Here is a 72,089-nt window from a genome sequence, read left to right as displayed (position 1 = left end):
TTATTATATTTCCTTGTTCATAATAATCGTTTATTATCCATGCTAGAATTGTATTGATAGGAAACTCAGATACATGTGTGGATACATAGACAACACCATGTCCCTAGTAAGCCTCTAGTTGACTAGCTCGTTGATCAATAGATGGTTACGGTTTCTTGACCATGGACATTGGATGTCATTGATGACAGGATCACATCATTAGGAGAATGATGTGATGGACAAGACCCAATCCTAAGCCTAGCACAAGATCGTGTAGTTCGTATGCTAAAGCTTTTCTAATGTCAAGTATCATTTCCTTAGACCATGAGATTGTGCAACTCCCGGATACCGTAGGAATGCTTTGGGTGTACCAAACGTCACAAAGTAACTGGGTGTCTATAAAGGTGCACTGCGTGTATCTCCGAAAGTGTCTGTTGGGTTGGCACGAATCAAGACTGGGATTTGTCACTCTGTATAACGGAGAGGTATATCTGGGCCCACTCGGTAGGACATCATCATAATGTGCACAATGTGACCAAGGAGTTGATCACGGGATGATGTGTTACGGAACGAGTAAAGAGACTTGCCGGTAACGAGATTGAATGAGGTATCGGGATACCAACGATCGAATCTCGGGCAAGTATCTTACCGATAGACAAAGGAATTGAATACGGGATTGATTGAATCCTCAACATCGTGGTTCATCCGATGAGATCATCATGGAACATGTGGGAGCCAACATGGGCATCCAGATCCCGCTGTTGGTTATTGGCCGGAGAGTTGTCTCAGTCATGTTTGCATGGTTCCCGAACCCGTAGGGTCTACACACTTAAGGTTCGGTGACGCTAGGGTTGTAGAGATATTAGTATGCGGTAAACCGAAAGTTTTTCGGAGTCCTGGATGAGATCCTGGACGTCACGAGGAGTTCCGGAATGGTCCGGAGGTGAAGATTTATATATAGGAAGTCCAGTTTCGGCCATCGGGAATGTTTCAGGGGTAATCGGTATTGTACCGGGACCACCGGAAGGGTCCCGGGGGTCCACCGGGTGGGGCCACCTATCCTGGAGGGCCCCATGGGCTGAAGTGGGAGGAGAGCCAGCCCCTGGTGAGCTGGTGCGCCCCCCATGGGCCTCCCCCTGCGCCTAGGGTTGGAAACCCTAGCGGTGGGGGGCGCCCCACTTGGCTTGGGGGGCAAGTCCCCCTTGGCCGCCGCCCCCTGGAGATCCCATCTCCTTGGGCCGGCCCCCACCTAGGGGCCCTATATATACTGGGGGGGAGGGAGGGCAGCCGCACCCAAGTCCCTGGCGCCTCCCTCTCCCTCCGTGACACATCTCCCTCTCGTTGGTGCTTGGCAAAGCCCTGCCGAGATCCCGCTGCTTCCACCACCACGTCGTTGTGCTGCTGGATCTCCATCAACCTCTCCTCTCCCCTTTCTAGATCAAGAAGGAGGAGACGTCTCTCCGTTCCGTATGTGTGTTGAACGCGGAGGTGCCATCTGTTTGGCGCTAGGATCATCGGTGATTTGGATCACGACGAGTACGACTCCATCAACCCTGTACTCTTGAACGCTTCCGCTTAGCGATCTTCAAGGGTATGAAGATGCACTCACTTCTCCTCGTTGCTAGATTACTCCATAGATTGATCTTGGTGATGCGTAGAAAATTTTAAAATTCTGCTACGATCCCCAACAGTGGCATCATGAGCTAGGTCTATGTGTAGATTTTATGCACGAGTAGAACACAAAGCAGTTGTGGGCGATGATTTGTTCAATTTGCTTACCATTACTAGTCTTATCTTGATCCCGCGGCATTGTGGGATGAAGCGGCCCGGACCGACCTTACACGTACGCTTACGTGAGACTGGTTCCACCGACTGACATGCACTTGATGCATAAGGTGGCTGGCGGGTGTCTGTCTCTCCCACTTTAGTCGGATCGGATTCGATGAAAAGGGTCCTTATGAAGGGTAAATAGAAATTGGCATATCACCGTTGTGGTTTTGCGTAGGTAAGAAACGTTCTTGCTAGAAACCCATAGCATCCACGTAAAACATGCAACAACAATTAGAGGACGTCTAACTTGTTTTTGCAGGGTATGCTATGTGATGTGATATGGCCAAAAGGATGTGATGAATGATATATGTGATGTATGAGATTGATCATGTTCTTGTAATAGGAATCATGACTTGCATGTCGATGAGTATGACAACCGGCAGGAGCCATAGGAGTTGTCTTAATTTATTTATGACCTGCGTGTCAATGAAAACGCCATGTAATTACTTTACTTTATTGCTAACCATTAGCCATAGTAGTATAAGTAATAGTTAGCGAGGCAACTTCATGAAGACACGATGATGGAGATCATGGTGTCATGCCGGTGACGAAGGTGATCATGCCACGCCTCGAAGATGGAGATCAAAAGGCGCAAGTTGATATTGGCCATATCATGTCACTTTATGATTTGCATGTGATGTTTGTCATGTTTACATCTTATTTGCTTAGAACGACGGTAGCATAAATAAGATGATCCCTCGCTAAAATTTCAAGAAAAGTGTTCCCCCTAACTGTGCACCGTTGCGAAGGTTCGTTGTTTCGAAGCACCACATGATGATCAGGTGTGATAGATTCTAACATTCGCATACAACGGGTGTAAGCCAGATTTAGACACGCAATACACTTAGGTTAACTTGACGAGCCTAGCATGTACAGACATGGCCTCGGAACACGGAAGACCAAAATGTCGAACATGAGTCATATAGTGGATACGATCAACATGAAGATGTTCGCTGATGATGACTAGTCCGTCTCACATGATGATCGGACACGGCCTAGTTGACTCGGATCATGTATCACTTAGATGACTGGAGGGATGTCTATCTAAGTGGAGTTCATTGAATAATTATTTAGATGAACTTAATTATCATGAACATAGTCAAAAGGTCTTTGCAAATTATGTCGTAGCTCACGCTTTGGTTCTACTATTTTAGATATGTTCCTGGAGAAAATTTAGTTGAGAGTTGACAGTAGCAATTATGCGGACTGAGTCCGTGAACTGAGGATTGTCCTCATTGCTGCACAGAAGGGCTATGTCCTTAATGCACCGCTCAATGTGTTGAACCTCGAGCGTCGTCTGTAGATGTTGGGAAACATATGACATACACGTTTTGATGACTACGTGATAGTTCAGTACGTAATACTAACAGTTTAGAATTGTGGCACCAAAGACGTTTTGAAACGTCGCAGAACATATGAGATGTTCCAAAGACTGAAATTGGAATTTCAGACTAGTGCCCACGTCAAGAGGTATGAGACCTCTGACAAGTTTCTTAAGCCTGCAAACTAAGTGAGAAAAACTCAATCGTTGAGCATGTGCTCAGATTGTCTGAGTACTGCAATCGCTTGAATCGAGTGGGAGTTAATCTTCCAAATGAGATAGTGATGGTTCTCCATAGTCACTGCCACCAAGCTATTGGAGCTTCGTGATGAACTATAACATATCAGGGATAGACATGATGATCCTTGAGCAACTCGCGATGTTTGACACCGCGAAAGTAGAAATCAAGTAGGAGCATCAATTGTTGATGGTTAAACCACTAGTTTCAAGAAGGGCAAGGGAAAGAAGGGATACTTCATGAGACGGCAAATCAGTTGCTGCTCTAGTGAAAAAACCCAAGGTTGAACCAAACCCGAGACTAAGTGCTTCTATAATGAGGGGAACGGTCACTGAAGCAGAACTACCCTAGATACTTGGTAGATGAGAGGGCTGGCAAGGTCGACAGAAGTATTTTGGATATACGTCATATTATTGTGTACTTTACTAGTACTCCTAGCAGCACCCAGGTAATAAATACCGGTTCAGTTGCTAAGCGTTAGTAACTCGAAATAAAAGGCTGCGGAGACTAGCTAAAGGTGAGATGACGATATGTGTTGGAAGTGTTTCCAAGGTTGATGTGATCAAACATCGCACGCTCCCTCTACCATCGAGATTGGTGTTAAACCGAAATAATTGTTATTTGGTGTTTGCGTTGAGCATAGACATGATTGGATTATGTTTATAGCCACACGGTTATTCATTTAAGGAGAATAATGGTTACTCTGTTTATTTGAATAATACCTTCAATGGTCTTGCACCTAAAATGAGTGGTTTATTGAATCTCTATCATAGTGATACACATGTTCATGCCAAAAGATATAAGATAGTAATGATAGTACCACGTACTTGTGGCACTGCCATTTGAGTCATGTTGGTATAAAACGCATGAAGAAGCTCCATGTTGATGGATCTTTGGACTCACTCATTTTGAAAAGATTGAGACATGCGAACCATGTCTATTGGTAGATATGCATGAAGAAACTCCATGCAGATGGATCGTTTGGACTCACTTAATTTTGAATCACTTGAGACATGCAAATCATACCACATGGGCAAGATGACTGAAAGGCCTCGTTTTCAGTAAGATGGAACAAGAAAGCAACTTGTTGGAAGTAATACATTTTGATGTGTGTAGTCCAACGAGTGCTGAGGCACGCAGTGGATATCATTATGTTCTTACTTCACAGATGATTTGAGTAGATGCTGAGTATATTTACTTGATGAAACACAAGTCTGAATTATTGAAAGGTTTAAGTAATTTCAGAGTGAAGTTGAAGATCGTCGTGACAAGATGATAAAATGTCTATGATATGATCATAGAGATGAATATCTGAGTTACGAGTTTGGCACACAATTAAGACATTGTGGAAATTGTTTGACAACTAATACCGCCTGGACCACCATAGTGTGATGGTGTGTCCGAGCATCACAACTGCACCCTATTGGATATGGTGCATACCATGATGTCTCTTATCGAATTACCACTATCGTTTATGGGTTAGGCATTAGAGACAACCGCACTCACTTTAAATAGGGCACCACACAATTCCGCTGAGATGACACCGTGTGAACTATGGTTTAGAGAAACCTAAGCTGTCGTTTCTTAAAAGTTTGGGGCTGCGATGCTTATGTGAAAAAGTTTCAGGCTGATAAGCTCGAACCCAAAGCGGATAAATGCATCTTCATAGAATACACAAAAATAGTTTGGTATACCTCCTATTTCAGATCCGGAAGCAAAAGTGATTGTTTCTAGAAACGTGTCCTTTCTCGAGGAAAAGTTTCTCTCGAAAGAATTGAGTGGGAGGATGGTGGAGACTTGATGAGGTTATTGAACCGTCACTTCAACTAGTGTGTAGCAGGGCACATGAAGTTGTTCCTGTGGAACCTACACCAATTGAAGTGGAAGCTTATGATAGTGATCATGAAACTTTGGATCAAGTCACTACCAAACCTCATAGGTCGACAACGATGCATACTACTTCAGAGTGGCACGTGATCCTATCTTGGAAGTCATGTTGCTAGACAACAATGAACCTAAGAGCTATGGAGAAGCGATGGTGGGCCCGGATTCCGACGAATGGCTCGAGGCCATAAAATCCGAGAGAGGATCCATTTATAAAACAAAGTATAGACTTTGAAAAGAACTACTTGATGGTCGTAAGGCTGTTGGGTGCAGATGGATTTTAAAAGGAAGACGGAAAATGATGGTAAGTGTCACCATTAAGAAAGCTCGACTTGTCGTTAAGATGTTTCCCGACAAGTTCAAGGAGTTGACTACGATGAGACTTTCTCACTCGTAGCGATGCTAAGAGTCTGTTGGAATTATGTTAGCAGTTACTGCATTATTTATGAAATCTTGGAGATAGGATGTCAAAACATTGTTTCCTCGATATTTTTCTTGAGGAAAGGTTGTATGTGATACAACCAGAAGGTTTTGTCAATCCTGAAAGATGCCAACAAGTATGCAAAGCTCCAGCAATCCTTCTAAGGACTGGAGTAAGCATCTCGGAATTGGAATGTATGCTTTGATGAGATGATCAAAGATTTTGGGTTTATACAAAGTTTATGAGAAACTTGTATTTCCAAAGAAGTGAGTGGGAGCACTATAGAATTTTTGATGAGTATATGTTGTTAACATATTGTTGATCAGAAATGATGTAGAATTTCTGGAAAGCATACATGGTTATTTGAAAAGTGGTTTTGATGGAAAACCTGGATTAAGCTACTTGAACATTGAGCATCAAGATCTATAAGGATAGATCAAAATCGCTTAATAGTACTTTGAAACGAACACATACCATGACAAAATTTTGAAGGAGTTCAAAATAGATCGGCAAAGAAGGAGTTCTTGGCTGTGTTATAAGGTATGAGTATTGAGTAAAACTCAAGACCTGACCACGACAGAATAGAGAGAAAGGACGAAGGTCGTCCCCTATGCTTTAGACGTAGGCTCTAAAGTATGCAATGTTGTGTACCGCACCTGAAGCGTGCTAAGCCTTGAGTCAGTCAAGGGGTACAAGTGTGATCTAGGAATGGATCACAGGACAACGGTCAAGTTTATCCTTAGTAACTAGTGGACTAAGGAATTTTCTCGATTATGGAGGTGGTAAAAGAGTTCGTCGTAAAGGGTTACGCCGATGCAATCTTTGACACTAATCTGGATGATTCTGAGTAGTAAACCGAATTCGTATAGTAGAACAGTTATTTGGAATAGATCCAAAAAGAGCGTGGTAGCTGCATCTACAAGATGGCATAGAGATTTGTAAAGCACACACGGATCTGAAAGGTTCAGACCCATTGACTATAACATCTCTCACAAGCTTAACATGATCAAACCCAGAACTCATTGAGTGTTAATCACATGGTAATGTGAACTAGATTATTGACTCTAGTAAACACTTTGGGTGTTAGTCACATGGGGATGTGACCTTGAGTGTTAATCACATAGCGATGTGAACTGGATTATTGACTCTAGTGCAAGTGGGAGACTGTTGGAAATATGCCCTAGAGACAATAATAAATTAGTTATTATTATATTTCCTTGTTCATAATAATCGTTTATTATCCATGCTAGAATTGTATTGATAGGAAACTCAGATACATGTGTGGATACATAGACAACACCATGTCCCTAGTAAGCCTCTAGTTGACTAGCTCGTTGATCAATAGATGGTTACGGTTTCCTGACCATGGACATTGGATGTCGTTGAGGACGAAATCACATCATTAGGAGAATGATGTGATGGACAAGACCCAATCCTAAGCCTAGCACAAGATCGTGTAGTTCCTATGCTAAAGCTTTTCTAATGTCAAGTATCATTTCCTTAGACCATGAGATTGTGCAACTCCCGGATACCGTAGTAATTCTTTGGGTGTACCAAACGTCACAACGTAACTGGGTGGCTATAAAGGTGCACTGCGGGTATCTCCGAAAGTGTCTATTGGGTTGGCACGAACCGAGACTGGGATTTGTCACTCCGTATAACGGAGAGGTATATCTGGGCCCACTCGATAGGACATCATCATAATGTGCACAATGTGACCAAGGAGTTGATCACGGGATGATGTGTTATGGAACGAGTTAAGAGACTTGCCGGTAACGAGATTGAATGAGGTATCGGGATACCAACGATCGAATCTCGGGCAAGTATCGTACCGATGGACAAAGGGAATTGAATACGGGATTGATTGAATCCTCAACATCGTGTCCAATGAGATCATCATGGAACATGTGGGAGCCAACATGGGTATCCAGATCCCGCTGTTGGTTATTGGCCGGAGAGTTGTCTCGGTCATGTCTGCATGGTTCCCGAACGCGTAGGGTCTACACACTTAAGGTTCGGTGACGCTAGGGTTGTAGAGATATTAGTATGCGGTAAACCGAAAGTTGTTCAGAGTCCCGGATGATATCCCGGACGTCACGAGGAGTTCTGGAATGGTCCGGAGGTGAAGATTTATATATAGGAAGTCCAGTTTTGGCCATCGGGAAAGTTTCGGGGGTAATCGGTATTGTACCGGGACCACCGGAAGGGTCCCGGGGGTCCACCGGGTGGGGCCACCTATCTCGGAGGGCCCCATGGGCTGAAGTGGGAGGGGAGCCAGCCCCTGGTGGGCTGGTGCACCCCCCATGGGCCTCCCCCTGCGCCTAGGGTTGGAAACCCTAGGGGTGGGGCGCGCCCCACTTGGCTTGGGGGGCAAGTCCCCCTTGGTCGCCGCCCCCCTTGGAGATCCCATCTCCTAGGGCCGGCGCCCCCTAGGGGCCCTATATATAGTGGGGGGATGGAGGGTAGCCGCACCCAAGTCCCTGGCGCCTCCCTCTCCCTCTGTGACACGTCTCCCTCTCGTTGGTGCTTGGCGAAGCCCTGCCGAGATCCCGCTGCTTCCACCACCACGCCGTCGTGCTGCTGGATCTCCATCAACCTCTCCTCTCCCCTTGCTGGATCAAGAAGGAGGAGACGTCTCTCCATTCCGTACGTGTGTTGAACGCGGAGGTGACGTTCGTTCGGCGCTAGGATCATCGGTGATTTGTATCACGACGAGTACGACTCCATCAACCTCGTTCTCTTGAACGCTTCCGCTTAGCGATCTTCAAGGGTATGAAGATGCACTCCCTTCTCCTCGTTGCTAGATTACTCCATAGATTGATCTTGGTGATGCGTAGAAAATTTTAAATTTCTACTACGATCCCCAACAACTAGGAGTAGTAGCTAGGGATCGAGTGTGCGAGATGAACCGGAGAAAGTAAATGCAGAGAGATGAAATGCAAAAAATACGGAGTGATGTGATGGTTGCTTGTCCGTTTATTTTACCAGGGCACTTATTACTGGCAGTAGTTGGGTTTTTTGATATGACGGCTTTACTGCCGCGCCACGAGCGGGGTTAGAGTGAGACTCCCGTGCAGCGCCGCCCTCTACACTTGTACTACATCGGTCGTGGTTTATTAGTCGCCCATTGAATTTGACTGAAGATTTAACTGACAAAATGTTAGTGCATGTCAACAAAAACTATATCATTGGATTCGTATTTGAACATAGTTTTCAATGATATAATTTTAGGTGACATGCATCAGCATTTATCGTACAATATACAATGTTAGTTCAATTTTTGGTCGTACTAATCTATAGTAGTAAGGTTCCCGTGTGTTGCACGAAAGACTGAAATGCATTGACCGGGGAGTTGTTTATTTTGACAAAGGATGTGGGGGTCATCTCTAGAGCTCACAAACATCCGAGTGAAATAGATAAAAAGGTATATTTTGCAAACAAAAGTGTTCAACTGTTCAACCTACATCCAAAACTTGTGAGGAAATAACACTTATTGTGCTTTACAAGAAATGATCTTTAAGAATTAGTTTTTGAGTATCAATTGTTATACATGTTGGCTACAGATGACATGGCACTTTCTTATAGTCAACAATTGGCTATACTATTAAGTATTAACCATGCCTTTATACACCTAGACGGAGGGATCAAATCAGGATGACTTGGAAGGGGCAGAGGAGATGTAAGAAATGGTTCATAGTAAGTCTTTCACCAGTACTGTAGTAAAAATTCATACAAGGAAGATTCTAGACTAAACTATAAATGGATACACTTTTATTCATGCGCGATACTCCAATAGAGCAAGATCATGCATGGAAGTCTCCACATGCTTAGACAACGGATTACACTGAGCGAAGACTAATGATCAACATTTAACTTGATAATGCATATGTCCAGGTGAACCTCCTTGGAGTCCCCGTGCACCGCGTGGGGCGGGGGGTAAATCATACCATGCGTCTTCTATGTCCACATCGGCGGGAAGGTCCTAGCTCTGCACAGTCCTAGTCAGCAAGATGGAGCCCGTGTCGCCGCCCATGTACCTCGAAGGGGTAGTAAGAGTGAGCACACACCCGTACATCGGCCTCGTGTTAGTGTCAGCGGCTTCCCCCTGACGCACACTACAGAGACGGGGCGGTGGCCTGCGCGGAGCTCGCCGGTGCCCATGATCAAGAGAGGACGATGCTGCCGTCCTCCTCCGAGACTAGCAGGCGGCGGTGATCCTCCAGCGACTCTGGCATGGTGAACGGGTAGCACGTCTCGTACTTGATGTTCTCCGCCAAGGGCCAGTAGTGACCGCTGCACGCATCCGTGAGGTGATGCACGATGTCCGCCGGCGAGCCCCAAAACGGCATCGGGCACTCATAGCAGTAGACGAAGGTCTCCTTGGAGGCATCGACCAGGCCGTCCATGAAAGTGGCTGTAGGGGACGTTGCGCCAGTTGAATATATGAGCAAGTTACTACGAGATTTAATCCGAATAAGCACACAATAAATCATGACGGCTATAACAGAGATTAAACTAATCATGTGGACTAGCATAGTAGATGAACAGATAGAATCTAGTAGGATACAGAGTAGAAACATGAATTCTACCATGATTTCGAACAGGAAGGACAGAAACACATACGATGCAACGGGAGCAGCACTGTTGGCGTTGAGGTTGTCGCCCATGTCGTTGAGGAAGAGGTTGCCGAGGTCAGGGAAGAAGTCGTCATCGGTGAAGTTGTGGCTGACAGCAGCCGCGAGAGTGCGATCCCCAAATATCAATAGCGCCCGCCGAATGGAGCACATGAGGGAGTGGCTGTAGGGGACGTTGCGGACGCCGAATGGAGCGCAGGAGTAGCACATGAAGCAGTAGATGGTGCTCCGGTGCCCATAAATTTTCGTTTGGCATCGCTTGGGCAATGTAGGGCATTGGTGCCAAATACCCAAAAAGCAAATTTAGCACCGCTTTTGGCCTACATAGTGGAAGGCCTAAGTCTCTATCTCTACTCTTATCTCTATCTCTACTACTCTTCTTTGTTTTTTATAACAAACCAAATAGTACTGTGCCGTCCGCTGCACACCCGGCTGAACACGCCTCCTTGCCTCCATCATCACCAACTGAGTCTTTTATAGGAGTAGGAGTAGAGAAAAAACTGAGTTGGTGATGATGGTGTGCCATGCAATGCACGGGCATCTTGCTAATTTTTTTGCATATAATTCCAAACACCACGTAGACACGGTCTTTGACCATTTTACAAGTATGTTAGTATCATTATTAGTGGTCGGCCGGTGCAAGTTATAGCCCCAGGTGTTTTAACCTTTTTTTAGTAATGATATCTGGCGATTGTTCGGCATGAGCTCAATCCTGGTGAATCCCCTGTAACCGTCAGATTTCCATCCGACGGTGGCCTGTTTTTAAGCCATAGTATTTGACAAAACCGCCACCCTTACACACGTACTATAACTGCGTCGCGGGCGTTTGCAACTGCCATGTCTCCCAGCGAACGTTTGCTGGGGATTGGAGTTAGCACCGATGGCGGTTCGTAGTCGTTCCACGCTCCAGCATTGAAGTTTGTAACTATTTTAGATTAGAATATACTACTCCTCCGGTGCTAGTAGTAGAGCAGAGTCCTAGTCCACTACTACTCTACTCAAGCAAGTTAGGGCATAGTAGTAGGTACTGTAGGGAGTATCAGTACTGTGATCACTCAAGCAAGTTGTCTGACTTCGATATGACCCTACGCTGCTGGTATGTGTCTCGTAAGTCAAGCGGCGTGTTGTAGTCATCATCACCTATCCACTTCCCATAGCACATATTCGCTTCTCCATCTTTGGCCGCTCTTCCATCCCCACTAAGGTGCCTCCCCCCTTGTCCGAAACCCAAGCACAAACAATGGCAGAACCAAGCAGCATCCGCCGAAAGAGTGGCTGGAATTAGCTCCCCATAGAGGTAATCAAGCTCATTGTTTCGCGTGTGGACAATCTCAGTACCATGCCGCTCACCGCGTGCTCATCCGGGCTGTACCGTTTACTCAAAGCCCTCAGGCTGGAGCTTTTTAAGCCAGCTCCTTGCTTGCTGATGCCGTCTGATCTTCAGAAACGGCATGTCACGCAGCATAACGATCATAGGGTGGCGAGCATCAACCCCCTTGACTGCGATCCGATCCCCATCACCCTCAACTACATTAACGGTATGTACTGGGTCGACATGAACACGTCTTGGATGGTGCTCATCAACGATCGCGACAACTGGATGCTCGTGGAGGTGTACACCCAGCGATTGATCCCCCTTCCTTCGATTAACACTGCACTGCTTTGGCACCGCGGCCCAGAATACTCGGAATCTTACAGTAGCCAACATGATACCAAGTTTGATTTGCTCAAGGTTGTAATCTGCCAAGTGCCCACAAGACCTGCGAATTATAAAGACTTCAGGCTAATTGCGTTCTTCAACCATGGTCTCGCCTAGCTGACAGTTCATTGCGGTAAGTGGATAAATCTGCACGTCCATCGCAGGATCATACATCCTCCTTGGTTCTCTGATGCCATTGAACACAAGGGCTTCATTTACGTTGTCGACTCCTTCTATGGCTGGACGTATTGCTGGCCTACTCCAGTCATCGCTACAAACGGCTATTACAACAGTATGTTACTTTCCTATGATATCATGATGGCTTACTTATATTACTGTCAACATTTACTGAAAAAATATTCATGCTCATAACATGCTGTTCTTAAGATTAACTACATCAAGAGCCCTTTTTTATTTGACTCCAACTTTTATTGAGGGTTATTTGACTCCAACTTGATATGATGTTGTAGGCCGCCTGGTGTCCCTACCCTTCCTAATCGCAGAACCTTTCAAAGAAAAGCGGCATGGCAGTTGCAGGTGGTTCCTGGCTCCATCAGACGATGGCGAACGATTGATGATCGTTCGCATGTACCAGACGTGTTGTTTCGTGAAATACAATCACAATCACTACGGGGTCTTTGAGTAGGATCCCAGCTTCTCTGGGCCTTCAGGAATTTCTGACTGGAGGTTGGTAAGTAGCCTTGGTACACTCTCTCTGTTTGTCAGACTGAATTATCTGATTAACTAGGAGATAACCGATGGCAAGGATCATGATGGCATCGCAGTTTCGTTCACCAGGCAAAACTATGTGTACACAGCGTACCATGCGTCTCTGCATGCACCATACTGTGATATGTGCCGCCACGCTCTACAGCCCAAAGTAGGAGAGAGGGTCGCAAGTATCATACTTCGACCTGCTGGCTGGAGTTTCCCCCGTCAGGCACCCATCTAGTTCAAGCCGTCCGCCAAGCTCCACAGCTTAATAAATAGTAATGTTTATCTGAGCCAATTAGTTAGATGCCTACACTTGGTGTAGTAGGATCTTTATTTAGTTTGATGCATACACTTGTTCTTTTTTGGTAGCCCTTTTGTAAGGATGGCTGATGTTTGGTTTGGAAGAGAGAGCTGCGTCTTCACTCTTCTGGCCTGTTACTGCTTCTGTTTCACCCCCAGCCCTGGTTGCTGCTGCTACTATTTTCAATGTACAATCAATAGTATATTTCGTCTGTTGGTTGAATAATTGTGTTGTTAGAACGACAAACACAATGTTTTGGAAGTCGTTGCACGGTTCGATTCTTTAGTGCCCCGTACCGTACATAGCGCATACTATTTTTCGTATGGAACACATTTTCCACTTGTTGATAACATGCATCCCACTGATGAAGGCCCAATAGAGAAGCCCATAATTAACTCGAAGGGAGGCTCTCACATGAATCCGGCCCAGGCACATGCTCATGGACCCCTAAACATAAATAAGTAAGTAAATAAATAAAGCTAAATGCTCATGCACCAGTTCTTTAAATTCATGATTTAATAGGAGGATATTATTTCCTATGATAGTGTCATTACATTGAGTTGATATTATTCTTAGGCAAAGATAGCGATCAATCTTCTTTCTCCCAGCATTTTCTTCCTGCAACCAGCGGACCCATGCAAATCGTAGTCAACATCGTAAATAGTTCCGGTCCATTTTTATTTTTCAATAAGAATGTCCAACCCAGCCCAGCACATTGGCGACAACACTTTATCCTCCGCCTTGGTGCGCTCACCGCGGTGCCGCCATCCGGCCATGCCAACATAGTTTTTTTTGAAATGGTCCCTGTCAACATAGTTAATCAGGAGAGAACTGTAGTTGTGAGTATGACAGTACGGACCCACCAGGTCCACTCCCGAACACAAGCAAGCGCCTCTTTTACTACTCAGATGAACCCCTCATTGTTTTACTCTAATCCACCCTGCTGATATCTAGGACCCACATCATTTTCAACGTATAGTCAATTAACGACAGAATTGCACAACTTTTTTTGAGTAGAAATTCAGAGGAGCAGGCTATAAACTGGGTTGTGCGGTCTCTGTGACCCGTCTAACAACATGACCAGCCCAGCAGTTTTTTCTTTGGGAAAATAGGTAGCCCAGTATTTCTTTTTAAAGAATACCCAAGCTAGGCCTATTTGTTTTCTCCAAATTACTGGGTTGCAAATCTTTCAAGACGAGGAGGGATGCATTCCGGCCTGGCCAAAGAGTATGGTCAGTGTCTGTTAAAAGTAGTATCAAAAGGGGTTGAAAATTCTAGAAAAATTATAGCAAATGGGATATTAGTTTCTTTTTTTGTTTTTGTTCTTCACTGATATGTTATACTCCCTCCGTCCCAAAATTCTTGTCTTAGATTAGTCTAGATACAGATGTATCTAATACCAAAATGTGACTTGATACATCCGTATTTAGACAAATCTAAGACAAGAATTTTGGGACGGTGGGAGTATTTCATTGGATTTAACATGACATAGTACTAATTTATTTTTAAATTTGTTTTAGTATGGCTACTAAGTTTTGGATTAAGAATATTTTGTTCCCCAGCAAAAATTTGCGAATTTTCAAAATTTCCCACATATTTAGTTAATTGTTTAACCCTGATACTGACCAGAAAATGGGCAGCAATTCCGAAAATGGAAAACAGGCTGCAATAAATTCCATATGAATTAGAAAATGAGTAAAAATTATAAAAATAATAGCAAATGGGCTATACACGCCACAGATTTCGAGGCTGACTTATTTACGCAAGGCTTTGTCACTCCACACGATTCTAGCAGCAGTGACTATTTACGCAAGGCTTTGTCAGTCAACACACGATTCTAGCAGCAGTGACTGCCTGCTCCCTCCTCTTGTGGCCCGCTGTGATGCCGCATAGGCTTCCCCGGCCCACCCTACTCCCTCCGCTGGCCTGGCCGCACGCAATCAACTGCCTTCTTATTACGCGAAAAAAATGATCCCTCCCACTGACATCTAGGGTGCACCGGTTGGGAGGCTGGCTTGTGGGCCTACTAAGTTGACGCGTACACAGGGCTTGTCAACTTAGTCAACAAACGATTCTAGCAGCAGTAACCATTGGATTTGAATCGAACGGTCCTGCTGCTTCTTCAATCGCTGCTCTTCTTGCACCAGCCGCCCAAACCAGCACCGGCGAGACCGCCTGCTCCTGCCTCCAGTGGCCAGCTATGCTGCCGTTGAGGCCTCACCGCCTCCTACTACTCCCACCGCTAGCCAGGCCCTGCGACGACGATAGCCTCACACCGCAGCCAAACCAGTGAACCCTCGTACTCCTCTCCGTGTGGGCATCCACTGCCGCGTCTTCCCCGGCTCCACGTCTTCCCCTTCCTAGGCCTCGCCGTCGTCCATCGCCTTGGTGCTCTCGGCGCAGTGTGATCAATGTGGTCAATGACCGACTTCCATCGGAAGAGTACTGTACATGGAGAGGCTGACAGCTGGGCCTACGGCCGCAGCTGGGTCCACGACCACAACCAAGTTTTTTTGTGATTTGCCAAGTAAGTCGCTTTGTCAGGCCTGTTGGGCTACAAATATTTCAAGATGAGGAGAGATTCATTCGGCTGGCCGAGAAAATGGGTGTATATTTTTAAAACACATCAAACCGACAATTAGTTTCAATTTTTTTTCATTTCGAGATTTTACATTGCATTGATTTTTATGCGTAGACAATTTGTTGGATTTTATATTAATATACATTTATTTTTCAAATCTGTTTGAATGTCACTCAAAATTTCGGGATTAAAAACAGTTCGGACCGCACCGAAATATGCAAAATTTCCTACAATTTTTTAACCGTGGCCACAATATGGGCTGTAATGCTAACAAAAAGAATATGGGCTCCAAAAAAACCTTATGAATTACCAAATGGGCTGTTAGAAAAAATGGCAGATGGGCTGTATGTTGTTTCCCACAGATTTGAGGCTTTCCTAGAAAAGGTTGACGCACAAGAAGTGACTGTTGGATGTCCATCCAGTGGCCGTCATGCTTCTTCAATCTCTGCTCTCTTCCTGCTCCAGCCGCTCAAACAAGCGCCGGTGGGACTGCCTGCTCCCTCCTCCCCGCGGCCGGCTCTGCTGCCGCGCAGGCCTCACCGCCCCATCGTACTCCCATCGCTGGCCTAGCCATCCCTCTACTCACCCACACTTGTTGTTATTCTCTGGTGACGGCAGACGAACCAGTAAACCCTCGTACAGTCGTACTCCCGTTGGGGGGGGGAAACAACTGTCAAGTCTTCCCTGGCTCCGTGTCATTCCCTTCCTAGGCCTCGCTGTCGTCCACCGCCCTGGTGCTCTCGGCGCGGCCTGGTCAACGTGGTCAACGACCGACATGCATCTGAAGGGGACTGTACGTGGAGAGGCTGACAGCTGGGTCACAAACGCATGCAAGGAAATGCCTCCTTTTTACCCGCAAAATAATGATTCCTCCACCTGACATCTGGGACCACCGAAAGGGCCTCTGTATTTCGCGAAAAAACGTTACTGCCACTGACAGCTCGAATCCACCAGCTATATCTTCGCACGCACGGAAGTGCCTCCTTATTATGCACAAAAAAATGAATACCCCCTGCTAGCTGGGACCCAGTATAGTGGGAGGCTGACTTGTGGGCATACTAAGTTGACGGGGACGGAGGGCTTTGTCAACTTAGTCAATATGCACGATTCTAGCTCCAGTGACCGTACGATGTCCATCCAACAGCCGTATTGCTTCTTCAACCTCTGGTCTTCTTGCTCCAGCCGGCCAAACCAGCACCGATCGTGCCTCATGCTCCTGCCTGCCGTGGCCAGCTGCGATGCCGCAGAGGCCTCACCGCCCCTACTACTCCCACCGTTGGCAGGCCATCCCTCTACTCACCCACACCCCTGTTATTGTGCGGCGACGGCAGCCTCACACCACAGCTGAACCAGTGAACCCTCGTACTCCTCTCCACGTGGGCATCCACTGCCGCGTCTTCCCCGGCTCCGCGTCGTCCCCTTCCTAGGCCTCGCTGTCGTCCACCGCCTTGGTGCTCTCAGCGCGGCGTAGTCAATGTGGTCAACGACCGGCTTCCATCGAAAGAGTACTGTACATGGAGAGGCTGGCAGCTGGGTCCACGGCAGCCGCAAGGAAGTGCCTCCTTATTACGCGCAAAATAATTATTCCTGCACCTGACGGCGGGGACCCACCAGACGGGCCACCGTATTCCGCGAAAAAATGTTTCCCCCTTGACTGCTGGGACCCACTAGCTACATCTTTGCATGCAAGGAAGTGCATCCGGGTAAAAAAAACGACTCGCCCCCCTGACTGCTGGGACCCACCAGCTATATCTTTGCACACAAGGAAGTGCCTGACAGTCGGGATCCACCTGGTCAAAGCGTACGTAGCATTTTCATTCTGGTCACGAACGTGTACGTAAATACTGGTCGATGTAGAGTGCGCACGTGTCGTAGTAGAGGCACGCATGTACCATGTACATGTACATACAACGACTGATGACCCACAAGTATAGGGGATCTATTGTAGTCCTTTCGATAAGTAAGAGTGTCGAACCCAACGAGGAGTAGAAGGAAATGATAAGCAGTTTTCAGCAAGGTATTCTCTACAAGTACTGAAATAAGTGGTAACAGATAGTTTTGTGATAGGATAAATTGTAACGAGCAACAAGTAACAAAAGTAAATAAAGTGTAGCAGGGTGGCCCAATCCTTTCGTAGCAAAGGACAAGCCGGAACAAACTCTTATAATAGGAAAAGCGCTCCCGAGGACATATGGGAATATCGTCAAGCTAGTTTTCATCACGTTCATATGATTCATGTTCGATACTTTGATAATTTGATATGTGGGTGGACCAGTGCTTGGGTGCTGTTCTTACTTGAACAAGCATCCCACTTATGATTAACCTCTATTGCAAGCATCCGCAACTACAACAAAAGTATTAAGGTAAACCTAACCATAGCATGAAACATATGGATCCAAATCAGCCCCTTACGAAGCAACGCATAAACTAGGGTTTAAGCTTCTGTCACTCTAGCAACCCATCATCTACTTATTACTTCCCAATGCCTTTCCCTAGGCCCAAATAATGGTGAAGTGTTATGTAGTCGACGTTCACATAACACCACTAGAGGCTAGACAACATACATCTTATCAAAATATCAAACGAATACCAAATTCACATGACTACTCATAGTAAGACTTCTCCCTTGTCCTCAGGAACGAACGTAATTACTCACAAAGCATATTTATGTTCATAATCAGAGGGGTAATAATATGCATATAGGATCTGAACATATGATCTTCCACCAAATAAACCAACTAGCATCAACTACAAGGAGTAATCAACACTACTAGCAACCTACTAGCACCAATCCCGGACTTGGAGACAAGGATTGGATACAAGAGATGAACTAGGGTTTGGAGATGAGATGGTGCTGGTGAAGATGTTGATGGAGATTGCCCTCTCCCGATGAGAGGAGCGTTGGTGATGACGATGGTGATGATTTCCCCCTTCGGGAGAGAAGTTTCCCCGGCAGAACAGCTCTGCCGGAGCTCTAGATTGGATCCGCCATGGTTCCGCTTCGTGGCGGCGGAGTCTCGTCCCGAAAAATTCCTTTTTATTTTTTCTCATTGAAAGACCTCATATACGAGAAGATGGATGTCGGAGAGCCACCAGGGGGCCCACAAGTTAGGGGGCGCGCCCTAGGGGGGGCGCCCCCCACCCTCGTGAGAAGGGTGTGGGCCCCCTGGCCTTCATCTTTTGCGCGGATTTTTCTTTATTTATTTTAAGACGTTCTGTGGAGTTTCAGGACTTTTGGAGTTGCGCATAATAGGTCTCTAATATTTGCTCCTTTTCCAGCATAGAATTCCAGCTGCCGGCATTCTCCCTCTTTATGTAAACCTTGTAAAATAAGAGAGAATAGCCATAAGTATTGTGACATAAAGTGAAATAACAGCCCATAATGCAATAAATATCGATATAAAAGCATGATGCAAAATGGACGTATCAACGGCAGTGTGCAAGAAAGAAAATACGGCCACATACGTACATACGGGCGGCGTCTCGAACACCTACTCGCGCATACGTACGGCCAGGACTTCTGTACATGGCTGGGTCGGAACGGGGAAACTATGTCGTCGTCGTGTTCATGGGGAGCCAACCGGCTGGGTCGGAATGGAGTGTGTCGTTGTGTTCATCGGGAGGGCTTGGACGGAACAACCGATGGAAACGAGGCCTGGCATACCGCAGAACAGAGGAAACGACTTTGTGTTCGACCGGCCACATTCGAAATGGGATCCTGTTCATCGGGAGGGGTCTGGCATACTGCAAAACGGAGGAAACGGACCTCCTACGGTCGAAACGGGGTCCTGTTGATCGGGAGTGGTGTGGCGTACCGCAAAACGGAGGAAACGGACTTGTGTTGGAGCGCTACGGTCGAAACAGGGGTCCTGTTCATCGGGAGGGGTGTGGCGTATCGCAAAGCGGGACTCCACGGGATACTGTTCATCTCCACCGTCGACCCCCTCCGGCCTCCACGGGCTACAGTTCATGAACCGTCGACCTCCTCCAGCCTCCACATGCGACTGTTCATCCACAGGCTCCTGTTCATCCAGCCTCCACCGCGCGCAACTCCACCGGCTACTATTCAACCAGCCCTCTCCACGGGCTCCTGTTCAACCACCCCTCCACGGGCTACTATTCATCCAGCCCACCACCATCTACTATTCATCCAGCCCTCCACGGGGTCGTCCTGTTCATCTAGCCCTCCGCGGGGTCCTGTTCATCCAGCCCCAACCGGCTCGATCGATCGGAGTCCTGTTCTTCCAGAGGCAACACCATAGGGTCCTGTTCATCCACCCCCACCGGGAACTGTTCATCCAAACCCCCCAGCAATGCTCACTTTCATCCAGAGGCAGCATCGATCAGCTTCAGTTAGTAGCAGTAGCGAAGGAATCACTCGGGTTCAGTAACGTAACTAGTGCAATCGCCCAACTTCAGTTAGAGCCCAACATCTCGCTCGGTTTCAGTTAGAGCCCAATGCCTCGCACACACGCGCGTACGTTTACGAGAGAAACACGCATCGCTCGGTCCCGACCACCCATCATAACCGGGAACTCCCCGAAATTTTCCTCGCCCTCGCTTCTACCACGGTTTTTTTCGTCATGGACGGCCCAAATAATGTCATGCAGCTATGTCTCCGGCCCTCCCAGGACGAAAAGCCCATTTTCTGTCATGATTTTTTGTCATAGAAGTAGGAGCCCACCACATCTATGATGATACCAGGTTTTGTCACAATTATCGTCATAGAAGTGTCATAAGTATGACATATTTTTTTTCGTTCGGCCCAAAATGTCACGGATGTGTCTTTTTTTGTAGTGCAGGTTAAAATCACACCCCCTAGCAAAATTGGGTAATTAAGTTCAGACATAGTTTCATGGAGCTCAGCAATAAAATCCAATTTAAACTCGTTATAAGCAATACCATATATAGCAATAAGATGCTTCATAAACCCATCACTTTTTCTTTTAATAGTCATAACAATGCATAATTATTTATTTACAAAACCAATAACCTCAAATAAATCAATTTTCAGACCCACAAGGACCCCCCCTCAGCCGTGTTTACTGCAGGAAGGCTATGCCAAGTAAACTCATCCCTACAAGATTTACTCTTGAGGACGTGGGTATCTATATTCTCTCTTTTCGTTTCAAACAAACCAACAAAATCTAAATGATTGTTGTTAAGGATATCTCGTATGCACTGTATTTTACCAGGGTGTCCTAGACCACGTATATTCCAGAAGGCAACTATTATTTTTATTTCCTTATATCATGATAAATATTTATTATTCATGCTAGAATTGTATTAACCGGAAACTTAGTACATGTGTGAATACATAGACAAACAGAATGTCACTAGTATGCCTCTACTTGACTACCTCGTTGAATCAATGATGGTTATGTTTCCTAACCATAGACATGAGTTGTCATTTGATTAACGAGATCACATCATTAGAGAATGATGTGATTTACTTGACCCATCCGTTAGCTTAGCACGATGATCGTTTAGTTTGTTGTTATTGCTTTCTCCATAACTATACATGTTCCTATGACTATGAGATCATGCAACTCCCGAATACCGGAGGAACACTTTGTGTGCTACCAAATGTCACAACGTAACTAGGTGATTATAAAGGTGCTCTACAAGTGTCTCCGATGGTGTTTGTTGCATTGGCATGGATCAAGATTATGATTTGTCACTCCGATTGTCGGAGAGGTATCTCTGGGCCCTCTCGATAATGTACATCACTATAAACCTTGCAAGCAATGTAGCTAATGAGTTAGTAATGGGATGTAGCATTACAGAACGAGTAAATAGACTTGCCGGTAACGAGATTGAACTAGGTATTGAGATACCGACGATCGAATCTCGGGCAAGTAACATACTGATGACAAAGAGAACAACATATATTGTTATGCGGTTTGACCGATAAAGATCTTCGTAGGATATGTAGGAACCAATATGAGCATCCAGGTTATGCTATTGGTTATTGACCGGAGACATGTCTCAGTCATGTCTACATAGTTCTCGAACCCGTAGGGCCCGCACGCTTAACATTCGGTGACGGTCGATATTACGAGTTTATGTGTTTTGATCTACCGAAGGTAGTTCGGAGTACTGGATCTGATCACGGACATGACGAGGAGTCTCGAAATGGTCAAGACGTAAAGATCGATATATTGGAAGCTATGCTTGGACATCGTAATGGTTCCGGGTGAAAACGGGAGTATACCAGAGCACCGGGAGGTTACCGGAACCCCCCGGCAGGTATATGGGCCTTATTGGGCCTTAGTGGGAGAGAGGGGAAAGGAGAAAAGGAGGGGGCGCCCCCCATGCCCAATATGAATTGGGAGGGGGGCCGGCCCCCCTTTCCTTCCTCCTCCCTCCTCCTTCCTTCTCTCCTAAATCCAACAAGGCAAGGGGGGAATCCTACTACCGTTGGGAGTAGGACTCCCCTTGGGGCGCGCCTAGGAGCCCAGCCCCCTCCCCCTCCTCCACTCCTTTATATACGGGGGAGGGGCACCCCATAGACACACAAGTTGATCATTGATCTCTAGCCGTGTGCTGTAACATCCCAAAATTCTATATTTTGGAATGTTATAATAAATAGATAGATTGATTGTTTGTTTGGTTGTTGTGTGATTGATTGAGTGAAATTCGAAACTTCTTGAAAATTAAATGAGAGGGAATAAAAGGACTTTCCCAAACTTTCACCTTTTTGCATTTTGATCTCCGTGAATTCAAATTCTTTTCAAATACAAAACCCTCAAGAGAAGATTATATGACTTCTTCCATTTAATTAAATGTAAAGGGTTTTTTGAAAAGATTTGAATTTTATTTGGAAATATTTCAAATTCAGAAACTTTAAGCAACTCAATGATTTCCATGAGAGAAGATAAAATGACTTCTTTAAAATATATGAAATACGAGTTGGAAGTTTAAAAGGATCAAATTTAAAGTCCGTTTGAAATTATTTTCAATTTGGAATTATTTGAGTTTTATTCAAATTATTTTTCTCCAAAAATAAAATAAATGGAAAATAGGATAAAATGATTCCCTACATCAGAAAATTGGAGATAAATAATTTTGAAATCATTTTGGTATTTCTAAAATGATTTTTATTGGGTTTTATTGTAGAAGTAGCACTATTTGAATTATTTGATTTTTGTGAATTCTATTTGGCACTAGAGAAATGTTCATGTTGTATAAAATCTTTTTCTGAAAATTTTGATATATAATATGCCTATATAAAATTTTATTTTATTATCTACGCATGCGCCTGGAACTAACCGCCGCCCACATGCGTAGCATAGCAGCAGGCCGACCTGTTTTTCTTTTGTTTTATTTTGTCTCTTTTTTTTAATGTTTAGTTTTTTAAACAAATTTCAAACAAAAATAGACTTCGAAAAAAATGCAGCCCATGTACACCGCGCGGCCGGCCGAGGCCTTTAGGCCCGGGCGAGGCGTTAGCCTTTTTCTTCTCTGTTTCGTATATTTTCGTCTACGTTTAGTCTCACATTGCCTAACCTTTGACCCTTAAAACTATTTTACACCTATAAATATAGACCCATAGAGCCTCCAAAAATCATCCGATTCGGATTAAATCAATATTTTGGTTTGACTAGATTCATTTAAGAAAAATATATTTCTCCTCTCCGGCGCGACTTCTGGAAGTTGTCTCTTCTCTCCAAAGTCATCTTTTCTCTGCCTTATAAAGGTATCTTTCTTTGTTTTTCTTATACTTCTGTTGTTTATTATTTATAGACTAATACGATAGAATAATTCAATTATCAATTAGTCTACGTATTTATAATTAGACCTTAGCCATAGCTATTTTTTCCCCATAAAACAGCTTGGCCCTGATTTTTCAAATAGCCATAACTTTTCACTCGTTTATCCAAATTCAACGAAACCAACGCACACTTCTTTGTTATGACCTCCTCTATCTAGTAATCCAACTCAAACATGTTTTTGAAAGTTCAAAATTTCAATTAGACCAGATTTGAATTCAAACTTCGTTTGATCGTAACTTGAGTTTCGTAGCTCTGATTTAGTTGATTCTTTTTGCAGACCGAAGCTCTTGACCTAAACTTTCTGATAAGGCCAAATCCACATATTTTTGGTACTGTTAGAAATTGTTTTATGTTGCAAGAGTTATTTGCTTGGTTTTGATGTTTTCCGAACTGTCTTCTTCGTTCTTCCCGATCTTCTGAGTGATTGCTTATGTGTGGTTAGTATTGCTTGCGTACGATAGATTGAACGGAGTGTGACGAGTAGAACTATCAAGAGTTATGTGTGCGAATCATCTTCATCAACAGTACAAGGCAAGTTCACACTTTGATCATATCCCTTTCATACCCTGTTTTTATGCATTAGTTTCACCCTCAAACATTGCATGGTTAGGATTTGATAACATGTGGGTATTGGGAAGTAGTTGATGAGGTAGGAACCTATTGCCCTGCATTCAAACCTTGGGAGTTACTTTTATGTTATGGTCATATTGTTACGCTATGCTCGTAGACATGGATTTGTTTGAGAGAATTCATGACAGATGTGAGAGTTATTATTTAATGGTTAACTTAAGGTGGCTACTTTAATACACATCTGGGTGGATTGGTTGGGGCACCTTGGAGCACCCAGTGGTTTGCCCGGGCACCTGGAGAACCCAGTGCTTGCCCAAGGGGATCCCGGAGGACCCGTGTGATCACCCTATGGAATGCCACCCAGGCTCAAAGGGATCATCAGATTATTCATGCTAGAAACTTCCGTGTGCAGCCACAAGCTATTATGGGCTCTAGCATAGTTGAGTAAGTTGCGTGAAGCTCTTGAAGAGATAGACTAGCAGATGTAGTGGGTTGTAGGTGGTATAGTTGCTACCTCTTGAGCATTGCGTTGGATTTCCCCGAAGAGGAGAGGATGATGCAACAAACTAGCGTAACTATTTCCCTCAGTTTTTGAGAACCAAGGTATCAATCCAGTAGGAGGCTACGCTTCAAGTCCCTTGTACCTACACAAAACAATAGCTCAACGCAACCAACGCGCTTAAGGGTTGTCAATCCCTTCACGGTCACTTATGAAAGTGAGATCTGATAGAGATGATAAATAATATTTTTGGTATAGAGATGCAAAGTAAGAAGTAAAAGCAAAGCAATAATAAAGTGATGGAGATTGATATGAGAAGAAAGAGACCCGGGGGCCATAGGTTTGACTAGTGTCTTCTCTCAAGAGGATACGTATTCTATGGTGGGTGAACAAATTACTGTTGTGCAATTGACAGAATTGAGCATAGTTATGGGAATATCTAGGTATGATCATGTATATAGGCATCACGTCCCAGACAAGTAGACCGAAACGATTCTGGATCTACTACTATTACTCCACTCATCGACCGCTATCCAGCATGCATCTAGATTATTAAGTTAAAAAAAGAGTAACGCCTTAAGCAAGATGACATGATGTAGAGGGATAGTTTCATGCAATATGATAAAAAAACCCCATCTTGTTATCCTCGATGACAATGATACAATACGTGCCTTGCTGTCCCTTCTGTCACTGGGAAAGGACACCGCAAGATCGAACCCAAAGCTAAGCACTTCTCCCATGGCAAGAACAACCAATCTAGTAGGCCAAACCAAATGGATAATTCGAAGAGACTTGCAATGATAACCAATCATACATAAAATAATTCAGAGAAGATTCAAATATTATTCATAGATAAACTGGGTCATAAACCCACAATTCATCGGTCTCAACAAACACACCGCAAAAAGAAGATTACATCGAATAGATTACATAGAGACTTGCAAGGATGATTGTGGTAGACTAACAAGCAAAGACTCAAATCATAAAAGACGCTCCAAGGAAAACACATATCATGTGGTGAATAAAAATATAGCTCCAAGTAAAGTTACCGATAGAAGTAGACGAAAGAGGGGATGCCTTCCGGGGCATCCACAAGCTTTGGCTTTTAGGTGTCCTTAGATTATCTTGGAGGTTCCATGGGCATCCCCAAGCTTAGGCTCTTGCCACTCCTTGTTCCATAATCCATCAAATCTTTACCCCAAACTTCATGGTACTGTAATTAACTCATTATTTATTTATACAAGTTCCGGAACAGGCCCCAAGATGGGATCTCGTGGATACAGAAAGTTGCGGTGGTGGAATTAGGTTTTTGGCTCCGTCCCCGATCGTTTGGCGGTACGTGGATATATATAGGAGGAAGAAGTACGTCGGTGGAGCTCCGAGGGGCCCACGAGGTAGGGGGCGCGCCCCCTACCCTCGTGACCACCTCATGGCTTTCTTGATGGGGGGGGTCCAAGTCTCCCGGGTCTTATCAGATGAGAAAATCACGTTTTCGAAGATTTTATTTCATTTGGACTCCGTTTGATATTTTGTTTCTCCGAAACACTGAAATAGGCAAAAAAACAGCAATTCTGGGCTGGGCCTCCGGTTAATAGGTTAGTCTCAAAAATAATATAAAAGTGGAAAATAAAGCCCAATATAGTCCAAAACAGTAGATAATATAGCATGGAGCAATCAAAAATTATAGATACGTTGGAGACGTATCAATAGTCTATCCGGAGTAGAGAGTTAATGCTTCTGAAAGACTGTGTCTCGGTCATCCGTTTCTCAAACACCATGTAGTGCGAGAAATCCAACGGAGGAGATCGAGTCTTGTGGGGAAAAGTGCACAAACCTCTGCAGAGTGTATAAACTAATCATGGTTAGCCGTGTCCCAGGTTATGGACAAATCTTGAGTATCTGGTTCTTGGATTATCATATTGATCTCATCACGTTACTTAAATAATTTGTTGGGTTATTGATGTTAATTTGGGATTGAGTTGGAGGAACCTTCTCAATATTTTTAACCAACTTTGTAGTTAAATAAATTATATTCCTTTGCAGTAGGGAAAAATTGGCTTTTCGAAAAAACATTATAACCATAGAGCTTTTGCACCAGCCATATATGCGTGTAGTGATAGCTATTATTCATCATTATCCTTTGGTGTGAATTTGCCAGTACATTCAATGTACTGACCCTTTGTGGGTGCAACATCTCATGTTGCAGGAAATCTTACCACGAGTAAGTGATACATTAGGGTTACGATTTCTACACTCAACTTTGCCGTTGGTGTTGATGGGAATCCACAACCTTGTTACTTCCGCTATTTGGATTGAGGTAATAATATTTTGCGTTACTTTATACATGTGATTTACCTCTGTTATAAATCCTCGAGTACTATGTGTGTCAGCATATCGATCCAGGGATGACACTTAAGCACAGAGAGTTGACCATTTGAGGTCGGGTCGCTACACGATCCATTTCACCAAGTTAGCTAAAAAACGATCCATTTCACCTAAATTAGCTCTTAAATGATCCATTTCACCTAAGTTAGCTCAAAAAGATCCATTTCAACTAAATTAGCTCATGAATGATCCATTTCACCTAAGTTAGCTCAAAAACGATCCATTTCAACTAAGTTAGCTCATAAATGATCCATTTCACCTAAGTTAGCTAAAAAACGATCCATTTCACCTTAGTTACCTCAAAAACGATCCATTTGACCTTAGTTAGCTCAGAAACGACCCATTTCAACTAAGTTAGCTCATAAATGATCCATTTCACCTTAGCTAGCTCATAAACGACCCATTTCAACTTAGTTAGCTCATATATGATCCATTTCATGTAAGTTAGCTCATAAATGACATACTCTTCTTGTTCTAGTCTTGTTCTTGTTCTACTCTTCTTTTTCTACTCTTCTTCTTGTTCTACTCTTCTTGTTCTAACTTTCTTATTTTTCATTTTGCAGATTTCATTCACTTGACGAAAGCTTGCATAGATGGAGTGCTCCTTATCCCTTTCTCTGTTTCTTTTGTATCGTTGAACTATGCATGTATCGTTGGATGAAACTATTGTAATATATATGGTTGGATGCCTCTATGTTGAACTTGTTATGTATGATGGAACTATGCATGTAATATATATGGTTGGATGATGAAGTTATGTGTTGGATATCTTATATGTTTGCTCTGTAATGGCCTTTTGAAATATATCTATATATATCATATATATTTGTGATGAAAATTTTTAGATTTAATAAAAAACAGATAAAAGAGCCAACATGGCAGGCTCTTTGCCGTCTGCCGCGGACGGCAAAGAAGACACGTGGCATCCAGCTGTGCTTCCTGGGAGCTGACCCATTTGGTCAGTTTGCCTATAGTGGCAGACGGCAAAGACTTTGCCATCAGTGGCGGACGGCAAAGAACCTGCCATGTAGTGATGTGTAGATGACATCATACGGCGGACGGCAAAGACACTAGAAATTTTGCCGTCAGTGGCGGACGGCAAAGGCCTGCCGTTAGCCACTTAACGGACTGACAGCACATTTATTGTCATCCGCCGCAGACGACAAAGGTCCTTTGCCGTCAGCCGCCAGGAAGCAGACGGAAAAGTAGCTGTTTACCGTAGCCTACTTTGCCGGAGCCTTTTGCCGTCCGCGGCTGACGGCAAAGGCCTTTGCCGTCCGCCGTTCATGCCTTTGCCGTCCGCCGTGGCAGACGGCAAAATAGCTGATTCCTGTAGTGATGGTATCAGAGCACATGTTGACTGTAGTACATGACCCTAGAAATTGGCAAGCCCATAGGAAAGATTTTCTCTACAACTTCATTTTCAAAAGATCTTTTACCTCTCTTCTTTTCTGAGCTTTATCAAAATATTCCCTTTTAGTTAGACCATAGCCCTTTCCCCTTTTGACCAGACGAGGATTTGACTGATGAGACCACTCCAAGAAGTACAAGATATCAGACAACTAAGACCACTTCGGAATGAAGAGGATTTTACTGTGTATTATAATATTGGAAACTACAATAGTTGAAGACTCCGAAGACTAGGAGAATTTGAAGGCAGTATAGAATTTTCCAGATTTGTATGACCTAGGAAGGCACCCCTGATGGAACTTGGCAGACTAAGGAAGCTGTCAATACCCGATATCAAGGTGTATCGAAGAAAGACCGGAACATGGAGCATGAGAACTCAAAGTTTTGTCAAGAAAACCCTAACGCAGGAGATATCAACTATGGAAGATAGCTCATGGCAATGACAAGGGCAGAAACACGGTTATCCGTGATGTCATTGCCACTGATACTATGGTCACCGAGCTGAGCTAAGCATGCATTTCTTCGGAAGGATTGGATGGTAGAATGCTGATGGAGCATCTATCAGCAAAATATGAAGTTTTAACCTTAGCCGGTGTATCACCAGGATCTGGAGTAGTACCTCAAGAATTTTAAGATGGAGCTGCAGGAAGCCGTATTAGACAAGGAAGCATTTCATGAAGAACTCAGGAACTAGAAGCTGAAAGTAGCCAAGCTGGAGGAGCTACAACCTCGAGATACCGGAGATTTGTCAGGAACTGAAGGACAGTAGGACCATGGTTCATGCCAAGGATGTTGAAACCCAGAAGTTTGGAACGCAACCCCAGAATATTGAAGGATGTCATGAGAGACTTCGCGTCGACAGAGATGATCTGGCAAAAGAACTTGAGAAGGACAAGCACGATCGGAAGTAGCCATTAGAGACATGAACAAGACTTGAGGAGTTTAATGACTTTGAAGATTTATTAATCTTTAGAAGAACAAACCCCTGTTATATACCTACGTTAGATGCGAAGATTGTGAGCTGTCATTTGTTTGATATTTTTCCGACAGCCTCAATAAAAATCTGTCTTTTAAAATACTATTAGTTGTATTCTGTGTTTCCCTCCCTATCTCTCTCTCACACCCCAAAAACCCTTGGACCCAATAGAGGATGAATGGAGATGAGCTTGTATTTTCTGGACCCATGAGTCAATTGGAGATGGACCGATGGATTCAGAATATGGAGAATCATATGAAGAATAACCCTATAGTTGGAAAGGATATGACCCAACATGCTCTTCAGTGCTTTGAAAGAGGTGCTGCTACTTGGTGGAGGGTGTACCAAACCATCAATGGATGGCAGGGAGTAACCACTTGGAATGAATTTAAGTTGACTCTGCAAAGATCTCATCTTGTGTCCTAGAAGTTGAAGCCTTTTGGAAAGGATATAAAGAAACCTGGTGCATGCAGGATTTGTGGAGAAATAGGACACACCCATAAAGAACACAAGGATGAATACCCTAATTGTGAAGGAAGTCACCCAGTTGAAGAATGCCCAATTAGGCAGATTACTTGTTTCTTGTGTGAAGGGACTACCCACTATCCTACTCAGTGTCACATTTACCCCATGGTACGAAGAACCGTAGAACAGAAGAAAGAAGTAAAGAAAGGAGCCCTTATGGAAATTTTAGAAGAACCCGTGATGAAGGAAGATGTCGGGGACACACCCAAAGAAGAACCAATTAAACCCTGCACCAAGTCATGCTATTCATGTGGAGAAGAAGGACACATCTCCTAGAATTGTATGAATGGGATCTAGTACAATTCTCGACGGAGGAAGTAGAATATGACCCACAAGAAATAGAATCCATGATTGGCATGGAAAGGTCCCGGAGGAGAAGTAGCTTGGATTCCAGGAAGGACCTGACTCATATCACCTGTTACAAGTGCAAGGAGTCAGGGCACTACCTCAGCAGTTGCCCAAAAAGGAAACCTCGAGACTTGTCAGAAGTAATATGTTTTCGTTGTAATGGAGCAGGCCATTTTGCCAGAGAATGCCCTAAGGAGAAGGAGACCTGTGATAATTAGTTGTGTTTGTGAGAAGTATAGTAGTAGAAGTGAGAACATTTTCTTTTATATTGAGGTGTTGAGTTGAGGCATGTAATGGAAAAGCAAGAGATTGTAATCATTGGAGAATCAATAAAGTTAGCATCCTTGGTAAAGATTTGGGTTTTATGCGTTGTTACTCTATGAAGAAGGATTTTGACCATTTCGAGGATATGAGAAATATGGTCTATGGAAGATTTGTGCATTTTAAGGGTGGTAGTACCCTGTTAGAACCCTTGACCCCTAGAAAGGATAATGATATACCACGAAGTGGATTTTGGACAAAATAAGAAGGAGTCTTGTCACGATATGTGGGGTATCCCCAAGAGGATGAAAAGATGAAGTACTATTGGATAAAGAAGGTATGATGTTGGGAATATGGAGCAATTGAAACCCCGTGATGAGTTTGAGTAATCACGTCTTAGTTTGGTACCAACAGAAGGAAGAGAGACAGTACAATTGGAATGATTTAAGAATGCCAGGAAGCTGTATGTTCGGAAAATAATCAGTTGCCCCTAGGATGAGCTCAAGGATTACAAGTAATGAGATGGGCCATAACCCACAGGCCCCAGGACCTGCCAAGGAGCAAGCACACTCTTGCTGAAGGAAAAACCCTGGAAGAAGTTACGTTTATCGGCAGACGATCTTATAGGAGTTTACGCAAAACCTGAGAGTTGTGAAGGAATGATAGATGTTTGTTTGGCTTGCAGAATCAATGGATTTATCCGAACCTAGTTTGTTGACAAGAGAAATTCTGCAATGCTTGTGAGGATGTCTGAGTGTTAGAATGCGAGATTCGCTAAACCATATACAGGGTAATGATTTGGGTGCGGGATGGATTGATCACCATACCGACTTACTCTTATTATTCGCCTTGCTATATGGGATGGTAAATCTGAGTGACTTACCTATAGTAGAGAGACGACGATAAAAACCTTGTTTAAACCTTAGTATGGTATAGCAATTTTTTCCCTTGTACAAGGCAGCTTTTGCCAACCGTAGGTTATACGGCGAGGTTCAGCCCAGACCCATTTCCTACAGGAGAAAACCATAAACTGTTGACCACCATGAGATATCGATAGTTGTTTAGTATGGGCGCCAGGCCCGTCAGCTAAGAAGACCCATTCTCGGAAGAACCTTACCAAGATGAAAGACAGAAGAATTGAGGAAAAGGTTATGCCACTACCGAAAGAGCCCAGATAAGGAATTATCCTGAAGATCTGAGAAGACCGACACTGTTAACAATATGGATGAAGTATATGAATTTTGATGGAACCGTAACCATGTTTCTAAGGGTGGTAGCACCCCAGACCCCCTCCTGCGAAAATTGATGGATTTTGAGGAGACCCCCAAACCCTAACCTTTTTAAGGGTGGTAGGTTTGTAACATCCCAAAATTCTAAATTTTGGAATGTTATAATAAATAGATAGATTGATTGTTTGTTTGGTTGTTGTGTGATTGATTGAGTGAAATTCGAAACTTCTTGAAAGTTAAATGAGAGGGAATAAAAGGACTTTCCCAAACTTTCACCTTTTTGCATCTTGATCTCCGTGAATTCAAATTCTTTTTAAATACAAAAAAATTGAGAGAAGATTATATGATTCTTCCATTTAATTAAATGAAAAGGGGATTTTGAAAAGATTTGAATTTTATTTGGAAATATTTTAAATTCAGAAACTTTAAGCAACTCAATGATTTCCATGAGAGAAGATAAAATGACTTCTTCAAAATATATGAAATACGAGTTGGAAGTTTAAAAGGATCAAATTTAAAGTCCGTTTGAAATTATTTTCAATTTGGAGTTATTTGGGTTTTATTCAATTTTTTTTCTTCAAAAATAAAATAAATGGAAAATAGGATAAAATGATTCCCTACATCAAAAAATTGGAGATAAATAATTTTGAAATAATTTTGGTATTTCTAAAATGATTTTATTGGGTTTTATTGTAGAAGTAGCACTATTTGAATTATTTGAATTTTTGTGAATTCTATTTGGCACTAGAGAAATGTTCATGTTGTATAAAATCTTTTTCTGAAAATTTTGATATATAATATGCCTATATAAAATTTTATTTTATTATCTACGCGTGCGCGTGGAACTAACCGCCGCCCACATGCGTAGCATAGCAGCAGGCCGACCTGTTTTTCTTTTGTTTTATTTTGTCTTTTTTTTTAATGTTTAGTTTTTTAAACAAATTTCAAACAAAAATAGACTCCGAAAAAAATGCAGCCCATGTACCGCGCGCGGCCGGCCGAGGCCTTTAGGCCCGGGCGAGGCGTTAGCCTTTTTCTTCTCTGTTTCGTATATTTTCGTCTACGTTTAGTCTCACATTGCCTAGCCTTTGATCCTTAAAACTATTTTTCACCTATAAATATAGACCCATAGAGCCTCCAAAAATCATCCGATTCGGATTAAATCAATATTTTGGTTTGACTAGATTCATTTAAGAAAAATATATTTCTCCTCTCCGGCGCGACTTCTGGAAGTTGTCTGTTCTCTCCAAAGTCATCTTTTCTCTGCCTTATAAAGGTATCTTTCTTTGTTTTTCTTATACTTCCGTTGTTTATTATTTATAGACTAATACGATAGAATAATTCAATTATCAATTAGTCTACGTATTTATAATTAGACCTTAGCCATAGCTATTTTTTCCCCATAAAACAGCTTGGCCCTGATTTTTCAAATAGCCATAACTTTTCACTCGTTTATCCAAATTCAACGAAACCAACGCACACTTCTTTGTTATGACCTCCTCTATCTAGAAATCCAACTCAAACATGTTTTTGAAAGTTTAAAATTTCAATTAGACCAGATTTGAATTCAAACTTCGTTTGATCGTAACTTGAGTTTCGTAGCTCCATTTAGTTGATTCTTTTTGCAAACCGAAGCTCTTGACCTAAACTTTCTGATAAGGACAAATTCACATAATTCTGGTACTATTAGAAATTGTTTTATGTTGCAAGAGTTATTTGCTTGGTTTTGATGTTTTCCGAACTGTCTTATTCGTTCTTCTCGATCTTCTAAGTGATTGCTTATGTGTGGTTACTGTTGCTTGCTTACAATAGATTGAACGGAGTGTGACGAGTAGAACTATCAAGATTTATGAGTGCAAATCATCTTCATCAACAGTACAAGGCAAGTTCACACTTTGATCATATCCCTTTCATACCCAGTTTTTATGCATTAGTTTCACCCTCAAACATTGCGTGGTTAGGATTTGATAACATGTGGGTATTGGGAAGTAGTTGATGAGGCAGGAACCTATCGCCCTGCATTCAAGCCTTGGGAGTTACTTTTACGTCATGCTCATATTTTTATGCGTAGACGTGGATTGGTTTGAGAGTATTCATGACAGATGTGAGAGTTATTATTTAATGGTTAACTTAAGGTGGCTACTTTAATACACATCTGGGTGGATTGGTTGGGGCACCCTGGAGCACCCAGTGGTTTGCCCGGGCACCTGGAGAACCTAGTTCTTGCCCAAGGGGATCTCGGAGGACCCGTGTGATCACCCTATGGAATGCCACCCAGGCTCAAAGGGATCATAAGATTATTCATGCTAGAAACTTCCGTGTGCAGCCACAAGCTATTATGGGCTCTAGCATAGTTGAGTAAGTTGCGTGAAGCTCTTGAAGAGATAGACTAGCAGATGTAGTGGGTTTGTAGGTGGTATAGTCTATCCGGAGTAGAGAGTTAATGCTTCCGAAAGACTGTGTCTCGGTCATCCGTTTCTCAAACACCATGTAGTGCGAGAAATCCAACGGAGGAGATCGAGTCTTGTGGGGAAAAGTGCGCAAACTTCTGCAGAGTGTATAAACTAATCATGGTTAGCCATGTCCCAGGTTTATGGACAAATCTTGAGTATCTGGTTCTTGGATTATCATATTGATCTCATCACGTTACTTAAATAATTTGTTAGGTTATTGATGTTAATTTGGGATTGGGTTGGAGGAACCTTCTCAATATTTTCAACCAACTTTGTAGTTAAATAAATTATATTCCTTTGCAGTAGGGAAAAATTGGCTTTTCGCAAAAACATTATAACCATAGAGCTTTTCTACCAACCATATATGCATGTAGTGATAGCTATTATTCATCATTATCCTATGGTGTGAATTTTCCAGTACATTCAATATACTGACCCTTTGTGGCTGCAACATCTCATGTTGGAGGAGATCTTACGACGAGTAAGTGAAACGTTAGGGTTACAATTTCTACACTCAACTTTGCTGTTGGTGTTGATGGGAATCCACAACCTTGTTACTTCCGCTATTTTGATTGAGGTAATAATTTTTTGCGTTACTTTATACATGTGATTTACCACTCTTATAAATCCTCGAGTACTGTGTGTGTCAGCATACCGATCCAGGGATGACACTTAAGCATAGAGACTTGACCGTCTGAGGTCGGGTCGCTACATGTGCTGTGCCCCCCTCCACCATAATCCACCTCGGTAATATCATAGCGGTCCTTAGGCGAAGCGCTGCTCCGGTAGCAACATCATCACCATCATCACGCCGTCGTGATGACGAAGCTCTCCCTCGAAGCTCTACTGGATCGTGAGTTCGTGGGATGTCACCGAGCCGAACGTGTGCAGATCATGGAGGTGTCATATCTTCGGTACTGGATCGGTCGATCGTGAAGACGTACGACTACATCAACCACGTTGTCATAACACTTCCGCTTACGGTCTACGAGTGTACATAGACGATACTCTCCCCTCTCGTTGCTATGCATCACCATGATCTTGCGTGTGCATAGGAATTTTTTTGAAATTACTGCGTTCCCCAACAGTGGCATCCGAGCCAGGTTTATGCGTAGATGTTATATGCACGAGTATAACATAAAGGAGTTGCGGGCGTGGGTATATACATATTTCTTGCCGTCACTAGTTGATTCTTGATTCAGCGGCATTATTGGATGAAGCGGCCCAGACCGACATTACGCGTATGCTTACGTGAGACTGGTTCTACCGACGTGCTTCGCACATAGGTGGCTAGTGGGTGTCAGTTTCTCCAACTTTAGTTGAATCAGATTCAATGAATAGGGTTCTTTCTGAAGATCAAAAAGCAATCACTATACCGCGTTGTGTTTTTTGATGCGTAGGTAAGAACGGTTCTTGCTCAGCCCGTAGCAGCCACGTAAAACTTGCAACAACAAAGTAGAGGACGTCTAGCTTGTTTCCGCAAGGCATGTTGTGATGTGATATGGTCAAGACGTGATGAGATATAAATTGTTGTATGAGATGATCATGTTTTGTTGATCTTATCGGCAACTGGCAGGAGCCTTATGGTTATCTCATTATTGCATAAGATGCAAGCGCCATGTAATTGCTTTACTTTATCGCTATGCGATAGGAATAGTTGCAAAAACAATAGTTGGCGAGATGACCATGTGATGACACATTGATAAATATCAAGATGATGGAGATCATGGTGTCATGCCAGTGATAATGGAGATCATGACGGTACTTTAGAGATGGAGATCAAAGGCACAAGATGATGATGGCCATATGATGTCACATATTTTGATTGCATGTGATGTTTATCTTTTATGCATCTTATTTTGCTTAGTACGTCGGTAGCATTATTAGATGATCCCTCACTAAATTTCAAGGTATAAGTGTTCTCCCTGAGTATGCACTGTTGCGATAGTTCTTCGTGCTAAGACACCGCGTGATGATCGGGTGTGATAAGCTCTATGTTCACATACAACGAGTGCAAGCCAGTTTTGCACACGCAAAATACTCGGGTTAAACTTGACGAGCCTACATATGCAGATATGGCCTCGGAACACTGAGACCGAAAGGTCGAGCGTGAATCATATAGTAGATATGATCAACATAGTGATGTTCACCATTGAAAACTATTCCATCTCACGTGATGATCGGACATGGTTTAGTTGCTATGGATCACGTGATCACTTAGATGATTAGAGGGATGTCTATCTAAGTGGGACTTCTTAAGTAATATGACTAATTGAACTTAAATTTAGCATGAACTTAGTCCTGATAGTATTTGCATATCTATGTTGTAGATCAATTTCTCGCGCATAGCTTCCCCGTTTTATTTACGATATGTTCCTAGAGAAAACTATATTGAAAGATGATAGTAGCAATAATGCGGATTGGATCCGTGATCTGAGGATTATCCTCATTGCTGCACAGAAGAATTATGTCCTTGATGCACTGCTAGGTGACATAACTATTGCAGGAGCAAATGCAGACGTTATGAATGTTTGACAAAGCTCGATATGATGACTACTTAATAGTTTAGTGCACCATGCTTTATGGTTAGAACTGGGACTTCAAAAATGTTTTTGCACGCCACAGAGCATATAAGATGTTCTAAGAGTTGAAATTGGTATTTCATACTGATGCCCGTGTCGAGAGGTAGGAGACGTCTGACAGTACTTTGCCTACAAGATGGAGGAGAATAGCTCAACCAGTGAGCATGTGCTCAGTTTGTCTGGGTACTACAATTGCTTGAATCAAATGGGAGTTAATCTTCTAGATAAGATAGTAATTGACAAAGTTCTCTAGTCACTATCACCAAGTTACTAGAACTTACTGATGAACTATAATATGCAAGGGATGACAAAAGTAATTCCCAAGCTCTTCGTGATGCTGAAATCGGTGAAGGTAGAAATCAAGAAATAGCATCAAGTGTTGATGGTTAACAAGACCACTAGTTTCAAGAAAAGGGCAAAGGAAAAAAAGGGAACTTCAAGAAGAATGGCAAGAAAGTTGCCACTCCTATGAAGAAGCCCAAAGCTAGACCCAAGCCTAAAACTAAGTGCTTTTACTGCGAAGGAAATGGTTACCGGAAGTGGAACTGCCCTAGATACTTGGCGGATAAGAAGGATGGCAAAGTGAACAAAGGTATACTTGATATACATGTTATTGATGTGTACTTTACTAGTGTTTATAGCAAACCCTCGGTGTTTGATACTAGTTCAGTTGCTAAGAGTAGTAACTTGAAACAAGAGTTGCAAAATAAACAGAGACTAGTTAAGGGCGAGGTGATGATGTGAGTTGGAAGTGATTCCAAGATTGATAAGATCACCATCGCACACTCCCTTTACCTTCGGGGTTAGTGTTGAACCTAAAATAAATGTTATTTGGTGTTTGCGTAGAGCATAATATGATTGGATCATGTTTATTGCAATACGGTTATTCATTTAAGTCAAGGATAATTGTTATTCTGTTTACATGAATAAAACCTTCTGAGGTCATACACCCAAGGTGAATGGTTTATTGAATCTCGATCGTAGTAATACACATATTCATAATATTGAAGCCAAAAGATGCAAAGTTAATAATGATAGTGCAACTTATATGTGGCACTGCCATTTAGGCCATATTGGTGTAAAGCGCATGAGAAAACTCCATGCTGATGGGGTTTTGGAATCACTTGATTATGAATCATATGATGCTTGCGAACCATGCCTCGTGGTCAAGATGACTAAAACTCCGTTCTCCGGAACAATGGAGCAAGCAACTGACTTATTGGGAATAATACATACTAATGTATGCAATCTGATGAGTGTTGAGGCTCGCGACGGGTATTGTTATTTTCTGATCTTCACAGATGATTTGAGCAGATATGGGTATATCTACTTGATGAAACATAAGTCTGAAACATTTGAAAAGTTCAAAGAATTTCATAGTGAAGTGGAAAATCATCGTAACAAGAAAATAAAGTTTCTCCGATCTGATCATGGAGGAGAATATTTGAGTTACGAGTTTGGTATTCAATTGAAACAATGCGGAATAGTTTCGCAACTCACGCCACCTGGAACACCAGAGTGTAATGGTGTGTCCAAACGTCATAACCGTACTTTATTAGATATGGTGAGATATATGATGTCTCTTACCGATTTATCACTATCGTTTTGGGGTTATGCATTAGAGACAACTGCATTCGCGTTAAATAGGGCACCATCTAAATCCGTTGAGACGACACCATATGAACTGTGGTTTAGCAAGAAACCTAAGTTGTCATTTCTTAAAGTTTGGGGCTATGATGCTTATGTGAAAAAGTTTCAACCTAATAAGATCAAACCCAAATCGGAGAAATGCGTCTTCATAGGATAACCAAAGGAAACTGTTGGGTACTGATACGTCTCCAACGTATCTATAATTTTTGATTGCTCCATGCTATATTATCTACTGTTTTGGACTATATTGGGCTTTATTTTCCACTTTTATATTATTTTTGGGACTAACCTATTAACCGGAGGCCCAGCCTAGAATTGCTGTTTTTTGCCTATTTCAGAGTTTCGGAGAAATTGAATATCAAACGGAGTCCAAACGGAATGAAACCTTCGGGAACGTGATTTTCTCATCAGATAAGACCCAGGAGACTTGGACCCTCCGTCAAGAAAGCCACGAAGCGGTCACAAGGGTGGAGGGAGCCCCACTACGGCACGCCCCCTGCCTCGTGGGCCCCTCGAAGCTCCACCGACGTACTCCTTCCTCCTATATATACCTACATACCCCAAAACGATCAGAGACGGAGCCAAAAACCTAATTCCACTGCCGCAACTTTCTCTATCCATGAGATCCCATCTTGGGGCATGTTCCGGAGCTCCACCGGAAGGGGAATCGATCACGGAGGGCTTCTACATCATAATCATAGCCTCTCCGACGAAGTGTGAGTAGTTTACCTCAGACCTTCGGGTCCATAGTTAGTAGCTAGACGACTTCTTCTCTCTTTTTGGATCTCAATACTATGATCTCCCCCTCTCTCGTGGAGATCTATTCGATGTAATCTTATTTTTGCTGTGTGTTTGTTGAGAATGATGAATTGTGGGTTTATGATCAAGTCTATCTATGAATAATATTTGAATCTTCTCTGAATTATTTTATGTATGATTGGTTATCTTTGCAAGTCTCTTCGAATTATCAGTTTGGTTTGGCCTACTAGATTGGTTTTTCTTGCAATGGGAGAAGTGCTTAGCTTTGGGTTCAATCTTGCGGTGTCCTTTCCCAGTGATAGAAGGGGCAGCAAGGCACATATTGTATTGTTGCCATCGAGGATAACAAGATGGGGTTTTTATCATATTGCATGAAGCTATCACTCTACATCATGTCATCTTGCTTAAGGCGTTACTCTGTTTTTAACTTAATACTCTAGATGCATGCTGGATAGCGGTCGATGAGTGGAGTAATAGTAGTAGATGCAGGCAGGAGTCGGTCTACTTGTCTCGGACGTGATGCCTATATACATGATCATACCTAGATATTCTCATAACTATGCTCAATTTTGTCAATTGCTCAACAGTAATTTGTTCACCCACCGTAGAATACTTACACTACTAGGGAAAAGCATATACACAGAATTTTACCAGTAGCGCTGTACAAAATCAAGCGCTGCTGCTACTTAGTAGCAGTGCGCATAAATAAACCGCGCTACTGCTATGACTTTAGCAGTAGCGCGTACTAGCGAAAAGCGCTGCTGCTACGTTTGAACTGGGCGCACATGGCTAGCCCAACCTAGCAGTAGCGCGTATAATGGCCCAGCGCTACTGCTAATCTCCTTAGCTGCAGCGTGTATTCCAGAACGCGTTGTAGCTAACATAGCAGGAGCGCCCTTTCTGGAACGCGCTGATGGTATTCTGACTTAACCATGCGGTTCGTCCTTCCCCGGCCACTTCATCCCCCAAATCAACTCCACTCTCGCCGCCGCCATCGCCCCTCGGCCGCCGCGTGTTGTCCCCACGCCGCCCCGACCCCAGATTCAACGCGGCCCTGCCCCCGACCTCAACGCCGCCCGGGACGCCGCCCCCGACCCCGACCTCAACGCCGCCCCGGACGCCGCCCCCGACCTCAATGCCGCCCCGGAGCCCCGACCATGACCTCAACGCCGCCTGCCCCTCCCTCGTCGCAGGCACCCGAGGTGAGCACGCCTGCTCCTCCCTCTCCCCTACCTCTACCTAGGGTTTCTACCTCCATCAAATTAGTTAGGGTTTCTACCACTTTCCACCCCTATAGGTTCATCAAATTAGATGGTAATTAGGGCAGTAGTTCTTAGGTACTAATTAGGTACTAGAATATTTTTATTTATAGTAAGTTTATTTTTAGTAAGAACTAGTTGAATTAATAGAACTAGTTAGTAAGGAGTTGTTGCTATTTTTTTAGTTAAAGCAATTTTCCCGCATCGACGTGGACGATGCCTATCCCGCATCCTCGTCGTCGAGTCGGCGGAGGACGACACCTGCTTGGCCAGATGGGCCATGTCCGGGACTGGGCTCTGCCGGGGTGGTACTGGGAGGCGCTACCTACCGAGGGGCGCAGGTTGGTGAGGAGCCAGCCTGTCGTTGACCCGAACCTTCTTTGGTGGCGTTCGCGTGGGCCAGTGACGGTCCAGAGGCTCGAGGACTCCACGGAGGTGGTGCGTCACCGTGTCAGTGAGGAGGACGCGCACGTCCGCCGCTACTTGTTTGCGTTGGAGCACAGGTTCTCCAATACCTGGTAGGTTCTCCAGGGATCTCACTGGAGCTATGATCTCGTGATGGTTCCTTCTCTGTGGGTGTCCACCGCCCGCGCCGATACCCGTGCTGTGCTAGGGTTTTAGTTGTACTAGTGATGTTATATGTATGACACTATTCGGGATGTATTAGTGATAATATTCGACGATGTACGGACGCATGAGATGATTTACTTTTTCTTATTGAATGCATGCTAATTTGAGTCTTATAAGATATTTTCAAATGTATATCTTGTGTTGCTCAATATCCAAGTGGCCGGTCATGTTTGCAGGTTACACCTCCAAGTGGCCTATGTTTTGCCGGAGTGTTGATTCATTTCCGTTCCGACAAATTTCAGGCGCTCGATATATCCTATTTTAGCAAAGGTCATGCCGGATTTTTCCGTGAATTTTGGCATGACTTTTGCCAGAATATGTAGGAAATATCGAGTGCCCCGGATTTGTGTGTTGAGTATCCTGGTAGTTGTCTTTTATCGATTTTCAATTAATGTTTTAACTATGAACATAGGAAATGTCTAACGACAAAAAGGATTTTGGTATTTGCAAATACTGCGAAGACGAGCGCGGCCTGTGCGACGGAATCTTCCTAGATGATGATAGGCGCTTCAGCATCAAGCTGGACGAGAACTTCGAAGTGGATACAGTAAGTCACAACGACAAGTCTTTTTTTGTAATTAAGCATGACATCTGCTTCATTTGCTTCAACTTATATTTTTTTTACTATTCTACTAGCGTATCCCCTCCCATGCAAGAGTTTTTGTATTGGATAAGATAGGTCTCAGTCATACTATGGAGGTAAAGAAAGTTTATTTGAAGACCGAGCATGGTTATATTTTCCACGCAAAATTATACAATTCAGACGACTACACCTATTTTGGATGCAAAACATGGCGAGCACTATGCAAGACTTATGCATTTGAGCCTGATATGGTTATCACCTTTGATATTCGTCCGGAAGATGATATTGAAGGTAATACCGACATCTGGGTCGATGTGCAGACGCCTCCAGTTACACCAAAATGTAAGTTTCTCAACCATATTTATGTCTTTGATATTGTTTATTCAAAAATAGTTGACAACTAATTTGTATTGTCAGCTTATTTTGGTGCAAGCAAACATGTCCAGCGCTTGGTAGACAGGACCTACTACTGTCCCGGGGCTGAACTAAACTGCGAGGAGCTAAGTCATTATGTTTCATGGCTTGAGGATCTTGATACCGTCAAGACAAATTTTCTTCCTGGACTTAGAAATCTTAGTACTGAAAACGTGCGACCAATAGTGTTCGTCATGAACTACGGTCACATCTATTTAGGAAGGATGGTAAGATTTTTACTATTTGTCCTCAGTGCATCTTTTCCATACATTATTTGTGAAGCTAAACTTCATTGCTAAGTATGTGACCATACGATGTTCTTCAACAGGGACTCCCGATGAATGTTGTGCCTTATGGGATCAAGACTAAAGGTACCATGAGTATTATTAGCTTACGGCCCAGATATCCTACATGTTACTTTAGTGCATTCAAGATCAGCGATGAATGCTTAATAGTGCAAGACTGGACCAGATATGTGATGGGGGAGCGCAGACAAGTACTAGGGGGCAGCAAACAGATGTGCTACCCAAAATTAGGAGACAGGTTCATCTACATGCTCCAACTTGATCAAGGAGGAGAGCTACACATGTTTTATGTTGTTTTACCTAAGAGAGAGCAGCAGGAGTGATTAGCTAGAAATGAGTTTGAGGATGATGATGTGCTACACTATTACTATGATGATAAAATAGCTAGTGTTGGTGGTAATGACTGATGATTATTATTAGCTAGTGTTAGTGGTGATTAAATAAATATTGTTTGTGCTAATGATTATGATGATGATTAAATAGCTTGTGCTGGCGGATTAGATTCAAGTGGAGGCAACATGTGGTGCACATCGAAAGTACTACTAGTCCAAACTAGATCAAGTTTGGATTTAGTAGTATACTTTTGACATGCACCACATATTGCCTCCACTTGAACCTAATCCACCTTCATTTGACACACTGTTATGGACATAATGATGTAAACCTCATAACTGGTATTGTACCAATATTTGTACGATGGCGCATAAATACACTAAAAATAAAAAATAAAAAATAAAAAAATAAAAAAACAATACTAGTAGCGATGGAAAGAAAACACGCTGCCAGTAGTTACATTAGCAGCAGCGTGGGAGTGAACAAGCGCTGCAGCTATTTGTCCTAGCAGTAGCGCGTGCGGCACGCGTTACTGCTAAGCAATAGCTGTAGCGCCTTATTAGTAGCGCGCCTACCCGCGCTACTGCTAGGGTTTTCCCTAGTAGTGATAGCTCGCACAACCTTCCACCTTGATACTCTGCGTCCGTCGAGATAGCCAAATCCAACCACTAGTGAAACCTATGGCCCCCGGGTCTATTCTCATCATATCAATCTCCATCACTTTATTATTGCTTTGCTTTTTTACTTTGCCTTTTATTTTACTTTGCATCTTTATCCAAAAATACCAAAAATATTATCTATCATCTCTATCAGATATAACTCTCGTAAGTAACCGTGAAGGGATTGATAACCCCTAATCGCGTTGGTTGCGTTGAGCTATTGTTTTTGTGTAGGTACGAGGGACTTGCGCGTAGCCTCCTACTGGATTGATACCTTGGTTCTCAAAAACTAAGGGAAATACTTATGCTACTTTGCTGCATCATCCTCTCCTCCTCGGGGAAATCCAACGAAGTGCTCAAGAGGTAGCAAGAAGAATTTCTGGTGCCGTTGCCGGGGAGTCTGCGCAAAAGTCAACATACCAAGTACCCATCACAATCCCTATCTCTCGCATTACATTAGTTTCCATTTGCCTCTCTTTTTCCTCTCCCCCACTTCACCCTTGCCGTTTTATTCGCCCTTTCTTTTCCGTTCACCTTTTTTCGTTTGCTTTAATGTCTTACTTGGCTCATTTGCTCATTTGGTTGGAATAGCTGTTTATTTATTACTAAACAGAGAACCTAAGATCTATGGATCGTCATCCGCATGCTAATCTTTTTAAGAGATCCAATTATGATGAACCAATTGGTAGTGAGTTTTGTGCACTAGATTATCTTTATGAGGTTTTGCTTGAAATTCGTGAATCTAAAAAGTGTGATGAATTACTTTATGAAGCGATTCACGATAGATCTTTGAATAAAAATCATGATGGCAATGATTTTATTATAGATTCTATTTATGTAAATTGTTCTAATAATATGCAAAACCCTAAGCTTGGGGATGCTAGTTTTGCTACTTGTTGCAATGGTCATGATTGGGGTGATTCTTCTTATGATATTGAAAATTTATTTAAGCCCCATGATGAATATGAGATTGATAATAGTTTTTGCAATATTATTTAAAGTGGGTTTGGAAGTGTGTCAACTTTAGATCCCACAAATTTGGAGAATGTTCAATCTTATGAAATTTTTGATAAAAGTGGGTTTGGAAAGGTCATGACTTTAGATAATGTTAATCCCACTATTTTGGAAGAGTGTCAACTTTGCATGCATATGGATCGTGTTGAAAATATTTTGTGTGATAGCTATTTTTTTGAATTTGCTTATGATCCCTCATGCAATTATTATGAGAGAGGAAAATATGGTGGTATAAATTTTCATGTTACTAAATTACCTCTCGTTATGTTGAGATTGCTATTGTTTCTTTCCGCTTCCTTGCATATGCTAGTTTTTGCTTGCCTTGATAATTTGTTTGCCTATAAAATTCCTATGCATAGGAAGTATGTTAGACTTATATGTGTTTGTCATGTGTTTTATGATACTCTCTTTGTGCTTCAATTCTTGTCTTTCATGTGAGCATCATTAAAATTATCAATGCCTAGCTTTAAGGATTTAAAGAAAAGCGCTTGTTGGGAGACAACCCAATATTTATCCTTCCTGTTATTAAATAAATAATTTATCTAGCCTATGTTTTGGTTGTGTTTTTGTGTTTAATTAGTGTTTGTGCCAAGTAGAACCGTTGGGAAGACTTGGGGAAAGTCTTGTTGAATTTTCTGTAAAAAACAGAAACTTTAGCGCTCACGATAACTGCTGTCATTTTTATTTGGAGAGCGATATTTAGTTAATTCTTTTTGAAGATGATTAATAGATAAATTCCTCACGTCCAGAAATTTATTTTAGAATTTTTGGGGTTCTAGATCTTGCGCTAGCTACAGATTACTACAGACTGTTCTGTTTTTGACAGATTCTGTTTTTCGTGTGTTGATTGCTTATTTTGATGAATCTATGGCTAGTAAAATAGTTACAAACCATAGTGAAGTTGGAATACAGTAGGTTTAACACCAATATAGATAAATAATGAGTTCATTACAGTACCTTGAAGTGGTCTTTTATTTTCTTTCGCTAACAGAGCGCACGAGATTTTCTTCTTTAAGTTTTGTGTTGTGAAGTTTTCAAGTTTTGGGTAAAGATTTGATGGATTATGGAACAAGGAGTGGCAAGAGCCTAAGCTTGGGGATGACCATGGCACCCCCAAGATAATATAAGGACACCTAAAAGCCAAAGCTTGGGGATTCCCTGGAAGGCATCCCCTCTTTCGTCTACTTCCATCGGTAATTTTACTTGGAGCTATATTTTTATTCACCACATCATATGTGTTTTGCTTGGAGCGTCTTGTGTTATTTGTGTATTTGTTTGTTAGTGTGCCACAATCATCCTTGCTGTATACACCTTTTGAAAGAGCCATACATAATTTGGAATTTGATAGAATACTCTATGTGCTTCACTTATATCTTTTGAGCTTTATAGTTTTGCTCTATGTGCTTCACTTATATCTTTTGAGCTTTATAGTTTTGCTCTAGTGCTTCACTTATATCTTTTAGAGCACGGTGGTGGATTTGTTTTATAGAAACTATTGATCTCTCATGTTTCACTTAGATTATTTTGAGAGTCTTTAATAGCATGGAAATTTGCTTAATAATAATATGCTTGGTATTCAAGATTTGTAGAACTTTCTTTTGAGTGCGTTGAATACTAAGAAAAGATTGATGCTTGATAATTGTTTTGAGATATGAAGATGGTGATATTAGAGTCATGCTAGTTGAGTAGTTGTGAATTTGAGAAATACTTGTGCTAGAGTTTGTGATTCCCGTAGCATGCACATATGGTGAACCGTTATGTGATGAAGTCGGAGCATGATTTATTTATTCATTGTCTTCCTTATGAGTGGCGGTCGGGGACGAGTGATGGTCTTTTCCTACCAATCTATCCCCCTAGGAGCATGCGCGTAATACTTTTCTTTGATAACTTCTAGATTTTTTCAATAAGTATATGTGTTCTTTATGACTAATGTTGAGTCCATGGATTATACGCACTTTCCTTCCTTCCACCATTGCTAGACTCTCTAATACCGCGCACCTTTCGCCAGTATCATACACCCACCATATACCATCCTAAAAACAGCCACTATACCTACCTATCATGGTATTTCCATAGCCATTCCGAGATATATTGCCATGCAACTTTCCAGCATTCCGTTTATTATGACACGCTCCATCATTGTCATATTGCTAGCATGATCATGTAGTTGACATCGTATTTGTGGCAAAGCCACCGTTCATAATTCTTTCATACATGTCACTCTTGATTCATTGCATATCCCGGTACACCGCCGGAGGCATTCATATAGCGTCATATTTTGTTCTAAATAATGAGTTGTAATAGTTGAGTTGTAAGAAAAATAAAAAGTGTGATGATCTTCATTTTTAGAGCATTGTCCCAAGTGAGGAAAGGATGATGGAGACTATGATTCCCCCACAAGTCGGGATGAGACTCCGGACGAAAATAAAGAGGCCATAAAAAAAGGAAAAGGCCCAAATAAAAAATGAGAGAAAAAGATAGAAGGCACGATGTTACTATTCTTTTACCACACTTGTGCTTCAAAGTAGCACCATGATCTTCATGATAGAGAGTCTCTCATTTTGTCACTTTCATATACTAGTGGGAATCTTTCATTATAGAACTTGGCTTGTATATTCCAATGATGGGCTTCCTCAAAATGCCCTAGGTCTTCGTGAGCAAGCGAGTTGGATGCACACCCACTTAGTTTCTTTTGTTGAGCTTTCATATACTTATAGCTCTAGTGCATCTGTTGCATGGAAATCCCTACTCACTCACATTGATATCTATTGATGGGCATCTCCATAGCTCGTTGATACGCCTAGTTGATGTGAGACTATCTTCCCCTCCTTTTGTCTTCTCCACAACCACCATTCTATTCCACATATAGTGCTATATCCATGGCTCACGCTCATGTATTGCGTGAAGATCGAAAAAGTTTTGAAAATGTCAAAAGTATGAAACAATTGCTTGTCTTATCATCGGGGTTGTGCATGATTTAAATACTTTGTGTGGTGAATATAGAGCATAGGCAGACTATATGATTTTGTAGGGAAAGCTTTCTTTGGCCATGTTATTTTGAGAAGACATAATTGCTTTGTTAGTATGCTTGAAGTATTATTATTTTTATGTCAACATGAACTTTTTTCTTGAATCTTTTGGATCTGAATATTCATACCACAATTAAGAAGATTTACATTGAAATTATGCCAAGTAGCACTCCGCATCAAAAATTCTCTTTTTATCATTTACCCACTCGAGGACGAGCAGGAATTAAGCTTGGGGATGCCTGATACGTGTCCAATGTATCTATAATTTTTTTATTGCTCCATGCTATATTATCTATTGTTTTGGATTATATTGGGCTTTATTTTCCACTTTTATATTATTTTTGGGACTAACCTATTAACCGGAGGCCCAACCCAGAATTGCTGTTTCTTGCCTATTTCAGAGTTTCGAAGAAACATAATATCAAACGGAGTCCAAACGGAATGAAACTTTCGGGAACGTGATTTTCTCATCAGATAAGACCCTGGAGACTTGGACCCTCCGTCAAGAAAGCCACGAGGCGGTCACGAGGGTGGAGGGTGCGCCCGCCTAGGGCGCGCCCCCTGCCTCGTGGGCCCCTCGAAGCTCCACCGACGTACTCCTTCCTCCTATATATACCTACGTACCCCCAAACGATCAGAGACGGAGCCAAAACCCTAATTCCACCGCCGCAACTTTCTGTATCCACGAGATCCCATCTTGGGTCCTGTTCCGGAGCTCCGCCGGAAGGGGAATCGATTACGGAGGGCTTCTACATCATCATCATAGCCTCTCTGATGAAGTGTGAGTAGTTTACCTCAGACCTTTGGGTCCATAGTTAGTAGCTAGATGGCTTCTTCTGTCTTTTTGGATCTCAATACAATGATCTCCCCCTCTCTCTTGGAGATCTATTCGATGTAATCTTCTTTTTGCGGTGTGTTTGTTGAGACCGATGAATTGTGGGTTTCTGATCAAGTCTATCTATGAATAATATTTGAATCTTCTCTGAATTCTTTTATGTATGATTGGTTATCTTTGCAAGTCTCTTCGAATTATCAGTTTGGTTTGGCCTACTAGATTGGTTTTTCTTGCAATGGGAGAAGTGCTTAGCTTTGGGTTCAATCTTGTGGTGTCCTTTCCTAGTGACAGAAGGGGCGGCAAGGCACGTATTGTATTGTTGCCATCGAGGATAACACGATGGTTTTTTTTATCATATTGAATGAAACTATCCCTCTACATCATGTCATCTTGCTTAAGGCGTTACTCTGTTTTTAACTTAATACTCTAGATGCATGCTGGATAGGGGTCGATGAGTGGAGTAATAGTAGTAGATGCAGGCAGGAGTCGGTCTACTTGTCTCGGACGTGATGCCTATATACATGATCATACCTATATATTCTCATAAATGCTCAATTTTGTCAATTGCTCAACAGTAATTTGTTCACCCACCGTAGAATACTTATGCTCTTGAGAGAAGCCACTAGTGAAACCTATGCCACCCTGGTCTATTCTCATCATATCAATCTCCAATCACTTTATTATTGCTTTGCTTTTTTACTTTGCCTTTTACTTTTCACTTTGCATCTCTATACCAAAAATACCAAAAATATTATCTATCATGTCTATCAGATCTCACTCTCGAAAGTGACCGTGAAGGGATTGACAACCCCTAATCGCGTTGGTTGCGTTGAGCTATTGTTTTTGTGTAGGTACGAGGGACTCACGCGTAGCCTCCTTCTGGATTGATAACTTGGTTCTCAAAAACTGAAGGAAATACTTACGCTACTTTGCTGCATCATCCTCTCCTCTTCGGGGAAATCCAACGCGGTGCTCAAGAGGTAGCAGGTACACCTTCTATCACAGATCCGAAGGCAAGATATTCGTTGCTAAGAATGGATCCATTCTAGAGAAGAAGTTTCTCTCGAAAGAAGTGATTGGGGGGATTTAAAACTTGATGTGGTAATTGTACCTTCTCCCGAATTGGAAAGTAGTTCATCACAGAAATTAGTTCTAGTGATTCCTACACCAATTAGTGAGGAAGTTAATGATGATCATCATGGAACTTCAGATCAAGTTACAATCGAACCTCTTAGGTCAACCAGAATACGTTCCGCACCAGAGTGGTACGATAATCCTCTTCTAGAGGTCATGTTACTTGACCATGACAAACCTACGAACTATGAGGAACCGATGATGAGCCCAGATTCCGCAAAATGGCTTGAAACCATGATCTGAGATGAGATCCATGTATTAGAACAAAGTATGGACTTTGATTGACTTGCCCGTTGATCGATGAGCCATTAAGAATAAATGGATTTTCAAGAGGAAGATAGACACTAATAGTAGTGTTACTATCTACAAAGCTCGAATTGTCGCAAAAGGTTTTCGACAAGTTCAAGATGTTGACTACGATAAGATTTTCTCACTCGTAGCGATACTTAAGTCTGTCCGAATCATATTAGCAATTGCCACATTTTATGAAACCTGACAAATGGATGTCAAAACTGCATTCCTTAATGGATTTCTTAAAGAAGAGTTGTATATGATGCAACGAGAAGGTTCTGTCAATCCTAAAGGTGCTAATAAAGTGTTCAAGCTCCAGCGATCCATCTATGGACTGGTGCAAGCATCTCGGAGTTGGAATATATACTTTGATAAAGTGATCAAAGCATATGGTTTTATATAGACTTGCTGTGAAGCCTGTATTTACAAGAAAGTGAGTGGGAGCACTGGAACATTTCTGATAAGTATATGTGAATGACATATTGTTGATCGAAAATAATGTAGAATTTTCTGAAAAGCATAAAGGAGTGTTTAAAAAGAGTTTTTCAAAGAAAGACCTCGATGAAGCTACTTACATATTGAGCATCAAGATCTATAGAGATAGATCAAGACGCTTGATATATTTTCAATGAGTACATACCTTGACAAGATTTTGAAGTAGTTCAAAATGGAAAAAGTCAAAGAAGGAGTTCTTTCCTGTGTTGCAAGGTGTCAAGTTGAGTAAAGACTCAAAACCCGACCACGGCAGAAAATAGAAAGAGAATGAAAAGGCATTCCCTATGCCTCAGTCATAGGTTCTATAAAGTATGCTATGCTGTGTACCAGACCTATTGTGTACCTCACCATAAGTTTGGCAAGAGGGTACAATAGTGATCCAAGAGTGGATCACTGGACAGCGGTCAAAAACATCCTTTGTGGAATAAGGAAATGTTTCTCGGTTATGGAGGTGACAAAGAGTTCGTCTGTCAGGACCCCGATCCTAAGTCACACCGATCTAGCATGTAACACATCATATCACTTTGCGGCCTCATGCACGGTATTCCCACGGGTGCCACCTTACCTGGCCCGGGACCGTTTGCGCCTTTTGGCTCACGTATATGATAGTGTCGCTAGTATCCATATGACAGAGAACCCGGGCCGACATGACTAGTCATGAACCCAAAGTGGCGCTAAATTATGGGGACAGGCATACATGAACCAGCATCGAACGTGTCGGTCAACAGCGTGTGAATCTGGTCTGTAGCAACTAGGCTAACAGGACTCTGGGAACCCGTGCCGTAGCAGGCTAGCAGGACTCCAGAAGTCACCGCGTGACATTCCCCCGAAGGGACAGACACAGGAACGAAGTGTATCAAATGCTGGCCAGTCTAAGTGTTCTGGAGCAGTACTAACTGGGCTAGCAGGACTCCGGTAAACCGGGATGTAGCAGACTACCATGGCTCAGTGGAAGCACTAGACTACATTTCCCCATAAGAGAGGCTACCAAGGATAGACAATTAGGTTGTCGGATACCACACATACCAAGCATTTCAAATCATACACACAATATGCTCGATATGTGCAAATACAACATGGCATCACAATAAAACTCTACAACTCAAGTACTTTATTTAGAAGGCTCCAAAGAGCCATACATAACATGTTCATATAGGTAGGGGTCACACGACCCAAAACTCAAGTCATACAAACATACAAGCACATGCGGAAGCAAACTTGTCTGAGTACATACAACTAGAAAGCAAGAATGCTTAACGAAGCCTGTCTATCTACAGGGCCCTTCACGGCTCAGGATCACCACCTGGGTGGCAAGTCACTCATCAACGTCGAGATCTACATAGAACCCATCGGAGGGGGCGGTTTTCTCTTCTGCAACAGTAATTAAGCAAACACGAGTACAAAGGTGCTCAGCAAGACTTACATCAGATCCTACATACATGCACATTATCAACAAAGGGTAGTGATGTTTATTGCAGGAATCCAGCTTTGACTCTTGGCTAAAACTATCCTACGAGACATCAACTTGTAAATGTTTTGCGCACACGAGTCCATTACTCAGCACAACGATACACTACCGCGGATCCTCCTCCGTCATCCTACGGAAGGGCCATCCATGACACACACACTTGTCTTGAGGCTTTTAGGAGTATCCATTTACTTTTCTATGAACTATATAGGCAACCAAGTAGTCCTTTATCGCGGACGCGGCTATTCGAATAGATGATGTTAACCCTGCATGGGTGTACTTCTTCACACATGCTCTCAACACTTACCGTCATTTACACGACATGTACTCGGCAACCTTCAAGCAGAATCCCAACACGGGTGTCAGCCACGGCCTACCTAAACACTCAAGTCTCTAGTATAGGTTTATCGACTATTCAGGTTCCATCCGCAGGGAGTCCGGCCGAGGTTTCCACATACGGCCCCGAATGATGTGTAGAGGGCTCCCGAGACACCAAACGGGCGACTCGGTACACCGTGCCACGGTGTATCTACCGCATCATAGCCCACCCCTAGGGTCAGCTCTACACACGGCCTCCAACACATATCATATAAACACCAGAAACTAGTTGCAACTCCTGGATAGAGGACTAGGGTGGTTAAGAAGCTGAGAGGGTCCATTGGTTTCGGGCCCAATGCATGGTAGTAGCTGGTTCTTAAATCATACATACAGATCTCGGTGCTTAAGGACGGTTCCAATGAAACAACCCACCATGTACTCCTACATGGCCTCTCATTGATACCTTTACCAAATCATATTCAGCACATCACTCACATTACCGACATGATCATTTCATTCTAGCCCATCACCCAGATGAACCAGACCTGACATGACTCTAAGCATAGCAGGCTTAGCAAGGTAGGAAACACAGACATGGCTCAATCAACTCCTAAACATGCTAGTGGGTTTCATCTAGTTACTGTGGCAATGACAGGTCATGCAGAGGAAAAGGGTTCAACTACCGCAGCACACAATAGTTTGAAACGTTGTTGTCTTAAATGCAGTAAATGAGAGCAGGAGCAAGAACATGGGATTGTATCGATATGATCAATGGGGTTGCTTGCCTGGCAGATCGACATACTGGTACTGTCCTTCGCTTGGGTACTCACGGTAATCCTCCGGGACAGAACCTACCATTTGCGCCTTTTGGCTCACGTATATGATAGTGTCGCTAGCATCCATATGACAGAGAACCCGGGCCGACATGGCTAGTCGTGAACCCAAAGCGGCACAGACCTATGGAGACAGGCATACGTGAATCACAGCGAGCATGTCGGTCATCAGCGTGTGAATCCGTGTTGTAGCACTGGGCTAACAGGACTACGGGTAACCCGGGCTGTAGCAGGCTAGGCAGGACTCCAGATGTCACCGCGTGACATTTCCCCGAAGGGACAGACATAGGAACAAAGTGAAACACATGCCGGCCAGTCAAGTGTCCTGAACAGTAGTGCTGGGCTAGCAGGACTCCGGTGAACCGGGCTGTAGCGGACTACTATGGCTCGAGGAGCACTAGACTACATTTCCCCATAAGAAAGGCTGCCAAGGATAAACAACTAGATTGTCGGATCCCACTCATACCAAGCATTTCAATCATACACACAATATGCCCGATATGAGTACATACAACATGGCATCACAACAAAACTCTACAATTCAAGTACTTTATTTAAAGGCTCTAGGGAGCCATACATAGCATGTTCATACAGGTAGGGGTCACATGACCCGACACTCAAGTTATACAAACATACAAGCACATGCGGAAGCAGCTAGTCTGAGTACAGACTCTAGAAAGAAAGAAGGCTTCTCGAAGCCTGTCTATCTACATATGGCCCTCCATGGCTAGGATCACCACCTGGGTGGCTAGTCACTCGTCGACGTCAAGGTCTACATAAAACCCATCGAAGGGGGCAGTGTTGTCGTCTGAAAACAATAAATAAGCAAACATGAGTACAAAGGTACTCAGCAAGTCTTACATCAGAACCTACTATACATGCTTATTCTCAAGAAGGCGGTGGGGTTGATGCAGCAAGCCAGCTTTGACTCTTGGCTAAGCTATCCTACGGAACTTCACCAGTAAAATAGTTTTCGCACACGACCACTACTCACCAACACAATACACCACCGTGGATCCTCCCTCGTCATCCTACGAGAGGGCCATCCTCGGTACTCACACTTATCTTGAGTCTTTAGTAGTATCCATTAACTTGTCTATGAACTGTATAGGAAACCAAGTACTCCTTTACCGCGGACGCGGCTATTCGAATAGTTTTATACCCTGCAGGGGTGTACTTCGTCATACACGCTTTCACCACTTACCGTCGTTTACACGACATGTACTCGGCAACCTTCAAGCGGAAGCCCAACGAGGGTGTCGGCCACGGCCTACCTAAACACTTAAGCCTCTAGTCCAGTTTTATCACCTATCCAGGTTCCATCCGCAGGGAGTCCGGCCGAGGTTTCCACATACGGCCCCGAATGATGTGAACAGGGTTCCCGAGACACCAAACGGGTGACTCGGTACACCGTGCCACGGTGTATCTACCGTAACATAGCCCACCCCGAGGGTCAGCACTATGCACGGCCGCCAACACATAACCTACAAGCACCAGAAACTATTTGCAACTCCTGGAAAGAGTACTAGGGTGGTTAAGAAGCCGAGAGGGTCAATTAAGGATCCCAATGCATGGTAGTAGCTGAATCTTAAATCACACATACAGATCGCAGTTCTTAGGGACGGCCTCAATGAAACAACCCACCATGTACTCCTACATGGCCTCTCATTGATACCTTTACCAAATCGTATTCAGCACATCACTCACATTACCGACATGATCATTTCATTCTAGCCCATCACCCAGATGAACCAGACCTGACACGACTCTAAGCATAGCACGCTTAGCAAGGTAGGAAACACAGACATGGCTCAATCAACTCCTAAACATGCTAGTGGGTTTCATCTAGTTACTGTGGCAATGACAGGTCATGCAGAGGAAAAGGGTTCAACTACCGCAACACACAATAGTTTGAAACGTTGTTGTCTTAAATGCAGTAAATGAGAGCAGGAGCAAGAACATGGGATTGTATCGATATGATCAATGGGGTTGCTTGCCTGGCAGATCGACATACTGGTACTGTCCTTCGCTTGGGTACTCACGGTAATCCTCCGGGACAGAACCTACCGCAGAGAGCACCGGTAACACAATCAATATCAAACAATATGCAACAATATGATGCATGCATGTGACATGGCAAAATGAGTGTGTTGGACTAATGCATCTACAACAAAATGGGTTTGAGCCATTTTGAACCAAAGATTCAATGTTCAAACTCATTTGTGATCTTAAATAGTGCTTTATCATGTTTTGCACTAAACAGCAAGTTAACTTGTTTAAACATGCATGAAACTAGTACAGATGGATAGATTGGATTTTTCTGATCATTTTTCATATATAAATCTTTGCATTTGGAGTTACAGATTAATTTCTATGATTTTTAGAAGTTAGCACTATTTTCTGGAATTTCCTGAAAAACAATAAATCCAGAAAATGAGTTACTGCGTCAACAAGTCAACTGGGGCATCCAGGTCAAACCTGACCAGTAGGACCCACTGGTCAGTGTCGTAGAAGCTAATTAACTTAATTAAAATTAGTTGAAAACTAATCTAGGTTTGACCAGGGCCCGGGCCCACATGTTAGTGACCCAGGGGGTCAAACCCCTGGTTAACTGGGTCAAATCACCGGAGTTTAGTCGCCGGCAACGACCTGACGCGGCGGAGGGGTGCGGGATTCGCACTTTGGCGACCAAACGAGTGGCAGAGGGCATCTACGCGTAGCTGGAGGTGAGCCGCGTCGAGTAGTGGTGGTGGTTGGGCTTGGGGTCGCCGGAAACGATGCTGTCGACGAGCTTTGCGGCTGCCGGAGTTCGGGCGAGGCCGAACTCGTCGATAGGAGGCACGACAAGGGGCGTGGAGGAGAGGCAGGACCTCACGGTGGTGACGACAAGCTAGGTGGCGAGGTTGGGGACGAGCTAGTGCAGGCGTGACGGTGAAAGGGATCTCTAGCGACAACAAGGTCGTTGCGGTGACTCCGGAGTGAACGAGCGCTTGGTGCTCGGTCTGCTCAATGGAGAGGAGGGCGGCGGAGCTTCTGGACAAGACAAGACAGCGTGGAGGTGACGGTGGCTGCGGTTTTCACGTTGGCGCGAGCGTGGCAGCGTCGGCCATGGTGGGGGAGAGCGAGGGAGAGGGGCAGGAGGGAGAGTGAGGTGTCGGGGTGGTCGGGGCGGGGACCAGGGGGACTCATCCACGCGTCTAGCAGCTCAGCGGCAAGCAGGTGATGACGTGTCAAGCTCGAGCACGCCGGCCCTCACCTCTCTGCCTACCTGGCGAGAGGAAGCAGCTGACTGGCCATGGGCCAGCACGGTGTTGGGCCGCTAGGTGGGCCTGCCAGGTAGGTCAGCCAGGTAAGCCTCTTTCCTTTTTATTTTGTTTTTCTTTTCTTTCTGTAGGTTTGTGGCTTTTCTAAAAATGCCTAAGCACTTTCAAAAATCATCAAACTACTCATGCCCACTTTATGGAATATATCCAATAGGAAACATTTTGGTTTATGATTATTTGGACATTTAGAATATTTTATAGCATTTAAATGTCCAAATGCAATAACATATGATTTAATCCAGTGACCTTAGGATGTCCTAGAAAATTGTGCACCATTTTTTTCAGAGGTTTAGGACCAAGGTAAAGATGATGAACATTTTAAAAGGGCATTTCAGGTTCATTGGAAAAGATTTTAGTAAACCCTAGTTGGATTAAAGGGGGTGCTGGGGTTCTGTCATCCCCATTTCCAAGTTTCTGATCAAGGTAAACATGATGCAAACACTCTAATGCATGAACTAGCTAGGGTGTGACATCGTTGTAAAGAGTTACGTCGATGCAAGCTTTGACACCGATTTGGATGACTCTAAGTCTCGATCTAGATACATATCGAAAGTGGGAGCAATTAGCTAGAGTAGCTCCATGCAAAGCATTGTAGACATAGAAAATTTGCAAAATACATACGGCTCTGAATGTGGCAGACCCATTGACTAAATTTCTCTCACAAGCAAAACAAGATCACTCTTTGGGTGTTAATCAAATAGCGATGTGAACTAGATTATTGACTCTAGTAAACCCTTTGGGTGTTAGTCACATGGAGATGTGAACTAATCACATAAAGATGTGAACTATTGGTGTTAAATCACATGACGATGTGAACTAGATTATTGACTCTAGTGCAAGTGGGAGGCTGAAGGAAATATGCCCTAGAGGCAATAATAAAGTTGTTATCTATATTTCCTTATATCATGATAAATGTTTATTATTCATGCTAGAACTGTATTAACCGGAAACTTAGTACATGTGTGAATACATAGACAAACAGAATGTCACTAGTATGCCTCTACTTGACTAGCTCGTTGAATCAATGATGGTTATGTTTCCTAACCATATACATGAGTTGTCATTTGATTAATGAGATCACATCATTAGAGAATGATGTGATTGACTTGACCCATCCGTTAGCTTAGCACGATGATCGTTTAGTTTGTTGCTATTGCTTTCTCCATAACTATACATGTTCCTATGACTATGAGATCATGCAACTCCCCAATACCGGAGGAACACTTTGTGTGCTACGAAACGTCACAACATAACCGGGTTATTATAAAGGTGCTCTATAGGTGTCTCCGATGGTTTTTGTTGAGTTGGCATGGATCAAGATTAGGATTTGTCACTCCGATTGTCGGAGAGGTATCTCTGGCCCCTCTCGGTAATGTACATCACTATAAGCCTTGCAAGCAATGTAGCTAATGAGTTAGTAACGGGATGTAGCATTACAGAACGAGTAGAGAGACTTGCCGGCAACAAGATTGAACTAGGTATTGAGATACCGACGATCGAATCTCGGGCAAGTAACATACCAATGACAAAGGGAACAACATATATAGTTATGCGGTTTGACCGATAAAGATCTTCGTAGAATATGTAGGAACCAATATGAGCATCCATGTTCCGCTATTGGTTATTGACTGGAGACATGTCTCGGTCATGTCTACATAGTTCTCGAACCCGCAGGGTCCGCACGCTTAACGTTCAGTGACGATCGGTATTATGAGTTTATGTGTTTTGATGTACTGAAGGTAGTTCAGAGTCCCGGATCTGATCACGGACATGACGAGGAGTTTCGAAATGGCCGAGATGTAAAGATCGTTACATTGTAAGCCTATGTTTGGACATCGGAATGGTTTCGTGTGAAAACGGGAGTATACCGGAGCACCGGGAGGTTACCGGAACCCCCCGGGAGGTATATGGGGGCTTATTGGGCCTTAGTGGGAGAGAGGGGAATGGAGCAAAGTAGGGGGCGCGCCCCCAAGCCCAATCCGAATTGGGAGGGGGGCCGCCCCCCTTTCCTTCCTCCTCCCTCCTCCTTCCTTCTCTCCTAAATCCAACAAGGCAAGGGGGGAATCCTACTACCGTTGGGAGTAGGACTCCCCTTGGGGCACGCCTAGGAGGCCGGCCCCCTCCCCTCCTCCACTCCTTTATATATGGGGGAGGGGCAGCCCATAGACACACAAGTTGATCATTGATCTTTAGCCGTGTGCGGTGCCCTCCTCCACCATAATCCACCTTAGTAATATCGTAGCGGTGCTTAGGCGAAGCTCTGTTCCGGTAGCAACATCATCACCATCATCACGCCGTCATGCTGATGAAGCTGTCCCTCGAAGCTCTACTGGATCATGAGTTCGCGGGATGTCACCGAGCCGAACATGTGCATATCGCGGAGGTGCCGTATCTTCGTTACTAGATCGGTCGATCGTGAAGACGTACGACTACATCAACCGTGTTGTCATAACGCTTCCGCTTACCGTCTAGGAGGGTACGTAGACGATACTCTCCCCTCTCGTTGCTATGCATCACCATGATCTTGCGTGTGCATAGGATTTTTTTTGAAATTACTGCGTTCCCAAACAGAGACAAGCCACAAGTCTTCTTCTCAGTATTCAGAATTGGGCTTTCCGCACCTAGATTAGTAGTGCCACCTAATCTACTAGGATAAAGAACACTAATCTCTGTATGTGGGGCAACATCATTAATATCCTCTAAATCCAAACTACCAGGGAGAACAATCTCGGAATTAACATAAGCAAACTGAAGACATCTAGCTTTCTCATCATTAATTAGCTTTAAAATAATATCATCTTGTTCTTTATTATTATTACCAATGCATAAGTCAACTTTAGTAGTGTGAGAAACAAGTTCATTAGTTTCCATGTTAGAAAATGATTTACCTTTGAAAGTAGTTGGGATCTCCAAGTTTTTGGATCATATCTGATCATTATGAATTGGGACAGCTTATGTGTGATCATGCCTTGAGAGAAACACAAGATGGAGCTGGAGCTGAATTTTCAAGCATCAAAGCAGAAGTATGGAAGTGTATGAAAGTGTTCGGGCGCCTACAAGTGGACGATCCATTGGCTCCTTCAGGAAGAAGTATTCTCGCAGCATGGTGCACGCCACGTACGCCGAGTACTTGGAGAAGCTTCGAGATCGTGCAGGCAGATGAGATGAGATGTGGGATCGAACTATGCATGCTTAATGATGGTTGAACTATGCTTGTATATGCTTATTATCTATGTCTGAGTATGTTTAATCTATGTTTACTTGTGTCTAAATGTGGGATATGGATGCAATCAGTTCGATTGATGGAATCTACCTACGTCCTGGTTTATTGGTCCCCTTTGTAATTTGTTTTCAATTTTGACCAAAGATTTAACTAACAAAATGTTAGTGCAGGTCAGCAAAAATTAATTATATCATTGGATGCGTATTTGAACATAGTGTTCAATGAAATAATTTCCCGTGACATGCATAAACATTTGTTAGTTAAATATTTGGTTAAAATTTGGTACAAATTACGAAGGGGACCAACAAACCAGGACGGAGGTAGTACGTCAATCACACATGGTTCCCAAAATTGGAACCATGTGCAATGACTTTCATTTTGCCTGTTACGTGAATCACACACGGTGGCTCTAGCAAACCGTTGCCTCCGAAACTCTTTGTGGGACAGAAAACCCTCACCGCCCAATTCAAAAAAGGAAAAACAAAACCCTCACCATCCCCACATCACAAAAAAGCTCACCCCGCCCGAAACCCCCTCCGGTCCCTGTTCACACCTGCACAAGCTCCTCCGTGTCTATGCATGGTCTTAGTGTCAAAACTGGAGGATCTCAGGTAGGGGTCCCGAACTGTGCGTCTAAGGCGGATGGTAACAGGAGGCAGGGGACACGATGTTTACCCAGGTTCGGGCCCTCTTGATTGAGGTAATACCCTACATCCTGCTTGATTGTTCTTGATGATATGAGTATTACAAGAGTTGATCTACCACGAGATCATAGAGGCTAAACCCTATAGTATGATTGTACGTTGTCCTACGGACTAAGCCCTCCGGTTTATATAGACACCGGAGGGGGATAGGGTTACACAAGGTCGGTTACAAAGGAGGAGATCTACATATCCGTATTGCCTAGCTTTCCTTCCATGCCAAGGAGTGTCCCATCCGGACATGGGACGAAGTCTTCAATCTTGTATCTTCATAGTCCAATAGTCCAGCCAAAGGATATAGTCCGGCTATCCGGAGACCCCCTAATCCAGGACTCCCTCAGTAGCCCCTGAACCAGGCTTCAATGACGATGAGTCCGGCGCGCAGTATTGTCTTCGGCATTGCAAGGCAGGTTCTTCTCCAAATACTCCATAGAAGATTTTGAACACAAGGATAGTATTCGGCTCTGCAAAAGAAGTTCCACACACCACCGTATAGAGAATAATATTTCCACAAATCTAATCTGCTGACACGTTTTGACAGCAGAACATCATGTCATGGCCCAGTCATTATTCGAACCGTTTTTCTCAACTAGCACTACACATATCGCGAGGCGGTTTTCCTGACACGTCTTGTCAAAGCAGAGATCGTGTCCCCCTTATTACGAGATTCTCATCAATACGGGCGTGGGTAACCCAATCATGCTTGTTGGTACGACTCCTCGATATTAGGCAAGTCAAAACGGCCACGAGGAGGACGCTTGATATTCACCCTCTTTATAAAGAGGCCGAGGCCTGTCCTTTTTTTCCCTCTCGTGCTCAATCGAATCCTTCCCCCGCCTCGAGTTCCAACACCCAAGGCTCAGGTCAGGTGCCTCGGACCTTCAACCATGTCCGGATCCAACCTCCAAGGTCGATGGATGCCTTCCTCTATCATAGAGGAGGACATCAATAAGCTGAGAGAGGCCAGATATCTGACCGTCGAAATTTTGCACAGGCTGCCCGCCCGAGGGCAGGTCATCCCCACTCCCGAACCCAACGAGAGTGTTGTGTTCATCTGTCACTTCCTCCGAGGACTAGGCCTCACTCTGGATCCCTTTGTTAGGGGGCTCATGTTCTACTATGGGCTGGATTTCCATGATCTGGCCCCGGATTCCCTCCTTCACATCTCGTCGTTCATCGTCGTATGTGAGGCCTTCCTTCGCATTACCCCTCACTTCGGCCTGTGGCTCAAGACCTTCAATGTGAAGCCGAAGATGATCGAGGGGCGGCACGCAGAGTGCAGAGGTGCCGTAATAAGCAAAAGCTCCGATGCTCCATGGCCAGAGGGTTCCTTCCCAGAGGTGTCCAGTTTGTGGCAACAGGAGTGGTTTTATATCATAGCTCCCCGAAGTGCCAAGTGGGTAGCCGCCCCTGCCTTTCGTTCGTTCCCCCCCCCCCCCAACAACTGATGTCATGGATTAGCGAGGGGCTGAGCTGGGGTCAAGCACAGGATGTGCCGATTTTGCAGAGCCGCATCCGAGACCTCTTTGAGAGAGATTTCAGCCTTGTTATGGTGATGCAAGTTGTGCTAGTTCGTCGAGTCCAGCCTTGCAAATGTCGACCCCTCCGTATGTGGGAATTCAACAAGGAAGGACCGCGAACTATTCAGCACTTCCTCGGCATGACGCTCGAAGAGATGTACAAATCGTTCTTCGGACCCCAAATAGAGTGTCCAGACACCACCGAGGATGCGGGTTTGAGCTGCAACCGCCCTGATACTCAAGTAAGTAATCCCATGGCCGAACACGCTATCTTTTTATTTATCATGACATCATTTTGAAAAGTCGCTCTTTGACCAGGACTGGATAACAAAGGCAAAGATGATCAGGTGTTCGGCCCCCCTTCCCGAAAGCTTGGCCAATCTAGTACTGGACAGAATGCTCGAGCCGGCGCCTTGTCAGGTGCCCTCAAAGGAAGATGAAGGGGGAATAAGGAGGCCGAAAGCAGGCCTCGCTTGCTACTCGTCCCAACCGGGGGAATGAGCGCCTCCGCGAGGGAGGATAACCAGGGAGAAGAATTTGACATCCCCTCTCCCCGGGGAAGGAAGAGGACTACCTCTGAAGATCCGCAAACCAAGGTTTCCAAACAGGAGAAGAAATCTCCGCCAGAGGGTCCTACCCTGGAGGGTATTCTTGCCGCACAATGTCCGCACGGGGATCAGCCCTCTACCGAGCGGTAAGTAATCAAAAAGTACTTAATAGTGAAAACATACTACCTTACTTTTGAAGACAATAACAGAAGCTTATATATTGTAGTTCGGATCATAGCCCTTCTCGTCAGAGTTCATCTTCGAGGGATCTTCTTCCAGAGATGATGGAGAGCAAAACGCCTCCCCCTGTCACCCCACGTCATGAGGCGGGCGACCCTGAAGTGTCGTCGCGGAGGGTCTCTCCTGACCCGCCAAAGCCAGAGGGTAACCCTTTGGCTACCCAGAGTCCTCAGTGTCCGGCTCCTAAAGGGAGCAACAGAAAGAGTGCAGAACCATACAGTGTGCGGTCGGACACACTGAAGGATCTTCTGGAGCAAGCGGTCATCTCAGAAGCGCATCGTACGCTAATGGGTACGGTAATTGAAAGGATTTCATCCGCTGAAAGCAGATTGCATGAAGCTTTTATGAGTCTGCTGAAAGGCTTTGAGGTACCCGAAATAGTGTATGTTTTTGATGGTACCACACATGTTAGGTGTGCCCTATGCAGATAGTAGCCCCTGAGACTCTGGTTGTCCTCGAGAACGGCGGCAAGCAGAGGATCATAGTCCCAGGTAATAACCAAACTACTTTATGTGCAGGTGGCTGAAGTTCCGGTGGCTAGCCGGACTAATGGGTTTGCCGAGCTAAAGAGACAACTTGATGTGGCGGATGCCGACATCGTGCTTGTCAACAAGCGGCTTGACGAGGCACAGGGTAAGTGATTTTTCCGGTGCTCAACACATAGTAAGAGGAGCATGATGCCAGTATCTTTAATATGTTGTTACTGCAGATGGAGCTGCCATCGTGGAGACCCTTCGGGCGGAGCTTGCCCGAGCCAAGGAACAAGCAAGGAATAGCAATGCGGCCGCTCTAAAAGCGATTGAAGAATTGTGGGCCGAACAGGCCGCGCATTGCCAGAGCAAGGAAAGAATAGCCAAGATGGCTGTTGAGTTGAAAGCTGCCGCTGACAGTTACTAGCTTCTTGAAAAAGAAAGTCAAGCAAGGGCGACGGACCTCGAGAAGGCCATGGTAGAAGCCAAGGAAGCCTGCTCCAAAATCTGAGTGACGAAGGAGGAGCTGCGTCAAGCTGCAGATATCGTGGCTGGGAAGCCCTTCTTGTTGCGGACCATGTTCGGAGATCCGAAGTATGATCCTCTTGATCAACTATGGAGGTCTGTGGACGCCTACATGGATCTGGTGGCAAGTGCTGCTGATGCGGCCGAGTACTTCAAGGATCAAAAAGATATCGAGGTGGAAAAGCTGTTCTGGTCATAGTTCCATGCTCCAGTGCGTCCACTGATGTTGAATGAGCGAATGGCCGAGTGTGCCGAGCTCCATAGGTTGTCCGAACTTGCCATGAGGTCTGTTGTGGATCATCTGTGGCCCGGAGGGCCAAGGCCGAATAGTTACTATAGTTTAGTGCAACAATTCCTTGGTGCTGTGCCTCACATCAATGCTATGAAGAGGTCAGCGTGCATAGAGGGTGCACGGATGGCCTTTGCCCGTGTCAAGACATACTGGGCAGAGATGGAAGCCACCACTATTGCAACACAGGGTTCGGCCATGGGCCAAGTGGCTGCCGAGCACTACTTTGAAGAAGTCCTTGAAGGCGCTCATTCTATAGAGGCTCAGTGCTCGAAGAGTATTATGTTTTAGTGACATGTATTCCCATTGTAAGAACAATGTTCTATTGAGTTATCAAGGCTGTGTTTATACATTTGCCTGAAAGTATTATGATGCCTCCTGTGCGGCCGTTTATGTATATATGTATATAACCTGAAAGTTTGCAGTCGTCGTCTTCCGCCCCCACGCATATAATGCGGGGGTGTTCGCAAAAAACACGTATTCACACTTGATCCAATGTCTTGGTCCATGAAGGAGGTGGTAGCGCAGCGAACGAGGCAATCGGACTATATTGCTTTAACACTTTCACTTAGCCATAGGAGTTTGACGGTGGGGCTACTATATAGCCCCTGGTACTTCTGCGCTCGTCTGAATACGGGGCGCGTACGTACATGACCGGGAAATGGCCCTTCGTTAATGCGGAGGAATCCTGAAGATTCCCTTGAGTCATCGAGTGGTTGACCAGTCTTGCGCTTTATCATGACAGTCAGTTTTCGGCTTTCTCTACTGAGGTGCTCATCCGGATGAACCAGGGCACAATCGCAGTAGTTCTCCCAGTGCTACCTTAGCCGATATAGCGGAACGTAAGGTACCAAAACATGGGAGCCGGGCAAACCCAACATTTGACCAAAGACATGATTCAGAGCTGATGCATATAAGGCCGAACTCGCGACGCTGAGCACTCCCTGAGGTATTCGGTCTTTATAACATATGCCGGGATGAACGATGCCCTTAATAATAAACCCCGAGTGTCCAGGTGCGTGTGATATCCTGACGTGGCCACATGCCAATAACATCGGCATCCTTCTCGGTTGTTTTGAGTATCCAGAGGATGTGAACAACAAGAGACAGTAAAAAAGGTTTACGCAGGGTCTTAATCTGAAAAGAAACCTTTGAGCAGGTCCCTGTTGCACGTCTGCGCATGTGTCTCCGTTGTGCCGTGTCCTGGACGGGTGTAGCACGATTGTCATCTGTAAAAGAGAAGAAATTAGGTGAAAGTTGCCGTGCCAAAAAATTGGTTATTATCAATATATTATTAAAATTCAAGATAAGTCAAGTTGAGCCGGACTGGCCCTGATTACACGCCGGAAGCCCCTGGTACCGCCTAGGAGGGTTTGATCATCAAACCAATCTCATGTATATGTAGTGATGCACCGAACTCGTCTAACCGTGTCCGTGGTCCTGACGACCTGTCATTTTTTCTGGTTGGTGAGGCCGTCTAGTGCTCGGCTGTTAAAGCCGCCGCACACTCTTCCGCGCGTAGAAAACGCTCAGTATTTCCGCTAACTGTGATGATGCCACGTGGACCGGGAATCTTAAGCTTGAGAAAATCATAATGCAGTATTGCATTAAAACGAGCGAAAGTCGTTCTTCCGAGTAGTGCTTGATAGCCACTTTGGAATGGAGCGATATAGAAAGTTAACCTTTCACTTCGGAAGTTATCGGGAGGAACGAATACAACCTCTAGCAATAGAGAGCCCGTACAGCGGGCTTCTTGGCCTGGTATTACTCCCTCGAAGGTAGCATTACTATGCCTTATTTGTGTCGGGTCTATCCCCATTTTGTGGACTGTGTCCTGATATATCAGATTTAGACCACTGTCGTCGTCCATGAGGACTCGTCTGAGATGGTATTCGTTTATTATTGGGTCTAACACCAAGGCGGCCAATCCTTCGTGCCGGATGCTTGTCGCATGATCCCAGTGATCAAAAGTGATCGGGCAGGCCAACAGGGGGTTGAACCTAGGGGTGACGGGCTCTATGGCGCGTGTGTCTCGGAGTGCATGTTTGCTTCTCCTCTTCGTCACATGGATCATGTTTACTGTTTTAACCTCTGGTGGGAATTTTTCTGTCCTCTAGTGCTTTGCTGGCGAGGTTCGTCCTCGTCTTCGCTTGGTGTCTCCTCCCCTTTGTGTTCGGCGTTTAGCTTACCGGCCTGCTTGAAGACGCAGCATTCTCTGTGGGTGTGATTTGCAGGTTTGTCGGCGGTGCCATGAATCTGACATAGCTTGTCAAGAATCTTGTTTAGGCCAGACGGTCTGTCTTTGCTGCCTTTGAAAGGCTTTTTCTGCTGACCTGGTCGAGACCCCCTGAATCTGGCGTTTACCGCCGTATTATCTGGGCTATCTTCTTTATTTAGACGCTTGTTTTTATTGTGTCGTGGCTTTCCATTGCCATCCCTGACTTCGGATGTGCTTGGATCGCTGGTGCTACTGCAGGCTAACCAGCTGTCTTCGCCCACGCAAAAGCGGGTCATGAGGCTTGTTAGGGCTGCCATTGTTCTCGGTTTTTCTTGGCCGAGGTGTCTAGCAAGCCATTCGTCTCGGATGCTGTGTTTGAAAGCTGCTAAGGCTTCGGCGTCCGAACAATCGACGATTTGGTTTTTCTTGGTGAGAAACCTGTTCCAAAGCTTTCGGGCGGACTCTCCGGACTGTTGAATTATATGACTTAAATCGTCTGCATCCGGAGGTCGGATGTAGGTCCCTTGAAAATTAGCCCGAAAAGCGTCCTCGAGATCCTCCCAACTTCCAATTGAGTTTTCGGGGAGGCTTTTCAGTCAGTGCCGAGCTGGTCCTTTGAGCTTGAGGGGCAAGTATTTGATGGCATGGAGATCATCTCCGCGAGCCATATGGATATGGAGGATGAAGTCCTCAATCCAGACCCCAGCGTCTGTGGTTCCGTCGTACGCCTCTATGTTCACTGGTTTGAATCCTTCTGGGAATTCGTGGTCCAGCACCTCATCGGTGAAACATAGGGGGGTGCGGCACCCCTGTATTGGGATGTGCCATGGCGTTCAGACGGTTTTAGTATTCGGTTTTGATTTTGTGCCGGAGCGCGCTTCCTAGATCCATAGATGGATCTGGTCATACCGGATTTTTGGCACAAGTTCTCACGTAGATCGTGTGTTGACTTATGTGCGACTTTGTGAGCCGCTCTATCTCGGTCACAGGGTGGTGGATCCGGCCGGTTGGCCGTTTCATTTTTCGGCTGTGTGGACTCTAAGGCCTCATTGTCGAATTCAGGTAATAGCTTGTCCTTTGGATAGCTATTTGTGTGGTAACTTCCACCATACTTTGCTTCATTGTCGAGCACTTTGTTCCACATGCTGTTGAGCGTATCTTGTGCAGCCTTAAGCCTTTGTTTATGCTTCTTCAGACTCCTCGCTGTGGCAATAAGCCTTCTGCGGAGGTTCTCTTGCTCCAAGTGTGTTTTCGGGATGATGTGTGCATCTTTGTCCAGACTATTTCCCTCCCCAGACGGGGTTTATGAGGTTTATCCTCGGCATCGCCGTGTTCGGACGCCGGATCCGTACTATGTTCTCCTCTTGCAGCTTCATCGTGCTCTGCCGCCGGGGCGATGTGGTCGTCGTTTCCTCTGGAGTTGACTGGAGTGTTATTTTCTCTTGCGCTGTTATCGCTGTTTTTGCTATGGCGGGACTTAGAGCGGCGCCGCTGACATGGGCGTTTGGGTTGCTTCTTGGAGGGGACATCCTCCGCTGTCTCTTCGACATTGCCTTCTTTGAGTGTATCCACCATTTATATGTCATGTGATGAAGTGGCTGTTCGGCGCCCTGTGGGCACTGGTTCCTGTTCGTCTCCTGCATCGTCGTCCATACCGTCGATGTCTTCGGAGTTGAAGTCGAGCATGTCGGTTAAATCGTCGACAGTGCCTACTAAGTGGGTGGTGGGTGGGCAGCAAATTTCTTCGTCGTCCGCATCCCATTCTAGCCGGACATAGTTCGGCCAAGGTTCTCCTGACAAGGAGAGAGACCTTAATGAATTTAGCACATCGCTAAAAGGTGAGTGCTGAAAGATATCCGCGGAGGTGAACTCCATGATCGGCGCCCAGTCGGATTGGATGGGCACGGATGCAGGCGGCTCGGAGTCCATGGCCGGAGACGAATCTAGTGGTTTGGTGACACGGCTCTCGTGAGGGGGGAAGTCAGTATCCGACTCCATCGCCACTGAGAGTGTGGCCTCCTTGGCGGGGTCTATCCCTCCGTCCTTGGATGGCGCAATTTGCTCCGGATTGGAGGCCGGAGTAGTTGCAGATGCGATCTCCTGAACACTGTCCAACGGTGGAGTTACGTCGTGCTCGTCGTGACTGCATGGCGCACCCAACACGGGCTCGAATCCGTCGAAGATCAAGTCTCCACGGATGTCGGTGGTGTAGTTTAAGTTTCCGAATCTGACCTGATGGCCAGGGGCGTAGCTCTCGATCTGCTCCAGATGGCCAAGCGAATTGGCCCGCAGTGCAAAGCCACCGAATACAAAGATCTGTCCGGGGAGGAAAACCTCACCCTGGACCGCATTGCTACCGATGATCGAAAGAGCCATCAAGCCTTATGGTGACGACACAGTGGAACTCTCAATGAAAGCGCCAATGTCGGTGTCAAAACCGGCGGATCTCGGGTAGGGGGTCCCGAACTGTGTGTCTAATGCGGATGGTAATAGGAGGCAGGGGACACGATGTTTACCCAGGTTCGGGCCCTCTTGATGGAGGTAATACCCTACGTCCTGCTTGATTATTCTTAATGATACGAGTATTACAAGATTTGATCCACGAGATTGTAGAGGCTAAACCCTAGAAGCTAGCCTATGGTATGATTGTATGTTGTCCTACGGACGAAATCCTCCGGTTTATATAGACACCGGAGGGGGCTAGAGTTACACAAGGTCGGTTACAAAGGAGGAGATCTACATATCTGTATTGCCTAGCTTGCCTTCCACGCCAAGGAGAGTCCCATCCGGACACGGGACGAAGTCTTCAATCTTGTATCTTCATAGTCCAATAGTCCGGCCAAAGGATATAGCCCGGCTGTCCGGAGAACCCCTAATCCAGGACTCCCTCACATGGCACTGCCTATCATGGCGGCAACCACTTAGCTCGATGCCTGCCGCCGCCAGGCCACCGGCAAACCCCACCGCATTTCACCACTTCCGCTTGCCGCCGCCTATCGCCATCGACTTTCTTGACGCTGCTCGCGATCGACCCAGCTCCGCCCAGTTGGGGAATCTGCCGTATTGAGGGGATTTTCTCATGGACAACATGGTAACTAATTTAATGAGATATTATCTCATCTCTTATCCTAGTTCATCTGCCTCCATTAATCACCCGACCGAAATCACCGTGAATTCATTTTTATTCGAGCTGATTTGAGGGTTTTCTTTCATTCATAGAGTGTACAGTGCGCGAACACATCAGGACTTTGTGGCCTCCGCCAGACATCCATGGAATTCCATCTCACCATACCAGATGATTTGAGGATGCGCGCGGTATGTTCAACCTCACCATAAATCGGTTGGCATGGCCTACTTTCCTGAACATATACTAAATATTGGTACATTTTGATAAAAGGTGCCACATGCACCATATACATCAAACGGGATTTTTTTCCTCTTCTGTCTATATTAGGCAAATTAATGATGCATTGTTCTTTTGATTACTGTAAGATTTCCATGACATCTTGTTTACCCTATCTGTTTAATTATAGATTTTTGTCCTTCAATTTCAACTGCTGTACAGTTCTTTCAATTTGGGCCCATATTTGCATGTTACCATATTTTCTTTAACAATCCTACCATTTTCTGCAGCGCGTCCCTTGGTATGCAACAAAATCTGTAGTACACAATCTATCCCTTTACATAAATCAAGACTGCAGGGATGTCATACCGAACACAAACCATGGATGTAGAATCGTTGCTACTATAAGACTTGATGAACTTGGTGACTCCTATTTTGGCACTGACCTTTGGAAATAAAATTCTAAGTTTTATGTACTGAAAGCTGGCACTAAAATTGCATTGCACATAAAAGAGCCTAGTCATGCGATATATGCTAACTTCCCTGATGATATCATCCGTCCAGACCTTGATCGAAGTGTTCTTTTCAAGTATCTACATGTTGACTTAGCCAGCAATATCAAACGAATTGTGTAGTATTTAAGCAACCAATTGTTATTCCATTTTCTTACTGTATTCCTACCTACCAACTTCTAGTTACCAATACACTTTTTATTGCCCTATTTTAACTAAATATTCCCTGTACTCCCACATCTATCAGAAAGCACCACTGACAAGTGATGCGGCTTGAACTACGTCGGTATTTCCCCAAAGAGGAAGGGATGATGCAGCACAACTACGGTAGGTATTTCCCTCAATGATGAGACCAAGGTTATTGAACCAGTAGGAGAACCACGCAACACTACATGAACGGTACCTGCACACAAAGGAGAAATACTTGCAACCCGACGTAAAAGAGGGGTTGTCAATCCCTCCCGGGTAAAAAGATAGGTAAAACTGTAGTAGATTGGATAAATAGATCTCGCGGGAACGCGAGATAAAATAAATAACAATAAATTGCAGCAAGGTATTTTTGTATTTTTGGATTAATAGATCTAAAAATAAAAGAAAATAAAAATAGGTCTCGAAGGCAAATATGATAAAGAAGAGACCCGGGGGGCTTAGATTTCACTAGTGGCTTCTCTCGAGAAAAATAGCATACGACGGGTAAACAAATTACTGTCGGGCAATTGATAGAACTTCAAATAATCATGACAATATCCAGGCAATGATCATTATATAGGGATCACGTCCGAGATTAGTAGACCGACTCCTGCCTACATCTACTATTATTACTCCACACATCGACCGCTATCCAGCATGCATGTAGTGTATTAAGTTCATGGAGAAACAGAGTAATGCAATAAGAACGACGGCATGATGTAGACAAGATCTATTCATGTAGGAATAGACCCCATCTTGTTATCCTTAATAGCAATGATACATACGTGTCATTTCCCCTTCTGTCACTTGGATTGAGCACCATAAGATCGAACCCATCACAAAGCACCTCTTCCCATGGCAAGAAAAATCGATCTAATCGGCCTAACTAAAGCAAAGATTTGAAGAAGAAATACGAGGCTATAAGTAATCATTCATATAAGAGACTGATGCTTGTATAGGGAAGGCCCTTCAAAGAGGGGAGTAGGGATTTGTAGAGGTGCCAAAGAACAAAGCGAAAAAAATATAGATAAAACATTTTAGGTGGCATTGTTTTCCTATGAACGACAACGATCGAGTAATTCCCAATACTTTCCACGCTAGATATATCATAGGCGATTCCCAAATAGAAAATAAAGTTTATTCCTTTTTCCACCATACTTTCACATTCCAGGGCTAACCGAATCCATGGGTGCCGCCCATACCAACACTTTCCAAGGAATTTATTATTTGACAACATAAAGTAAATTCATTTTTCATTTCGGGGCTGGGCATCCCTAATACCTTTTCCGTACTCTCATGCAATGACAAGTGAATAAACACTCATCTTGAGAATAACACATCTAGCATGGAAAAATATCAGCCACCCCCTACCATTTCATGAGCGGTACGAGCACACAAAAAGAAATTTATTTTGAAGATTAGAGATGACACATACAAATTTGCTTAGAACGGCAAAAGAATACCAGATATAGGTAGGTATAGTGGACTCTTATGGCAAAACTAGTTTTAAGGATTTTGGATGCACAAGTAGTGAGCATACTTAGTGCAAAAGAAGGCTAGCAAAAGAAACGAAAAATCTCATAAGCGAGCATTAAGCATAACTAACGCTGAATAATGCACCATAATTAGGATGTAACTTCATTGCATAACTATTGACTTTCGTGCTTGCATAAGGAATCACAAACCTTAACATCAATATTCTTACTAAAGCATAATTACTCATCAACATGATCACATATTATAACATCATATCGCAAAACTATTACAAAGAATCAAGTTTATTTTGTCCAATGATCTTTATGGAAGTTTTTATTATATCCCTCTTCACTATCTATCACATTGGGACTAATTTCATATGTTGCTTTTGATAGCTCAAACAAATAAAAGTTAAGAACATGAGCATAAAAAAGTTCTTCTCCCGAAATAATTTAAGTGAAGCATGTGAGAATTTCATATTTTTTTACTAACTCTCAAATAAATCTAAGTGAAGCATGAGAGCATTTCTTTCAAAAATAATAAAACACACCATGCTCAAAAAGATATAAGTGAAGCACTAGATAAATTCCGTAGCTCATAAAGATTTAAGTGAAGCATAGAGAGCAATTCTACCAAGTCATAGCATAATTTTGGCTCTCTCAAATAGGTGTGTCCAGCAAGGATACATGACACAAAACAAAAAGCAAAACAAGTAAAGACTCATATCATATAAGACACTCCAAGCAAAACTCAGGATATGTGACGAATAAAAATATAGCTCCAAGTAAAATACCGATGCTCGTTAGAAGAAAGAGGGGATGCCACTCGGGCATCCCCAAGCTTGCATGCCTGCAGGTCGACTCTAGAGGATCCCCGGGTACCGAGCTC

This window comes from Triticum urartu, chromosome 7, assembly GCF_003073215.2.
Source record: "Triticum urartu cultivar G1812 chromosome 7, Tu2.1, whole genome shotgun sequence".
Classification (NCBI taxonomy): Eukaryota; Viridiplantae; Streptophyta; class Magnoliopsida; order Poales; family Poaceae; genus Triticum; species Triticum urartu.
The sequence above is the reverse complement of the archived record's forward strand: the minus strand, read 5'-3'. Positions refer to the sequence as shown.